This window comes from Chenopodium quinoa, unplaced genomic scaffold (genome assembly GCF_001683475.1).
Source record: "Chenopodium quinoa cultivar QQ74 unplaced genomic scaffold, ASM168347v1, whole genome shotgun sequence".
Taxonomy (NCBI): Eukaryota; Viridiplantae; Streptophyta; class Magnoliopsida; order Caryophyllales; family Amaranthaceae; genus Chenopodium; species Chenopodium quinoa.
Window position 1 is genome coordinate 2,689,413 of NW_018744466.1, and position 60,948 is coordinate 2,750,360.

Consider the following 60,948-nt stretch of genomic DNA (forward strand, 5'->3'; position numbering starts at 1 on the left):
TCCCTTCCCATTTTACCGTTGATATGTCTAATTTTCCTCCTGCTCCTTCTAAGGGAGAGGAGGCGGGCCCCTCTGGGAGAGGGGGAGTCGTCCTCTTCGGACTCGTCAGAGGACGAGTCCGAGTCCAGCTCTTCTGGCCACGCTTCTCCAGGCTCAGAAGAAAGAAACAGCCGCCTGCAAGAGGCGAGGCTTTCTCATGCAGTTGAGAAGGGGGACAATTGGGCGGAGCCGTCCGCCTCTTACAGAGAGGAAAACACCCCCTACTACTGCACGGTACCCCGGGGCCGGATCGCAACCATGCAAGACAAAGTGGAGAGCTTTATAGCTAACCACAGAATGGGCCCGGAATTTTTACTGTTCGTGCCGGATCCAGAAGACACTGTCGTCTGGCCGGCTGGTACCAGCTATGATGACGGCTGCTTTGGCTGCTATGTGGCGGCCATCAAAGCTGGACTGCGCTTCCCATTACATCCGGCTGTTCAGCGGATTTTAGATGGGTATGATTTGGGGTTATGGCAGTTAGCCCCCAACTCTTGGGTAAACGTACTCGGCTATGTGGCCGGGTGCGAAATGTACGGGGTGGAGCCAAGCTTTGAGGCTTTCGCCCACATGAACTATCTCAGCCGGACCCCTAAGTCGGGAGGTACCGGCTGGTATCAATTAACAAGCCATAGGGGTTACCTCACGACGAGAGGTAAGGCGAACAAATGGAAGGATTGGCGGAACACCTTCCTTATCATCGAGGGTTCAGACACGGAGCTGAACCAACGCTTTAACAAGTGGAATAGGGATCCACCTCTTCTCGCAGGCGGCCGCAGCATGCCGCCTGTTCCCCCAAAGGCTAAAAAAGAGATCCTAGACAAAGGACTCTTCAAAGTAGAGACTAGGGTGAACTCTACTTCAGGGGTACGAGAGCAAGTACCCCTAAACTGCGTCCCGAGCTTCAAGTGGCTCTATGACGAGTACTTTTTGGCCGCCTGTGGCCTCAGCAGTCGGTGCTCTAGAGGTAGCCGGCCTGTCAAATACTCTGTTTTTTCAAGCTTTGTTTACTTGGGATCTTTACTAACTTTGCTGTTTATTTTTTGCAGCTGACGCCATGAGTAAAATAACAGCATCCAAGACTGCGGCGGCCATGTTGCGGGCCTCTCTCATGCAACAGTCTTGTACCAACTCCCCCAACAAGGGGGCACCCTTGGTAGGCTTCGAAACTCTTCCTCTTTTAGGAGTTGTCTTATGCATATACTAACTCTTTTTATTTTCAGTCGGGCACTCCAAGAGCTTCTTCCTCGCAACAGCCGGACCCCAAGGCCCGGAGGACGACTGTTGCAAGCTCTCCTGGGTCTTCCAGGAAAACAGTGGCGGCTGAGAAGCAGCCGGCCACTTCTTCTAAAACCCCGGCGGGGCCGCCTAGAAGTATGGACAATTACTTGTAAAAACTTTTACACTTGCTTCCTTCTTGACTAGGTCTAACTTGCCTTTTTTTACGCTTGATGCAGCCGTCCCTCAGGGGCTTGACTTGGTAGAGGTAGCCAAGTCCATGATCAAAGTAGTTCCTCAATCTGAAAGGGAGGCGGTCAGGGGTGCCGGCACCCTTGACCTTGATGGGATTGCAGGGGTCCTTGCTGAGGTATACTTTTTGAGTATTTGAATTCCAGGACGCCTGTTATCTTTTTTGTTTGGAAACTGACGCCTGTTTTTTTTATACTTAGGCCCTGCTCCGAGTTAACAGCCTTCGCAAGCCGCTTGATCGGAAAAACAAAGAGGTAAAGGCTGCAAAAGCTATGGCCGCCTCTAACTGTGATAAGGCAATGTTTCAAATTGCCCAAAATGAAGTACTGACCATTGACATTCTTTATTATCAGGCGCAGGCTACCGCCGCTGTTCGGGCTCAGTTAGAGGCGGCCCAGAAGAAGAACGACGAGCTGGAGGCGACCATCACAAATCTTAAGGCCGAGCTGAAACCTCTTCGCCAAAAAATGTACTCTTACGAAGCCATGGAGAAGTCCTTGGCCAACGTAAAAGAACGCCTGGTGAGCCAAGAGAAGAGTCTTACCCAAGAGCTCTCGGAAAAGGCCGAGCAAGAGAAGAAAGAGCTCGTCCGGGAGATGATGGAAGACTCCGCTCAAATCCAGCGCATGACCTGGGGCCGCCTGTTTCCCAATGCCGACTTTGCCTCTTGGGAAAGAACGTACCGCCAGTGTTCGGAAACATATAATCAAGAGATCCTGGCGGCTGCTGAAGAAGAGGCGTTGGGAGATGCGTTGGAGGAGGAGGAAGAGCCGGTTGTGGCGCTTGTGCCACTTGGGGGTAAGGCATCAAAAGAGGATGCAGCTGAAGCCGAGTCCAGCAAGAAGAGTGCTGACCAGGCGGCAGCTGCTAATACTGAACTGCCCCCTTCTTAAGCTTAATTTATTTTTTCCACGGCCTGCGTGCCGTTTGCTTTGTATTTACCTGGCCAGGGGGCCGGGGCTTTGAATATTTTGCTGGTCTTTAATGACCGGCTTATTTTTAATGAATTTTTGTTTTGCTTCAAATTTGTCTAAGTATTCCATATCTAATATCCCATTGTTCACTAGACCGACTGTTGTACATGGCCGAACGTTGCAGACAGGTACAAATAGTAAGTACGCCGCCTATGCCCCTGGACGACTGGTTGTCTGTTTCCAGGATAGACGATCAGTCGGCCATTTATTCAATCGGTATTCGAACTATTTTGTCTGGATCCTTTTTAGGCAGGCGTGCCTGTCTTTTTGTAATTTTAACCAAGTAGGAAAGTGGTCTGACCAAGTAAATAGTATTACCTAGTCGCCAAGGAATAATGTAAGTAGGATAACAAGCGGCGGGTACCGGTTGTTTCCCTTTATTTCCAATGTTGGCTTTTAACTCGTAATTTGTTAACCTAGCAAGAGTAGTGGTTGAGAGTCCCTGTTTGTTAAAAACAGGCGGACGACTCATACCTTTTAGGCTCCATACTAAGTTTGAGTGACTATTAAGTTAACATAAGAGTTACTTAGTCTTCGTCACAATCTAGATTGAGTAGTAGAGGTACCAGGCGGCGGAGGCCGGCTAATCCTCTTGATTTGCCAATGTTTGTTGGCTATTAACTCAATAGGTTACTTAGTAGGAATAGGGGTTTGAGTGCCCTTGTTTGTTAAAAACAGGCGGACGACTCAAACCTTTTAGGTTCCATACCAAATTTGAGGGAGTGACTATGAGTTAACGTTGGAGTTACTCAGTCGCCGTCACTTTTGTTTGAGAAGTAGAGGTACCAGGCGGCGTAGGCCGGCTAGACCCCTTGATTCGCCAATGTTTGTTGGCTATTAACTCAATAGGTACCCCCTGCATTTATCCCAAGTAATACAGGCGGTCATCTGACTCAGATGTCAACTGCTACCACTGGTTTGGTTAGTGATAGAGTTATCCTTGTCTCAAAAACGGCTACGTGGTTGCCCTTGGGGACAGTCGTATAGGTGCCGTGTAATTAGTTTATAGAACAATGTTCCACCCAAAAGGGAGCTGCTCTCTGCGACGAATTTCATCCGGAGGGATGCCGCCAAACGCCTGCTATGATGTTGGGACAGGTCGTATTAGTTTTGTAGATTTGATCAGTTGGCTTGGCGCCTGGTCTGATCATTCGGCCTGTGGCCTTGGTAAGTTCTTGGTGAACGTAGGTGCTAAGTAAAAAAAGGGTAGCCGCCTGTTAGGCACAGGGTCGGCCAGGCCCTAATCTTTTTAGCTAAGTATTGTGAGTAAAATACTCAATGGAGAGTAGCCGACTGTAAAGGTACAGACGGCATGACCCTCTGAAGATAGAGTGAAAAACTCAATGGAGAGTAGTCGACTGTAAAGGTACAAACGGCATGCCCCTCTGAAGATAGAGTGAAAAACTCAATGGAGAGTAGCCGACTGTAAAGGTACAGACGGCATGCCCCTCTGAAGATAGAGTGAAAAACTCAATGGAGAGTAGCCGACTGTTAAGGTACAGACAGCATGCCCCTCGTAATACAAAATTGAATAGTAAGTGCAAACTTTTATTAAGTAGCTCTTTACTTTACATCATTCAGAAGAAATATTTTTTAAGATTATCTACATTCCAAGTTCGAGGCAACGGTTGTCCGTCTGGTGTTTCCAGACGGTAGGTACCGTCCCTGACTTCCTCATAGATTCGGTAGGGTCCTTCCCAGTTGGGAGTTAGTTTGCCAGACTCATTAGCCCTACCAACTGCTTCCATTTTTCTAAGTACAAAGTCCCCTACTTTGAGTGGACGCCTGTATACTTTTTTGTTGTATGATCTAGTCATTCTCAGGCGATAGATCTCATGGCGCAAAACAGCATTGCCCCTCTTTTCAGGAAGTGAGTCTAATGCCAGGCGCATGGCTTCCCAGTTTGCCTCTTCGTCATATAGCATTACTCGAAGAGTCGGCTCGTAGTGTTCTATTGGAAGAACAGCGTCCGCACCGTAAGTTAGGAGGAATGGAGTTTCTCCAGTCGCCCCTTTTTCAGTCGTCCTAATGGCCCAGAGAACATGTGGTAGTTCATCCGCCCATAGGCCGCCTGCTCGTTCAATCTTTTTCTTGAGACCGTCTGAGATGATTTTATTAAAAGCTTCTACCTGGCCGTTTGCTTGTGGACGGCCGACAGATGCAAAGTAGTGTGCAATTCCTTGGTCTCCCAACCAGCTTTTGAGAACAGGCGTCTCAAATTGGGGACCATTATCAAAAACCATAGACATGGGAACCCCGAACCGAGTGATGACATTTTTCCAAATGAATGAAATTACATCCTTCGTCTTGATTCCCTTTACCGCCTCCGCCTCTACCCATTTAGTGAAGTAGTCAACGGCAACAAGTATGTACCTTCTGCCGCCTGTAGCAGGCGTATATGGACCCAGAATGTCCATGCCCCACTTAGCAAACGGTAGTGGGCTGTGAATGGTAGTGAGGTCAGTAGCCGGACGGTGAATTAGTTTGCCAAACTTTTGGCACTTGTCACATTTTTTCACCATCTCCATTGCATCTGCTTCCAAAGTAGGCCAAAAGTAGCCCTGCCGCCTTGCCCTTTGAGCAAGCATCCTACCACCTATATGAGAAGCACAGTAACCAGAGTGAAGATCATCTAGTATCTCTCGTCCCTTTTCTGGAGTAACACACTTTAAGAAGGGTTGAAGGTACCCCTTCTTGTGAAGTTCTCCCTTTATCATTTCAAAACAGGTGGCTCGTTTTTTCAGTGCTGCCGCCTGTTGAGTATCATCCGGCAGTGTACCGTTTGTCAGATATGCCCTGATTGAATCCATCCAGGTTGAGCTTCTGTCTAGGATTCCAATAGGGTTTTCCTCGATGCTTCTCTTCTCCATTACTTCCCAAAAAACAGTTCGAGGAGTATCAAGGAGGCGGATGATGCTAATTTTGACAGTGCATCCGCCTGGTTGTTTTCTGATCTCGGGACTTGGATCAGATGGAAATCCTCAAGGGAGCCGACTGCTTGTCGGACCGCTTGTAAATACTTGATCATGGCCGGATGGGTTGCTTCGTATTCGCCATTGTACTGACTCACTATCAATTGTGAATCGGAACAGGCGTCTATTTTTCTTGCCCCTGCCGCCTTGCACATGCGGATCCCGGCTAGTAAAGCTTCATATTCTGCCTCATTGTTTGAAGCCTGAAAACTGAAGCGTAGAGCATACTCGAACCTGTCGCCCTCTGGAGACTGACATACGACGCCTGCTCCACAACCATTTGAAGTAGAGCTTCCGTCCACATATACCTTCCATACTTGGTCTGGAACTTGAGAGTCAGGAGGACGAGTCATCTCTACAATAAAGTCAGCAAAGGCTTGCCCCTTTACTGCTTTTCAAGGCTCGAAAGTAACTTCGAGGCTCTGTATTTCTATGGCCCATTTGATCATTCGGCCTGACGACTCCATGATGGTCAGCGGCCGCTTGATAGGTTGGTCTGTATACACGACGACTGTATGTGCCAAAAAGTAGGGCTTCAATTTTTTAACAGCCATGAAGAGTGCAAGACCAAATTTCTCCACTAGGGGATACCTCAACTCGGAATTTTTCAGTACGTGACTGACAAAGTAGACCGGGAGCTGACAGCCGTCCCTTTCAGCAAGGAGAACAACGCTTAACACATGATCAGAGACGGCCAGGTACATGTAGAGATTTTCTTTGGGCAAAGGGCTGACCAGCCTCGGCAAGGAATGCAAGTGAACCTTTAATTTCTGGAAGGCGGCCTCAGCATCCGGCCCCCATTCAAACCTTGCCTTTTTCTTAATTGCCTGGAAAAAGTATAGGCATTTGTCGCCTGATCGGCTTAGAAATCTTCCCAAGGCCGCCAGACAACCTGTTAACTTCTGAACCTCCCGGACGGTACGAGGCGACTGCATGTCGATGACCGCCTGCACCTTCTCAGGGTTCGCCTCTATTCCTCTCTGATTGATAAGGAATCCGAGAAATTTCCCAGACTCAACTCCAAATACACATTTCTTGGGATTGAGCATGACATGGTGCCGCCTGAGTGTGGCGAAAGTTTCTCGGAGGTCCGACAGATGATCTTTCTGAAGTTTAGTCTTGACAATCATATCATCAATATATGCCTCAACGTTTCTCCCAATCTGATCAAAGAACACAGTGTTTATCATTCGTTGGAAGGTAGCCGGGGCATTCTTAAGACCAAACGGCATGACCGTGTAACAGTATAACCCCTGATCAGTGACGAAGGCCGTCTTCTCCTGATCTTTCTTCTATAAGGGAATTTGATGGAAACCAGAATAGGCGTCCATGAAACTCATCAAGGCATGGCCGGCTGTTGAGTCGACCAGGTTATCAATTTTAGGCAGAGGGTAACTGTCTTTGGGGCATGCCTTGTTCAAGTCTGTGTAGTCTACACACATTCGCCAGGTGCCATTCGGCTTTTTAACAAGCACCACATTTGCTACCCAGTCTGGGAAGTAACATTGCCGAATGAACCCTGCATCAAGTAATTTTTTAACTTCGGCGGCTGCCGCCTGACTTCTTTCTTCGCCATGGTTCCGCTTCTTTTGTCGTACCGGCTTCTTTTTTGGATCCACAGCGAGTTTATGTACCGCCAGATCAGGACTAATGCCTGGCATTTCATGGACTTCAAATGCAAAGATGTCCTTGTATTCTTTCAATAGGTTGTGAAAGTCGTCACCAAGGTTTCTCAGAGCAGTCGTCCCAACTTTGACTGTTCGGTCAGGACGTGAGTCGTCTAAGATCAGGTCCGCATGCTCACCAGCCGGCTGAGGACGGAACTCATCCGGCCGCTCCTCTGCCAATGATTGCTATTTTCTTGCTTTTCTTGCGGACTCTGTCTGGGACGCCTTTCTCTTTTTGCCGTCTGCTTCCTGAACTGGCGCATTCTCCTTGACATTGTCAAGGTCTGTTTTTTCTCCACTTGACCCAGTGGCCATAACAGTGGGCTTGACATCCGAGAGATAGCACTCTCGGGCCATCCTCTGATCTCCCCTTAGGGAGCCGACTGTTCCATTATCCCTCTCAAACTTGAGCAACATAAGAGACGGGATTATAACAGCCTTGGAATTATTCAGGGTTGGTCGACCCAGAATCATGTTGTAGGCCGAGAGTTCCTCTACTACTAGGAACCGGACTACCATGTGTCGTCCTTCCCCTTTTTCGCCCAGGCGAATGGGTAAATCTACTCGTCCCAGTGGGTGGACGACTCCTCCTCCAAACCCTATTAAAGGGTGGGAGGCCGGATGTATGCAGTCAGTCTGATATTTCAGTTTCGACAGACATTTGCTGCTGATGAGATCTGAGGAGCTCCCAGTATTTATGAGGATTCGGCCAACTCTCTGGTTGGCCACTTTACATTCAATAACGAGAGGGTCGTCATGCGGCCCCCTTATTCCTCCTAGATCCTCTTCAGTGATGACAATCTCAGGAAATGTATATTTGGACGGCCGTTCTTGGTGAACGGAATTTACATCTAACCGCCTTATATTATCTTTGTTGCCCCTAATAGTGGGGCCGCCTCCTGAGAAGCCGCCTGCAATGGTGTAGACGACTGCATCATCTGTATCGGAGCTGTCGGCCTGTTGATTCTTTTTGGCCGACTGCTTTTTTGAGGAAGTGTTCCCCGTAGATTTCTTGGCATATGTGTCAAGATCACCTTGCTCATCCAGGCGGTCTAGGTACCGCATGAGACTGATGCAATCATTGGTGTGATGACCAACGTCATCATGATAAGCACAGATTTTATCTTGGTTCCGATTGTTTGCAGAACCCTTCATGGGGACCGGCTTCTCAATTGAGATCCGTCCCTTTATTTCTTTTAGGATAAACTGGTTATCCTTGTTAAACACATACTTTGGGGAGTATGGTTTGAATTCTTTTTTCTTTTTCTGGGCCGGCTGTTTAGAGGAATCAGCCGCCCAGACCTCTTTTCTTTTCTCATCTTTGTTTGACGACTGTTTCTGTTGTCCTTCTCTTTTGTCGAACCTTTTCCCGTCCGATTGTTTTATCGTACACAGATCAGTCGCCTGTATATAGGCTTCTGCTTCAATCAAGGCCTCTTGAAGAGTCGCCACCCTTTTTCGAACCAAATCAAATTTGAAGGTAGACCCGTCTTTGAGACCTCTAAAAAAGTCGGTATAAGCTACCTCATCCGGTAACCCTTGAATCTGTATTCTCATCAGGTTGAACCGCCTGATGTAAGAACGAAGCCCCTCCTTCTCGCCCTGCTGAATTGTTCCCAAATCAAGGGTCGTTTTCTTCGCAGGAATGTTCATGGCGAAGTTCGAGGCAAATAAGTAAGCAAGCGTCCTGAAGCTATTTACACAACCAGTCGGCAGGTTGCCGAACCATTGCTGTGCGATTCCTTTGAGAGTCGCTGGGAAACACTTGCACCAAGTGGGATCATCCAACCCTTGAAGGTACATCAGGTTGGTGAATGCCATCAGATGGTCTTCTGGGTTAGTAGTGCCGTCATAGGCGCCTACTAGTACATTTTTTACTTTGGCCGGCTGAGCGGCGTCAGTAATTTCCTTGGAGAAGGCCGACGGCTGTTCACCAAGTCTAAGCAACCGTAGCTGCCAGTCCATAGGTTGGACGTTTTTTGCTGAAGGTCCACCAAATGGAGGTGGCTGCATAAAATACTGTTGTTGCGGCACAAATGGTAAGTTTGGTATCGCCTGGGCACTATGAAAGCCGGACTGACGGGAGGTGCCGCCTGACTGACTCTCATGGTACGACTGAGTATGCCTCATCGAGGCATTTCGCAAACTGTCTTGAAAGTCTGAAGTAGAAGCCGACTCTGACAATCGGTCACTCTTCTTCTGCTCTAGCAGTAGCCGAGCATCTGTGAACGTTTGCTTTGACCCGTCCGCCTGAATGTGACGAACCGGTTTCCTATTTCCTGTAGGATAACGGAATTTTGTGAAATCAAGGGCAGGTGGCTCCCGCTTCCTAGATTTAGGATGAGGAGTCGCCTCTCGCCCTTGAACTGGCTTCCTCTTCAGTGAAGTGGAAGGTTTCTTGGCCGACTGCTCCTTGACTGAAGCAGGCGGCTTCTTGTTGATCAACTCTTGAATCTCTCCCTTGAAGTCCCTCATGAAGGTCATGAGTTCGTTCCTTGTGATGGGAGCAGACCCATCAGTCGGCTGTTGCCGAGCAGGCGGTGCGCCTGCTGGCTCGCTTCCTGTTTGAAGATGCTCCCGTTCCCTCCTTTCGGTATGACGAGTACGTCGGGCCCTTAGGGTCCTGTCTGGAGCTGTATGAGTTTCAACTTCAAATTCACTTTCGGTGTCATGGTCCGACTGAACTTGAGGGTCGTTTAGGGGACGCCTCTCTTCAGGAGTCGGTACAGACTTGGATGCCATCTCTGAAGTACTCTCCCCACAGACGGCGCCAAATGTTTCGGGGTTTTCTGATGTCCTGCGGGAGAGTTACAATTCCGAGACTGGAACCGGACGCCTGTACCTGCAAAATAACGGAGACTCCTGAGAGCTCCGCCTCCAACGGTCAAGTTAGTACCTGATTAAGGAGTAATTAATACGGAAATTAAAGTAATAAGATCTCTCTAGGTGAGAGTGTTTAATGTTGGTAATCTGCTTTGTTAGCGAGATTAGCCGGTTATTAGTGTCTTCCGTAACGTTTCTGTTCTGTTCCGTTGTTCAGGTGAGATTAATTGCTTCCTCCTTTTAATGAGAAGTAATTAAGTATTTATAGTCTTGAGAAGCGTTCCACTCTCTAGGTTTAGGGTAAACCTAGGGCTGACCGGGCCTCTAAACAGGATTGGGCCTTGTTGGCCGGTTTTCCCATTTGGCATGGGTGGACACGTGGCGTGTCTCAATTGGTCCGTAGAGGACGTATCTGTGATTGACACGTGGCAGGCTCCTATTGGCCTACGTGAAGGACACGTGGCGGAACCTGGTTGGTCCACTTGTCAAACGGTGATTGGTGGATAAAAATCCCCTAATCACCTTCCACCTTAAAATCTCATCAACATTCATCATAAAATCATCAAATTTCCTCACTTTCTCTCGAGTTTTCTCATCAAAGTCCGAAATTTCACCATTCAAGACCCCATTTTTGGTGTTCTTCTCAAGGTTGGAACGACTCTAGTATTTCACCATTTAAGGGACCTTGAAGGTGTCTTGGATTTCTTTTTCAAAAGACTAGTTGGAGTAGTTTTTGGCACTCATTGTTGGTATATCTCCTTCCCACTCTAGTTTTTCTTTGAATTTGAAGCATTTCCTTTAGTGAGAAAATTGTTGTTTTGTGAATTTCATGTGGGGATTTTTGATGTTTGCATGCCAATTTTGTGTTGGTTCATCTTATTGAGCATGGTTGATTGTTGATTTCTTGTTGACCTTGTTAATCGTTGTTGAGTTGTATTGCTTGGTTGGTGTTGCTTGGTGATTCCGAAAGTGTGCTCATTGTGTTGGATTATTGAAGTAGGGGAATTGTTGTGATTTGTGTGGTGTTTGATTGAAATTGGGTGTTGATAAAATGGTGTTTGGTTCAAAGAATAGAAAAAGTGGGAAGGAACCACAAGGTTTAACATCCAAAAACCCCCAACCAAATGAACAACCTCCTCCACCACCTTTGCCACCCCTTAAATTCCACAATAAAAATCACAAATCCATCTACGACAATCTACAAAACCGGAAATTTAGACCCACAAAAAACTACCACCAACCCTCTACAACAAAGCTTGGCGTAGACGACGATTGTTGGTTCCTATTCAACAATCTTAGGTTAGGCTCATTTGTGGCAAGTGCCTACCGGACCTATAAGGAGCCCACTCTTGAGTTCCTAGCCTCCTTTGAATGTCATGCCACGGGGAATAAGGACCTTACCATATCTTTTCAACTTTTCAAGTAACTGCTAACCTTCTCCAATTTAATCAACTATAAGACCTTAACCCGGACGCCGACATGTCTTCCCCGAACACGAGGTCTTTCGTGATTATAATCCCCTTGCGTGGTGGAAATTCATCTCAAGGATGGACGCCTTCAATGCCAAGTATTCCTTGGCCAGTCAAATCATGCACCCGGCCATCAGAATTCTAAATCGAATGCTCGGGTACATGGTTTTTAATAAACAGGACTTGGGAAAGATCACAGTGGAGGAAATCCGAATTTTGTGGCTAGCTACACAGCCAGAGTTGGGGCATAGAGTGAATTTCAGTTTCCTATTCACCAAGTGCATTGAAGGGGTTCTCTCGGGTACAAGGAAAGGGGAGATACATTTCGGTGGGATGATCACTCGGTTGGCCGAGAAATTGGGTCACATGGACAAGTTGCGTTCTTGCACTCCCATTGGGATAAGTGATGTAAGTGATATCTGGTTCGATCTTGATCAATTGAAAATGATGAAATTCATTGCGTACGGAGGATAGAGGGAGGACTTGGAGTTTGCTAGTCTCCCACGAGCATCACTGTCTCCTCCCTAAGCCGGAGTTCACTTCTTTCAAAAGGGAGGGGGTTAATCACCCTTGGTGGGTAAGGAAGGATTCGGGTGTCCTCCCGGTTGCAAGGATGGAAATAGGTGAAGGTCATGATGAAAGGCATGACAATGAAGAGTATGAGAATGAGGTGGAGGTGATCCCGCTAAGTCAACAACAGCAACAACGTCAACAAGGACAAGGAAGACATCAATAACAACAAATCCAACAACAACAAATTGACTACCATCAAGAGATGGCGGCGATGCAGGCCCAAATGGAGAGCATGCAACTCGGCATGCAAGGTATGATCGCATCCCAACAACACCATTTTTTTCAAACCAACGCTCTTTATGACGCTAGCGTGCGTAGAGGGGATGTCACTCCCCCAGTTAACTACCCATATGTGTCGGCCCAAAAAGGGCCCGTGCCATCATGGGGGGGGGTGACAACCAACCTACGTACCCCTATTGGCAGGGTCCCTCGGACCTCAAAGTGCCACGGCGTGAGTTCCCTAACGAGTCCAGTTATTATAACTACCAGGTTTCGGGTGGGAGTGATTATAAGGGTGACCCTAACTACCCCTATGTTGATCCCTCTCACCCCTTGCCACTTGCTCAACCCGAGCCATATGACCAATTATCCGCATCCCAACTAGACCTCTTCAAGGGTCATTATGGGTGGCCTCCCGGTTACACCGGAGGTTGGGAACCCCATGGCGCCCTAGGCGACAACCCTTAATAGGTTGTTTCGATCCCAAAGGGCGGCAGAAAGAGTCTCCGTCCTGAACACAGAAGGAAGGTGGGTTTGTAAATGCTTGAACTGATTGATCTAAGTGAGCTACGAGGTTAGTCTTCCTTCTGCCTACCCCGCCCGGTCAAGGCTCGTCAAGAGTGTTTTTTCTTCAACGGGAGGCCAGACCTTAGAAAGTCAGCGAACAACATAATGAAGAAGACTGCGAAAGTCAAGTATGGAAAAAATCTGGGAAGAGAACAACGAGATCTCTGAAAAGGAAGAGGCAAGGGACCACCATTCGTGGCATTCTTGCCTTGGCTGCAATCAAACAAAAAGTTGCCCTTATTTCAACTTGACGTGAAGAATGCCCCCCTTTCGGGCTTTTCTTACGATAGTTGGAATGCGGATAATGATGGTGCCAGCCCTAGTGGCCAATAGTCCCCCCTTGATTTGTTGGTTTCCTCCCCCCCCCCCCCTTCTTGGCCCTCCATTTCCTTGTCTTTGCATATGGAGCATCGGGGACGATGCTCTTATCTAGTGTGGGGGGGGGGTGTTTGAAGTCAAAAGGGGTGTAGTTTGGGTAAGTGTGGGGGAAGGCACCAAGGACTCATGGGAACAATAAGGGGATTGGTTTGATTTGGTCTTATTGCATGGTGTTGTTGGTAAGCTCTTGGTAGCATTGTTTTTGTTTGTTGTTGATGATGTCTATTTTTATGATGATGATGAGGATTTAAGATTGAGTTGAGTGTGGGTAGTCGGTTATTCCCAAAGTTTGAGTTGGTAGATTTTTCTTTCTTTTCTTTTACTAACCTCTTCTCTTAGTACAGTATTTGCTTTTATCTCTCTCTTTTGTAGCCTTGAAGAAAAGTGGAAGCAACATATGGAGACATGGTAAATCGTAAGGTTATTTTATTTACCTTCAAGAGACATATGGGTGAGATCTTTCCTTTACTTTTCTCTTTTCTTTTTTTATGGCGTGCTTAGTTCAGGGTTAGTATAGGAAGAAGTTGAATGGTTCGAGGTTGTTTGCATTTGGTTCCAAGGAACCTGGGATCGTTGGTGTTGATACCGAACGATCATTGTATGTCGATTGGGTTTTATTTGGATTTATACGCCTCATGTGTGAACCTCTTTGATTTCTCTCTTCTTTTGTTCTGTTTTCATTTTTTTTTTGTGACAAACACGATTATGGCAAGATGATATGAATGTGTTTTGGAATTTGCTTGTGCATTTGGACTCTATTTCTTTGATGATGCGCCTTATAATGCTTGCTTGTTCTTAACTTGATGATAAGATGCACGGTTTGAGAATGCCTTTGGTTGATCTAGGTGAGTTTTAGCTAAGGTTGCAAGGTTATGAACTTTTGAGGACATTTGAACCCCTAGTTCATGGGAAAGTGGTAAGATGGAGTTTCTCCCTATAGTGGATTTGAAACCCTTTAGTTGGCATTTGCTTACTTTCCACCCCGTGCGAGGTTTACCTTGTTCTAGCCTTCGTCATTTTGTTGTGCAGCATATTAGGACCCTCGACTATTCATTGTCTTAATCCTTGTGTTGATCTCTAGCTCCCGAGAACGTGATCTAGCACCTCTAAAGGAGGAAAAGGGCACCTTTCCTCATTTTCATTTTTGCTTCCTTTTGTTTAGTTACAAATTTGATTTTCTATTTTGCATTAACCTTCTTGCTAACCAATTTGGGCCTAATGTTTCCCTTTTCTTGTCTTAACCGCATTAAAAGCCTGACGACCCATGTTTTACCGACCCTTTTAGTTAGTGAAGCATTCGGTATGTGAGGGTAATGTTTTGAGCATAGTGGATATGAGCAAGAAATTTGTTAAGAATTGGTTTAAGCAAAGGATTGAGAGGTGAGCTTGAATGTGAATAGCAAGGAATGTTCGAAAAGGAAGATGCCATTCAAGAAGATCAATTTCAAAAAAAAAAAAAAAAAAAAGAGTAGAAAATGAGGGTTCTAAGGTTCTTTTCCCTTGAATAAGGGTGGTAATGCGATGAGTTTGAAATGATGGTTGATTGTTTGAAAGTTGGTAATTTCCTTGAGTTTTGTCTTTGAGAACTAGTCACTCTCTTGCTTCACTTAGGATTTGCCACCACTATTTCAAATGATCTCCCTACCTTTACCTTCAGCCAAGTCATTACAACCCTAGTAAAGACCCTTAGACTTTAGGGGGGCGTGGTAAAAAACCGGTGGAGGGAGATGGTTTTCAACCCTATGGAGAGAGCATGCATAGTTGAGATGTCGGGATGACCCTATATTTTCCTCAAAATGAATCTTTTTTCGGTTCTTTCGTGGAATCATGAGGAGCCAATTAGGGGGACGATTTGAAGCTAGTAGGGAGAACGCGGACCGTCTTGGAGGGGACTAGGGCGGAGAATGAATCACTAGTTCTCTATGCTTAGCTTAGACTTGACTCTTGAAACCATTGGCATCTTGAACCGTGTTTACATCATGTAATTGAGAAAGGCTAGTATTCTTTAACGTTTGATCTTTCCTGCCGAGTCCAAATATAGCATTTTACCACCATGAAACTTGTTTTGCTTTTCAAAGACTAGCCATGTCATGTTAGTCTTTGTAGTGTGTGCTTTTTATTTTCTTTCTTGGTTTTGCTTGAGGACAAGCAAAAGGCAAGTGTGGGGGATTTTGATGAGTGACATTTATGCCACTATTTCACCCTCTCTCACTAATGAATTTCCCTCATTTGCCACTTGTTTGCACCTCTTCTTACCGTTTTTACTCTTGTTTTAATTACTTTTGTTCTTTCTCGTGTTTTTCCTTCTCTTTTATCTTTTCTTTTACTTTTTATCTTCTATTCGTGTGTTTTGATAGCTCCTAGCACTCGTGGGCGGATTTTGGATTGCTAAATGGAGTTGGAATTGCTAAGGTAGCTTACTCAAGGAAGAGGAGATGCTGCAAAGGAGAGGGCGCGCTGCTACACGTAGCCGCGGGCGCGGGTCCCATAGCCGCAGGCGCGGAGATGGCTAGGAGAAGGCCTGGAGAGGGCGCGGCTCAGAAGGCAGGCGCGGCGAGCTGGGTTTTCCTAACTTCGTACCCACGACGGAGAGGGCGCGGTAGCTTGACTAGAGAGGCCTCTCCCATGCCCGTTTTCCTTGTTTTAACAAGACACTATAAATAGTCTTTGGCTTGAATCTTTATGCATCCACTATTCCATTGACATCAAATACACTTTGTAGAGAGAGAATATGAACATCTTTTAGAGAGAGAAAATAGCTAGTCTTCAAGTTTCAATCTTTGTATCAAGATATTCAAGTTTTCTTCAAGATTATTGCAACTATTTCATGTTTGGCTAATCCCTCAACATTTGTAATAGTAATCTCTTTTCCTTATTCTCTAGATTTTACTTTTATTGTTCTTATTAGTGTTTTCTTCCATAAGTTTCCTTGCTTTACTTGTTTCATTACTTTCTCTTTGATTTAGAATCATGTTAAGTTGTGTTAAGATTGAATACATGTTTAGTTTAGTTGTCATGGTTATTTTTCTTTCTCTAGATAGATTTCTAGCTAGGGAAGGGGGGTGAAAATCATGTTTGCTTGAGTTTCTATTGATTATTGATTGGGTTTTGCCTTGAGTTGATGATTTGTGCTTAAAAATGCTTGGAGTGATTGTTGTGCACTTTTAACCCCAATATTTTAGTTCTAGATTAGATGCATGAGAATGATGTAGTTTAGGTTTGATTGATTTCATCAACTTGCTTTGAGTAATTGCATGAGAATGAATTATTTTGAGTGGAGTTTGTACTCCTTGGCATGAATCCATATTGATTATCATAGTTGTCTTGTTGGTTATGATTGGAACCCCCTCTCCCTAGTGCTTTTTGATCATTTTACCTTTATAGCCTTGTTTTTCATCTTCATTTTAGAGTGTCTAGTTTAATCTCTTTATTTTTGGCTTGATTTAGTCTCTTGTGGTAGATAGTTTATTCATAGAACTTCTCAATAACAAACTAAAATACCCCATTTGTTACTTGCAATAGATTCTAGATTTCACATTGATTGTGCAATACCCCGTTTCCTTGTGGTTCGACCCTAGCTTTCCACTATCTAGTATGAACTTGATAGAGCTAGGTTAGGAGTAAAAATTGTAGATTTGATCTAGGGTAGTAGTAACGACTTATTGTCCCCCGATCATCTGGTCGACTCTACAGCCGGTCATGCCTTGATGAGCTTGATGGACGCCTATTCAAGCTTCCATCAGATACCCTTGTGGAAGAAAGATCAAGAGAAGATGACATTTGTCACTGATCAAGGGTTATTCTGTTATACGGTGATCCTGTTTGGGCTGAAGAATGCGCCTGCTACCTTCTAACGAATGATTAATACAATCTTCATTAATCAAATTGGGAAGAATGCGGAGGCGTACATTGATGACATGATAGTCAAATCTAAGCTATAGACGGATCAACTTGCTGGCCTCCGAGAAACATTCACCACCCTCAGGTGGCACAAGGTCATGCTCTATCCCAAGAAGTGTGTCTTTGGTGTTGAGTCTAGGAAGTTTCTCGTATTTTTTATTGATCAAAGGGAGATAGAGGCCAACCCGGAAAAGGTATAGGCGGTAATTGACATGATGTCTCACCGCACTGTCAAAGAAGTCCAAAAACTTACCGGTTGTCTGACGGCATTGGGGAGATTCCTCAGCCGATCAGGTGACAAGTGCCTCTACTTCTTCCAAACAATAAAAAAGAAGACTAAATTTGAATGGGGGGAAAATGCTGAGGCGGCATTCCAGAAATTGAAAGAGCACCTCCACTCATTGCCACGGCTGGTTAGCCCTCTAGCAGGAGAGGTTCTCTATATGCATTTGGCCATCTCAGATCATGCCCTCAGTGCCGTTCTCCTAGCTGAGAGAGACGACATACAGCTCCCGGTCTATTTCATAAGCCATGTTCTTCGGAATGTTGACCTACGGTATCCCTTGGTTGAAAAATTTGGCCTTACCCTTTTCATGGCAATCAAGAAGTTAAAACCTTACTTCTTGGCACATCCGGTGGTGGTTTACACAGACCAACCCCTCAAGAGGCCAATGACAACCTTGGAGTCATCCAGAAGAATGCTCAAATGGGCTATTGAAATGCAAAGTCTAGAACTAACCTTCGAACCTAGAAAGGCAGTGAAGGGTCAGGCGTTCGCCGACTTCATTGTAGAAATGATAAGGCCGGCTCAGCCGGACAATGTTGATCAGGTCTGGAAGGTATATGTAGACGAGAGCTCTACTATGAACGGCTGTGGTGCAGGGGTAATTTGCAAGGCTCTGGAAGGGGACAAGTATGAATATGCACTATGGTTCAAGTTCCAAGCCTCAAATAATGAGGTAGAGTACGAGGCTCTGTTAGCCGGTATCCGCATGTGTAAGGCGGCAGGGGCAAGAAAAGTTGACGCCTGCTCTGATTCGCAGTTGATCGTTAGCCAATACCATGGTGACTACGAGGCCATCCATACGGCTATGATCAAATATCTACAAGCGGTCAAACACGAGGCCGGGACACTTGACGAATTTCATCTAAGCCAGGTGCCCAGGTCAAAAAATAATCAGGCGGATGCACTGTCTAAGTTAGCATCATCCGCCTCTTATGATACGCCTAGGTCAGTCTTTTGGGAAGTCATGGAAAAAAGAAGCATTGAACATGATCCCATTGGAGTTCTTGACCGAAGCTCGACTTGGATGGAGGCCATCCGGGCTTATCTGGCAGACAGTACTTTGCCGGATGCCCCTTCAAAAGCGGTTGCATTGAAGAAACGAGCCGCAAGTTTTGAGATCCGTGATGGAGAACTCTTCATGAAGGGTTACCTCCAGCCATTGCTGAAACGTGTTACCCCAGAAAGGGGAAAAGAAGTTCTAGAGGATCTACACTCGGGCTTTTGTGCATCACATATAGGCGGTAGGGCTACTTCTGGCCCACTCTTGAGGCAGACGCCGTGGAAATGGTGAAGAAGTGTGATAAGTGTCAAAGATTTGGCAAACTCATACACCGTCCAGCCACTGATTTGACGGCTATCTACAGCCCGGTTCCATTTGCAAAATAGGGCATGGACATCCTGGGTCCATATACGCCTGCCACGGGCGGACGGAGGTACATCCTGGTTGCTGTAGATTACTTCACCAAATAGGTTGAGGTAGAGGTGGTTAAGGGCATTAAGACAAAGAATGTCATCTCCTTCATCTGGAGAAACATCATCACTCGGTTTGGGGTACCTATGTCTATGGTATTTGAAAACGGCCCTCAGTTTGAGACGCCAACCCTTAAGAGTTGGTTGGAAGATCAAGGGATCTCACATTGCTTTGCATCAGTCGACCGTCCCTAGGCAAACGGCCAAGTTAAAGCTTTCAACAAGCTCATCTCAGGCGATATTAAAAAGAAAATTGAAAGGGTTGGCGGTCTATGGGCAGATGAGTTACCTCATGTCCTATGGGCCATCAGAACAACTAAAAAAGGGGCAACCGGTAAAACCCCATTTCTCATGACATACGGTACTGAAGCCATCCTGCCTATTGAACATTATGAGCCAACACTCGTATCATGCTCTATGATGAAGGGGCTAATTGGGAGGCCATGCATCTAGCATTGGATTCACTCCCGGAGCGCAGGGGCAATGCCGCCTTACGTCATGAGATATACCGTCTGAGAATGACGAGAGCCTACAACAGAAGAGTGCACAAACGACCCTTAAAGGTGGGGGACTTTGTGTTACGAAAAATGGAGGCAACCGGTAGGGCCAATGAACAAGGAAAGTTAACCCCTAATTGGGAAGCCCCTACTGGATTTTTGAAGAAGTTAGAGGCGGCACCTATCGCCAAGAAACTCTAGACGGCAGGCAGCTAGCCAAAACTTGGAATGTAGATAACTTGAAAAAGTACTACTTCTAAAGACTTGTAAATCTTTGTAAATAGAGTATATTAATGAAAGAATGCTTTATTTTCATTGTTTCTTATACAAAGTCCCGTTTGTGCATTTGCACAAACGGGAAAACGTTTGCTCTAAACTGAGTAGATATAAGCTAAGTATCAAACTTAGCAGCTATTTATAAGGCCAATGGCCGGATAGTTTTCAAACCGCCTGCTCCAACATGAACAAGTAACCGGCGACGCCCGTTTGGGTGAATTCGTCGAAGAGAGCATCTCCTATTTGGGTGGTACATTGTTCTATAAATCATAACTCAAGCCGCTTTAACCAACTGTCTAGGTTAAATATAACTCACGGTCGTTTGAATAGTCAATTGAAACCTAGATACAACCGGTCGTTACTTCAAAACAACACAAATGGTAACTGATGATATCTCGGTCAAATATAACCGGTCCTTACCCAAAGGCACTACAGCCGGTTACAAACCCAAATTAAGCAAGGTCAAAACCTTAGCAATTAATTCATAACCAGGTTATGATGCCTACGCCCGGCCAATGGCCGTCGGCATCCTAACAAACGGCGATGGCAGATACCCAAGGGGTAACTCGCAGTCAATTAAACGAATAATCTAGGTTGGCCCTAGCCGGCACCGTCTGCTGATCCAACTTGGAATAATTCTTCTTTAAGTACGGTCAATGACCGCCTGTCTATTCGTCCAAATGCTTGTTTGGACGGCTGCCTGTTTAGGGCTAGGCAATATTAAACAAACAACCGTCCAGGGGCAGGTAGAGCCAATGCATCCGGCATACCACATGTGCTAAGTCAAATTGCAAAAAGAAAAAGATTTGTACTAGCATACTAGAAAAATTGCAAAGGTTGAAGCAAATTATATCAAAGGAAAAACCGACTTAGTCGGCAAATTATATTAATCAAATCATGTTCAGCCGGAATTATGGCCGGAGATAGAAAGAAAAACAATCAAGTCACTGCAGCTGGCGAGGCTGAGACGTCTGGCCCTGGCCGGATGGAGGAGCGTCTTGAGTTTGCTGGGGTTGAGCTTCATTAGCCTCACCCGACGCTCGTTCTTCCGCCTGCTCCTCCTTTTCTTCCTCGACAATCCCAGCCCATTCCTCGAAGGGAGCCGGCTTCTCAAGCCTAAGGGTTTGAGCGTTATACACCTCGGTGGCGTACTTGTACCTCAGGTCGAAAAACTCCCATTCGGTGTCCGGATGGATGAGGGTCCAGGCCATTTTCATGTGGGCCTCGCAGTCCTACTCGTTCTCATCAGCAACCAGCCAGTCCTGCTCGGCTTCAAGCTTAGCTTTGTGATCAGCCTGCGTCTAGGCCAGCTCATTCTTCAGCCGGGAGACGTCTGCCCTCAGTTGGGTGTTCTCCTTTTCGGCATCCCCCAGCGCTTTGACGTCCGCTTGGAGGTTTTTAACCTGCAGCTCAAAATCAGTTGCCTTCTTATTGGTCGTCTCAGCAACAGTCGTGAGCTCCTTGATTTTCTCCTCCTGTTTCATCTCCCGGCTTTTAGTTTGAATTTCATACATTAGGGTGTTGTATTGAGTAACATCAATAAGGTCAGTCGCCCGCCTATTGGCGTCTCTTACCTCCTCTTGCTTCTTCCTCAAGGGAACCTTGAGTCCGTCTACTCTTAACATCACCTGCAAGACTAGCTGGAAAAGGGTTAGTCTCTCAATTATGCTACAACCGGCAAAAGAGTAAAATTGTACAAAAACACCCTAACCGGCCAATTACCTCAGCGAGCAGTGAGTTGATACGGTCAATGTTGATCTGGTGCACACCCGACACCGCCTCCTTTTCGGACTGGGTGAGGGTCCTCAGCATCCTCTTAGCATATTGTTGGAGGTCAGGCCAACAAGAAGAGGCATCAGCATCAACAGATTTATTTGTAAGTATTGAGCATAGGCGGCACCTACATTCTGCCGGTTGCCTGAAGAATCCTCTGATTGGGTAGCTTGGGACTTGACTCGCATAGGCCGAAGCGGCCAGGGGGGATCAAAGGTGAGATCCATACCTTCATTTTCAGGCTGAGGGGTCATCCCACCCCCAGCCGCATTGGAACCGGATGCTACAGCAAGCAGCTGGCTTGAGGGAGTTTCAGGCTCCCTCGTCTCAACCTCAGCCCGCCCTGTGCATAGGCCAAGGTCTTTCAGGCTTTTGCCTGCTGAGGTGGGCCTCTCAGGCACAAGCAGCCTACCGGAAGAGGTAGGGGCAGCCTGAGTCCTCCTAGACTTGGAAGGAGGCTGGGAGGGCTCCTCGCCCGGTCTTTTCAACATCTTGGTTAGGGAGCGAGGAACATTCTTGCTCCCTATCTGAAAAAGCAACAAAGCAACCGGTTAATATCAGAATTAACATCAAACTGTACAGACGTTAATATCAGCCGAAGCTTACCCCATCATCCTTGCCCGCCAGTTGAGCCCTTTTCTTCTCTAACTGATCCTTCCGGATCTGAGCAGCATACGTCTTCTCTGGAGGCACCATCTCTAATCCTTTCTCTGCTAAGAAAAAATCAAAAAGTCAAAATCCATTCAAGTATGATACAGACGGCAAAAAGTGTCGGTTATCAGTCAACATACGTCTGCTAAACATTGTGCTAAGGCCACAGGCAGAAAAGGAAAGCCTCGTCCTTTAGCCAGTCCGAATGAGGGACCTAGTTCTTGGGGACAATGACTTCAGTCCCATCATCCAAAGGCAAGGAGGTCTTCTTGAAGAGCCCCGTCTCCATTATTTGTGCCCAAGCCTCCTCCGGTACTCTAGGAAGGGCACATTTCTTTCCAAAGAGAGCCGGGTGCTTATAGTAGTAACACAGCCGGTGGTTTAGGCGTAACGATGGGGAAGAAACCAAGTAAAACTTGCACTTTCAGCTGCTCCATTTTGACGGCTTGTCAAGCGTCATCATGTATTCCGGATGCGTGGTCAATGTGTACCACGCATTCCAGCCGCCTGGGGCACGGCTGAGATAATGCATTTGTGCAAACGCCTCCCAGCTAGCGCGTTATGTCCTACATCTCACAGGAGGCAATGTATCCTAATATATTCACCCAAGAATTGGGTGTTAACTGCCAAACGCCAAGTTCGTAGCCTCTTATAATGGCTTTTATTGTATTATGGGGGGGGGAACCGGAGGCCGGCTTTGAATGCCGCCTCATAACAGCCGAAATAGTCGTCGCCATGATCAAGGTCGTCATCCCAGACGACGGTTGCCTCTACAGGCAGCACCACAATTTCCCATCCTTGCCCAACCGGGCGCTTCTGTAAAAATTCGGGTAAGGTGGCGTTTAGAGTGAACACATTCCTAGCGGTCATATGCGCCTCTATTGGATTATTGATGGAGGGCCATTTATACACCTCCTCATCCTCTACGGGGGCATCCGGTTCCATGGTAGACTCTGAAGAGTCTGATTGTTGGACGGTCTATTCACCGCCTATATCCTCGGGCTCTTCCAATATATCATCACTGGGCATGCTAGGTACACCCGGATGGTCATAATGTACAATGTCAGCCAGAGCTTCGGCTGAGCCGTCTGACTGGTATTCGGGTCTACAACCGTCCGTCTCGTTCGAGCCATTCTGTCTTGCACATGAACTCAAAAAAGTTGCAAAGGGTAGAGACGGTACCTTGAAGATGCTTTGAGTATGGAGAAAGTAGGCTATCCGGATTAGCAACCAAAAATCTTTTTGTTGCTTGCTAGATACCCAGACGGTTGTCCGGATGTACCCTCTTGAAGAGCAATTGAAGATTGTTTAACAACCCAGCCATTCCTCAGAAGCTTTGTTTGAAGATACCCCAGATGGTCGACCGGCTGTGGGCGTATTGAAAGCAATTGGAATTAATCAAAGGACCCTCAAGCAGTTTTAATGTGTTTTAGGTGATGAGCACTCAGACAGAAGCTGGTTGAGTGAAGAAAAGAAAGACGGTTGTGCAAGAAATAGTAGCCGGTATCAGAGCTTTCTCTCTTTCTCAGGAAAATTTCTCAAAAAATGGCAAAGTGTTGAAAATGAGGGGGGGCATCTCTACTTATAGAGAACCCCAGAAGGAGACGAACCGTCACCTTCCAAATTCAAATTAAAAAAAAAGAGAGAGAGATGAGACGAAACGTCACCTTCTCAGAGCATGACACCTGTCACAGGTGCCACGTGGCAAGCCACGTCACACCTATGAGGGGCAAATGTTTAGGGTAAAAATACCCTGTCCACGTGGACCAATCGCGTGCTGACACGTGTCAGCATCAGAGAGCAATCCTCTGGTGACACGTGGCACTCTAACTTATGAAAGGAGAACTGATCTCCTCTCACTATAAATAAAGGAAAATCCTCATTTATTACATATTCATAAATATACACACAAAACCCGAGTAATATTAATTGCAGAATTCTCTCGGAATCCGAGAGAAAAACCTTTAAATTCCGCATTTTTATACATTCGACACCTTCTAACTTGATCGTCGGAGGCGGAACTCCACCCAATCGGAGTTTCTGTGGTTTTGCAGGTACAGACGGTCGACGCGTATTCTTGGAATTGTAACTCTCCCGAGGGACTCCAAAAACCCGAAACAACAGGGCCTTAGGATGTTTATAATTTTGATAGGTTTCGATACAAATACGCTATACCCCCACATAGCATAAGGGTACCAATTATATATAGAAGTGTACCACTTCAGTTTAAAAGGGTACCGACCATCATCAAATCATTAGGTTAGAAAGGTACCACTAGTACATCATTACGTACAACTGCAAGGTATAACTGTACCACATACTGATCATTTAAATGATATGTTTAAGTTTTTTAGGGCTACGACAAAAATGTAGAAGGTACCTCTACATATAAACGTCTCCAAATCCCTATAAAATTTAAAAGAGTACCTCTAAAATTATATTTAAAAGGGTGTACCATAGAAAAATAATAAGGGTATCATAAAAATAAGGATTTCTTTTTAATTTAATCGCATTATCAAGTTTAAGTACGAAAATAACTCATACGTCGAGAGAAAACGAGATAGCAAAACTTCTTTAAAAGAGAGAAGTAAACTTCCTTAAATGAAATGGAGGATGAGAGAAGTAAAGGACACAGAAAAATGAGAGGAAAAAGAAACCGAAACTTTTGGAATAAGGAAGGGGAGTGTAAAAGCCAAATAAACAAAGCTTTTTCAGAAGGAACGAACTACTATTGCCTCGATACGGGAGTATTGCGTGGAAAAATTCAAAATCTGTGTGAAAAGACCAACATGCCCCTGTGAGGAACTTTCTAAGCAGCTCATCGTTAACCATTTGGAACACCTCGGGGTAAAATTTATCAAGATACGTGGACCAATCAGAGGGCGACATATGTCACGTGATTCATCTAAAGAATAAATAAAGATGATGATGAGAGAAATAGGGATACAAGGCCTAATTCTCGAGAAAGCCGCAAAACGACATATACACTAACATGCGGCAAATTCTCCTAGACTAGCCAATTACATCACCCCCTTTTTAGGGTACAAAATCAGGGAGTACACCTTCCTAGGAATCTATAAATACTCCCAATCATTGATGATGAGACAACAATAATTAATACAATATAGCCAAAGTATTGCTCTCCCTTCTCACTCTCCCAATCACTGACTAGTCGAGGGTGTTTAGTCTCAGTGTTGTAGCTCTCTCGAGAGACTTCCAAAAAACCGAAACACAAGCAGGGAGGTGATGAATTTTCTAAGGCTGCGAAGGTGGTGTTTGGTGACGGCATGAGCGGGCGGCGGGGTGGTGTTGGTGGTAATGAGATGTTATTTTTTAAAAAAATTATTCTCGGATAATCAGTAGTAAATCTTTTGCATACCCCCGATGTACAATATATTAATGTAAATCGGGTAGCTCGCACGTGCCAAGTTATTTCCTCTAAAGTGATCTATGCTGCTAGAAGAAAGAGAAAGTGAAACCATGCAACAACACACACACACACACACAAAAAACCACCATTAGAGAAAAGGAAACTCTTACATCCATTTCTTCGATTCGTCAAATTAATTAAATTTCTCATATTGCAAAAACCTCATGCTTTACTACAATAGTACAATGGTGAAGGCATATTCAGACTCCATTGGTAAAAAAAAAAAATCTGGAGTTCGAAGATTTCCATTGAAATTGACCTTAATTGTGCGATTATTATAGAAGACGGAATAGTGTATTTTGGAGATGAAATCAATCCAATTGATTATGAAAATAACATTCCAAACTCTCAATCTAGGTAATTTATCACTGTTAATCAATTTTTTTTGGATATTTGTTTGTTTAAATTAGATTCATGTAGAAATTGAAAATTCAGAATAAAAATTAGAGGTTAGAATCAATCTTCTAATTGAAATTCACATAAACTCTAGAAAAGTCACCCTTTTATCCATAAAATTTACCCATAAACTCAAAATATTATCCTTGATCTCACAAAAAGTTACCCTTAAACATACAAAAGTTATCCATAAATCAAAAATTAAAATATCACGATATCAAAATCATAACACCAAAAAGTTACAAAATTAAGAAGATCGACAATCTCTAGCAACGAAATTCCAAAAACAAAAAAATTGAGATAACGTAGTAGTCTTCTTCTTCGTGAAAAGCAGTAAATCATCACTAAAGAAACAAATGAAAAAAAAAAAGAGAAAGAGAGAGAGAGAAGCATTGTCAATAGAGAGAGGGAAAAAAATGAGGAAGAGGGAGAAAGTTTTCTAAAAGAAAGAAAGAATTGAATGAGGAGAGAGAAAAGTTATTGAAATAAATTTGGGTGGGTAATATCCCACGTGTAGTAAGAAACTTTTTTTCATCTTTTTTTTGCCATTCAACAAGTTTACTGTAAATTCGCCTTAACTAAACATTATTTTTGGTAATTTTTCCAAATGAAATTCCAGTAATTGTTCCAAATGAAATTCCACCCAAGAATTTACAGAAAATACTTATTGATCATTCTGATTGACAAGCAATGTAAATCAATGATACATGGGTTATTTTATTTATTTAATAAGGGATAATTTGTAAGTTTCATCCCTTTCTTCCTCCCTTCTCCATTCTTCCATTACAACAACCCACCTTTTTCCTCCATGAAATCCCTATTGCAGACCACCGCCACCACCACCTTATGTGGTTAAAATTGCTTCCGCGAAGAAAATGCTACCCTAAGGTGGTTAAAATTGCTTCCGCGAAGAAAATGCTATCCTAAGGGGTACATGGTCTTTTTGCTCGCGGCGTAGGAGTGGTTGTCGAGGAAGAAGGAAGAAGGGAAGAAGAAAAGGGACGCGAAGAAGATCTTTCGGAGAGGAATAAGGGGTTGTGATGGTGATGGCGGCTAAGACGAACACGAGAAGACGGAGATGATTTTGGTGGTTCGTGGTTGACCAGCGAGATGACAGGGGGATAATGATGGTAGTGCGGTGGCTTCGTGATGACCGATCACCGGCGAGATGACAGGGAGTAGTCGGAGATGGTGGTGCTTCGTCCTTCGTGAATGGTGATGCTAGATCTAAGCTTATTTTTTTCTTTTAAAATATTAAAAAAGTGTATTATATTGAAAAGCTGGCCCGCAAAAAGGGCTGATTTACAATATTTTGTGTCAATCAACCTGATTGAGGTGGCCTCATTTTACTACACTACTCTCATTAATGTAATCATCCCAGTTCCACCGAAAATAACCCCGAATCCCTTTCTCTCTCCCTTTCAGAAATTCTTAAAGAGACAACAATGGCGCTGATTTTCACGCTCTCACCATAACCAATGGCGGACCAGCATCACCAACACCACCAGCTGCAATCCCACTCATCAACAAGAAATCGTTGTTATTCGTTCACCCAACACCAACACCAGCAGCAGCAGCACCATCATCATCATTCTATGTCGCTTCCGTTATCGCAACCTCAGCAGCAGCAGCAATCAGATAGTGATCGGAGCAGCGTCGAATTGCGGGCTGTCGATTGTAATCTCGCCTCTTTGTGTGATCACATTCAATTGGAGGGTTTTAACAATGGCGTTTTCTCCGATATTGTTGTCAATGCTATGGGCTCTACTTATCATCTTCATCGCTTGATTCTTTCTCGCAGTTCTTATTTCAGGTTTCATATTTCCCTTTTTATGCATACTTTTGCAATTTTCGTACTTTTGCATTTAAATTTCGGAGAATTTTTTGAATGGGGATTGTCGAATGTCTTTCTTTTCGTATTTTGTATTTTGAGGTGTTCAGGGGCGCTTGATAAAAATTTCAATTATACATTCGGGTGTATCGTTCGAGGTTACATCAGCCTCAATTGATCAATAATAAATACTCTTGGTTGTAGCCCTTGTAGGGTACATTGATGTACAGTGGAAGGTCTATAATACTTTGTGATTTGGTGAAGAAAATGAACGTTTTTCCAATTTGAGCTCTAAACGTAAACTAATGACAAAAATGGTTGCGTGGCAAAACTATTTACCAAACTAAGCTTCCAGGGTAAATCGCTGTCCCTGCTTTTTTTTTAAAAAAAAATTCAACTACAACTATTTTATATGTTCAACATAAAGCGCTGTCTCAGACAGCGCTCTTGAACATAAAGCGCTGTCTCAGACAGCGCTTTATGCTTGAACATAAAGCGCTGTCTCAGACAGCGCTTTTCTGCTGGAAACAGCAACCAGCATCCAGGCAGAAAACAAGCTTCAGCAAACAGCTTGCATGCTGCAGTCCTCCAACAGCCACCACAACAGCCAGCTCCACAGCCCTACCCCACCACCGTCGACCACCAACTCCGCCACTCCCCACCACGTACCACCACCATATTCTGGGAGTTCCGTCAACTTTAAGCACTGCAGAAAACTCGAAACAGCCCAACAACAGTCCAACCACCAAATTAACTTCAAAGCACACACGGAGTCATTCAAAAAAGATTTATTATATTAATTTCATAAGTGTTATGTACATCATTACACAAAATAACAGGGAATACAACAGATAATACTAGCCCGACTCATTTATTCGGGGTAAAGGTCCTGCCTCCTGAGTGTCGGCCCTCCGTCTGACACGTCGCCGCCTGTAATGAGTGACGGTGGTGAATGGGTCTCGGGGCGGTGGGGGAGTCAGCTGACTGGACGAGGGGTCCTCCTGGGTACCAGAGGGCGCAGTACTGTGGATGTTGTAATCCTCTGCGTGTCTGGGTGACGTAGGATCACATCCACCGCTGCTCTGGCCGAGATCGAACTGTGAGTTGCCATCATGACCGTCCCGCCGGTGGGCGAGATGAGCGTGACCATATCTCCGTAAGGTAGCGACGCCCATATCTCGCACCTGCTCGACCTGGGCTCTAGTGGGTCCGCACTCAAGGGAGACTGATAGCGCATCAACCATCGCCACCATATCCGCCGCCTGCAGTAATCATCGATCAGTCAGATCTATGGCATACAAATATGGAAATTGTTGAAAAGGAGTAGAAAAATAATAACTCACATATCCGCTAATGATGTCATATGCTGGATGGTAATGTGTGGATGGTGGTGCGTAGCTGGGGTTGATGAAGCGTCGTGTGATACGCCTGTACCACACCATGTACGGATCGTCGGGATCCATAGCCCCCTGCATTAGATCACCTCCAACGATGAACTCCAACCGTTGCTCCCATAGCTGAAGGAAACGCCAATGCTCCAGCGCCCAGCTGGTCTCCCCCTTTCCCCGACGATCAATGCCGTGAAGCTGTACACTAGTGTCACACCCCTGTGGGATAGTCTGGCGTAGTCCAAACTGCCTCATGACTCGGTCGGGCAGGTGACTCTCCACAACCTCGAAACAGATCAGGGGGACCCTAGCACGCCACTCCGCCTGATGGTCTAGCAGATGTGGAGGCATGGCATCAAACATTTTGTGACGCCACTCCCCCACTATACTCGACCCGGGGTCCATCAAACAGAATTTCTCCTCCCCACCGGCATAACAAAACTACATTTTGTGACGCCATATTCTACATAACCAAAACACATTTTAGGATTATCGAAATCTAGAGCGAGGTAAATTATCAACACTGAAATAAGACTCTTCTCACCTATAACAACTTCACTTTCAACAACTTCACCAATTTCAACAATTTCATGAACAATTTGAATTATTTCAACAATTTCAACCTAAACTATTTCAATAATTTCAACAATTTCATCTCTTCTCACCAATTTCAACCATTAACAACTTCAACATTTTCACCATCATCAACTTCACCAATGTCATGAACAATTTCAATAACAATGTACCACATCACCATCAATAATTATCAACAATGTACCACATTTTCATTAATAATTAGCAACAATTACATGCAATTGACATGAATTAACAACAAGTAAGAGCAATTACATACAATTCACAATAATTAACCACAATAACTATGCAATTACACTAAATTCAGTTTAGGGCTAACCACGAAATTGAGTGAGTGAGTGTGAGAGGGAGGAGGGCAGCAGCAAGGTGGCGGCAGCAGCGGTGGCGCAAGGGTGGGCGGCGGCGGCAATGCGGGTGTTTGAGTACGGTCGTGGTTTAGTGTGAGAGGGAGGAGGGAAAGCGTTGAGGTTGAGTTCTTGCGCATTCTGCTGAAGTGAACATGCTGATATATGGCCATGAAACGCTGTCCCGGACAGCGTTTCATTTAAAAAAAAAAACAGGGCATAAAACGCTGTCTCGGACAGCGTTTTACCCATTGAATTTTTTTTAAAAAAAACCCAAGGATAAAACGCTGTCCGAGACAGCGTTTTATGCCCTACTGAATTTAAAAAAATACAGAAGGTAAAACGCTGTCTGGGACAGCGTTTACCAGTTGAATTTTTTTTAAAAAAAAAAACCAGGAGACAGCGATTTACCCTGGAAGCTTAGTTTGGTAAATAGTTTTGCCACGCAACCATTTTTGTCAATAGTTTACGTTTAGAGCTCAAATTGGAAAAACGTTCGAAGAAAATTGGTGAAAAAATTGTGTTTTGAAATTGAAATATTCCCAACATCATACGGGTATTTTGTGATTTTGAATAAAATGAAAAGTGAAAATAAGCTAAATTTACAATCATTGTAACTTAATATTAACAGATGAGGGGTATAAATTTGAATTATTTAAGCAAACTAGAAAAGACAAATAAACTATGACATACAACGAGACGACAAGAAGTAGGTGATTGATGTGCTATGTTGTAAAATTGGAAACACACAATCATATAGATGTTGACTTACATGAATTTGGATGTAAGTTTGATTTAATTTTTCATGGTATTTTTTTTACCTTGAGAAATCATACCATTATTTCAAGTGATTTGGAGATTTTAGCTATAACTCAATGATGGTGATGTTGACGGTTTTTTAATACTGAGCAATCAACTAGCTTATATGCCAATTAAAGCCCCGTTATGGCTAATGTTGCAATATATAGTTTAATTGTCAAAGTTATTGCCTGACATAGTGTATCCATATCTGACTGTCCTATGTTCTATGTGAGCTCTGGGCTTGAGTTAGACAAACTGTACTTTATTTGTTTTGCTTTGCCATGACATGAGAGTTCTTCATATATACTACCTCCGTTCGTTATTATTTGCAACAATTGTACCTTTCACGGAGGCCAAGACAAAAGTTTTTAAGCATGATTATTAAAATATAAGGGCATGTACTTAAACACTAATCCAATTAAAAAAAAAAAACAAAAATTTGTCAGAACCACTAAAACCCAGAATCACAACCACCACCAAACCCACCGCAAACCACCACCACCACCACCACCGAGCCCACCGTAAACCACCACCACCGAAACCACCGTAAACCACCACGAATCAAATCTGAACCCCTACAACCACCCCACGAACTAGACAAACATACAAACCCAAACTCACGAACAAGACAAACCCAAGACAAACCCAAACCAGACCCACCCAGCCATCACCATCAACCATCAACCAGACCCACGCCACCCCCACGAAACTAGACCCACGAACCAGACGAACCCAGCCACGCCACCCCCACGAAACTCACGCCACCCCTAAAACCAGAACTGAAGCCCCTAACACCCCCACGAACCAGAAGATTTGTTGATCTTATGAGATCGTCGAGGGACATGTTCAATCATTTTCCATTGCCATTGAAAGATGTGGTGAAGAAGAAGAAGAAAATGTAGAGGAGAGAGAAAATTGAAGGAGGAAGAAAATTGGGGAAAACCAGAGAGAGAAAGTGGGAAGATGAATGATTTTTGGTGAAAATGATTACAATAATCAGATTTATTACGTAAAAAGTTAAATTAGGTTAGCGATCTAATTAGATGTCGAAGTTGTTTAAGTAAGGGTAATATGGGCATTTTGTTGGCAAAAAGTTACTAAAAAAGGAAATAAAAAAGTTTGTTGCAAATGATAGGAAGCGCCTAATTTTAGTAAATGTTGCAAATAATAATAAACGGAGGTAGTAGTTGTTTTAGAAAAGTGATTTTCAAACCCTTGCTATGGCGCTAATACTGTGCTATAAGTTTCCGTTTGTGAGAGGGAAATGATCCTGTCCCCAAGTGTTCAAATCTGGTATAGAATAGCGCCAGTTTTCTTCTATGTTGGTCAGACTCAAGTACTCTATTTATTTGTGAAAAATATCCATGATTTTTGGCCCAAAGTGAAGTATCAAAGAATCCGATCCATGTTTACACAGATACTTGAGGTATGATGAAGAATCTGATCAACATAGAGCCTGTCAGTTACTTTTGTGTGGAATGATTCATGCACGTCAGCAAGTGACCATGGGTAGAAATGTAAGGAATTGATTAAAAGAAGCGGTTGCTATAGTTGAGATTTCAACTTCTCTTTTACATTTACAGAAATAGAGATTATACTGCTGCTTATCTTAGGTTGTTGATAAAATTTTCTGATGTCGTAAGTTTGACCTGTTTTTGGTGCTAAAGATATGCTAAAAATCACATAATGAGAATAAGAGAAACAGAACAAAGGAAGAATTGATTGTTGCCTGAAGTTGTTTTCATTGTTCTTGAACTGTTTATGGGTTTTCTATGCTTACAATTTATTGTTGGATAGTTAATGAAAACTTCTATCTTATTGCACAACTGCTTGTTAGGAATATGCTTCATGGTCCTTGGAAAGAAGCATCTGCCCCCGTCTTAAGTTTGCAGATAGATGATACAAATGTTAATGCGGAGGCCATTGCTATCTCATTGGCATACCTTTATGGGCATCACCCTAAGCTTAATGACAATAATGCATTCCGTGTTCTTGCTGCGGCATCCTTTCTTGATCTCCAGGTATCTTACTTTTCATGGTAGCTAATAACTTAAACCTTCTTAAGTTCTTCAATCTACTTTTTCCATTTTTAATGACATTGTGATAATCTTTGTGTTGCACACTTTTTATGCAATTCTATCTGAACATATATCCTATTTAAATAAATTTATCAGTACCTGTCTCTTAAAGCTTGAATTTGCAGGAATTGTGTGCTATTTGTACTGACTTTATCATCGCTGAGCTGTGGACTTCAAATTTCTTAGCCTATCAGGTTTGAGATACTTTTTGGGTTATTTTTTCAATATCTGTTGTGCTTCTCTATTCTTAATTATACTATCATGACAGGTGTTTGCAGAACATCAAGACTATGGCATACATGGGGAAAGAGTTAGGAATGCTTGCTGGGGCTACCTTTGCCAGAGTGGTTTCATGGAATTGAAAGAGGTGTGTAGCTCATTTTTGGCTTATAGTACTTTTTATACTCCATCCTAGAATAGTATGAATACTCTTGTGACAATTGGCCCCAAAAATAGTTTGGACACTTCCTTTCTTGAACTGGTCCTACCATTTATATAATATTTCTTCCGTTCTTTTTCAGTTATCAATAGATATTAATAAGACATTCTTTTTCAGTTATCAATAGTTATTAGTAAGACAATAAGTTAAAATAATAAGAAGTTAATTTGATGAAAATATACATTGTGACAATTCTAATAAGACCCCATATAACTCTTTTTTTTTTTTTTTTTTTAATTTTATATTTTAATTTTAATTTTTTATTTATTTATTTTCTTTTAACTATAAATTAAAAGGCAAAGTAGAGTTTGTGAAGAGTGTCAAAAGTCAAAACGTCAACTAAAAAAGAACAAAGTAAATATTTCTTACCTTACTTTTGGACCCACTATTTGCTTTTCACACCAACTTTTCCGTTAGAATTTCGATACAAATGGCACATAAATTCCCATCAAATCTACTCACAGCTTATCTCCTAAAACTCTATGTAGTGATAACTGTTTTAATGTGGCATGGAGAGAGTAATATTTTAAATGGGTATTTAGATTTTGGGGATGTTTCCCATGCTGAACTTTCCTGATTAATAAATGCTTAGTATACTCTGTTCTTTTATGTTCCCCTCATAAACTATAAAAAGGCCACCCGTGATAATGCTTTCCAGAGTATATCAGTCTCATATCTGGATATGTAAGAGCTATTAAATTTTTATACATAATATTATTTTTGAAAGGTTTAAAATTTCAGATAGATCAAATAAAGTGAGTATACTTTTATAATAGAGTTAATATGATTCTCTAGGCTAAAAGTATTGCTCCATTAGTTGACAAAATTCCATGAAACAATGGAAGATAACGAGTTCGTGTTTGTTTAATTAGGAATGTGTAACTTGTAAAATAAGAATGAAAAGGCATGATAATTATTTAAAATACAAGTGTAAGTACAAGAGGTAGTGGAACACACAGCATCATAGTATGTGAAATGTTCTGTTTTAAATTATTAGCATGGAGTGCAATTAGTTTTGATTTTATACCTTAAGCATGACACTAGCTATTTATTTAGCACTGGAGTTTTAAGTAGAAAAGTTCATGAAGTATGCATTAACAAATATTCAAACAAATTTAATGATTCTTTAAGACAAAGATTTTAGGAGTTAGCTACAACACTACTTACCTTAAATTTTGAGTATAAAATTTGTTTGAGGATGACAAACTATATTATCTATATTTTTTAATGATTATAAAAGTATGCTTCCTCCATCTCCTAATACTATACTTGTCTTGACCATTTACGCTATCTATATAGTTGCCCTTTTTTCTATCTAAATCTAACTCGCTCTTTTTTTTCTTTTTAAAATTTTGTAATGTTGTTCAATTCACTTATTGTTGATACGTAGTTTAAGAAGGCTTTGGAAAAGATGAGTGTATGTTAATATAATTAAGAGAGAATGTAAAAAGGGTGGTAGGTGTAAGGTAGATTAAGAAAGAGAGGGTGTTAAAAGGTGGGTGGGTGTAATACTCCCCCGTCCCTTTTTATTTGATCTTTCCATGACTTCTTGTGAATGCCACGGTGATCCTTTAGAATAGTTTTGCAGAGAAACAACTATCTTTATATAATGATTGAATCTTCAAAGCTTTCTTTAGTTTTGAAGTTTGCATGTAGGAACTTAGAATCTGATTAACATCAGTTGATTATAAGATTGAATAGGGACAGCAATCTGTAACAAACTCTAACTCTGAATTCACTCCTGAATCTGGTATCTCAATGATTAAGCTTGAAGAAAAACACACAAATTATTTCAATAATATCCAATCTGCTTGTTGGGACATGTAGCTTTATTTATTGACTGAATCAGTGTATTTCCCTAAACCAATGAAAATGAAAAAAAACACTACCCACAGAGGGTATTACACACCTTTTCTGTCAATAACTGATTAGGGCTCTAAACAGATCGGCTAGATCAATTAAGAACCAAACACCCATTATGCTAACACATCCTAAAACCTCTCATGACCAATTAAGCAAAGTAATAATCAACTACTGAAACTAAACAAGTTATGAAGCCCATGTATAAATCCACCCTGATAGTGTTGGTGAAAACAAATTGGTAGCTACTACAAAAATAAATTGTACTCCATATGTAGTAATAAGCCCAACAAAAAATCTTCAATCCAAGTGATGCAATATACAAACATAGACATGCCTAGTGAGCCCAAGGACTCCAAACAAAAATCCAAGGCATCTGAATGATGTTCATGGGTTCATATCTTTTGCACTACTGATTAGGGCTCTAAACCTAGATTAATTAAGAACCAAACAGCCCATTATGCTAACACAATCTGTTCCATGACACATTAAGCAACGTAATAATCAACTACTGAAACTAAACAAGTTATGAAGCCCATGTATAAATCCACCCTGATAGTGTTGGTGAAAACAAATTGGTAGATACTACAAAAATAAATTGTACTCCATATGTAGTAATAAGTCCAACAAAGAATCTTCAATCCAAGTGATGCAATATACAAACACAGACATGCCTAGCGAACCCAAGGACTCCAAACAAAAATCCAAGGCATCTGAAATGATGTTCATGGGTTCATATCTTTTGCACTACTGATTAGGGCTCTAAACCTAGATTAATTTAGAACCAAACAGTCCATTATGCTAACACAATCTGGAACCTCTCATGACCCATTAAGCAAAGTAGTAATCAACTACCAAAACTAAACAAGTTATGAAGCCCATGTATAAATTCATCCCGATAGTGTTGGTGAAAACAAATTGGTAGCTACTACAAAAATAAATTGTACTCCATATGTAGTAATAAGCCCAACAAAGAATCTTCAATCCAAGTGATACAATATACAAACACAGACATGCCTAGCGAGCCCAAGGACTCCAAACAAAAATCCAAGGCATCTGAAATTATGTTCATGGGTTCATATCTTTTGCACTACTGATTAGGGCTCTAAACCTAGATTAATTAAGAACCAAACAGCCCACTATGCTAACACAATCTGGAACCTTGCATGAACCATTAAGCAAAGTAATAATCAACTACTGAAACTAAACAAGTTATGAAGCCCTTGTATAAATTCACCCTGATAGTGTTGGTGAAAACAAATTGGTAGCTACTACAAAAATAAATTGTACTCCATATGTAGTAATAAGCCCAACAAAGAATCTTCAATCCAAGTGATGCAATATACAAACACAGACATGCCTAGCGAGCCCATGGACTCCAAACAAAAATCCAAGGCATCTGAAATGATGTTCATGGGTTCATATCTTTTGCACTACTTATTAGGGCTCTAAACCTAGATTAATTAAGAACCAAACAGCCCATTATGCTAACACAATCTGGAACCTTGCATGACCCATTAAGCAACGTAATAATCTACTGAAATTAAAAGTTATTTAGCTCATGTATAAACCCACCATAATTGATATGAAATAATTAAAGAAAAGAGGAAAATATCAACTAACAACAATTCCAATACAACAGCACAAGATAAACCAATCTCAAAAATCACCGAGATGTATGAAACAGGGGTTCTTGATCAAAGCCAATAGCAATTAAAGCTAGGATTAAGGTGTAAGTTACAAAGAAGCCATCACAAAGATAGTAAATAATCACCAAGACTAAGGAGAGATAATCTCATTGATTTCAAAATTAAGCAAAAGTTGTTTTAAAAAAAAAAAACAAAAAGCAAAGTTTACCCTATTTGCAGGCTTTACAAAATATCCCTACAGATATTAAATTACATCCCTTGGATTATAAAATGAATAGCCAAGATTAATGCTAGTAAAATAAGAAGAAAGGAATCAATAACGTCCGCCCGAAACTGGGTCAGGAGCGGCCGCTCTACAGGGTTGGAGCAGGCGCTCCTCGCTTCTCCAAAAATTTGTATTGACGGCGAAAGGAGCGGGTGCTCCATGCGACTGGGTGGACAGCTCAAATTCAAACATTCATAACTTCTTTGATTCTTTCTCAAATTTGGCATATGACTGTCGTTCGAAAGCTCTCGGACTCTACTTTCATCTCCAATTTCAATCGCCTAAAAATTCCTTGTATTGAAGAAGATATGGCTGATTTAATTTACGTATTGCATTTTTTATCAAGTGCAAGCCTTTCTTTCACCTTGTTTCCATGCTTACATCTCCAACCATCAATTGTAGCATCAAGACACAAGGATTGCTCCTATTTACCTAAGCCACGTCATAAGATAGCATATTCATCCAAAAAGTAGATAAGAGCTTTAAATGCCACTAAACGGATCATATAGCAATACAATATGTAGGCTTCAAGGATGCTCCTACATCCTATGTTAATCGGACACACCTAAAATCATGAAGTGTCCGTGTCGATACGACACGACACGGACACGGGACATGTGTTCGACCCTTCACTGTTCACTTGGACACTTCCGTTAAGAGTGGAGAGGAAAAAAGAGGAGAAACATGAAAGAAAAACACATCTTGTTCGAAGACCACAATTGATATAGAGAAGATGGAGAGAAGAAGATTGCCATTTATTAGGAGAATTTACCAAGGAAAGAATTATAATAAAAAAAAAATAGGGGTGGTAGTAATGAAAAATTTAAAGCTTTTGTAATATATAAGTGAGTTATATAAATTTAAGTGACGTATTGACGTGTCCCCGTACGCGCGTCCAAATATCGGCCAGAGTCCCTGTGTCCTAAAATTTTGGAACTTGCCACATCGGACACTTGGACATGTGTCCATGTCCGACACCCGTTCCCGAGTCCATGTAACATAGCCTGCATCACTAATAGTGTTGGTGAAACCAAATTGGTAGCTACTACAAAAATAAATTTATACTCCATAAGTGACAAGCCTAACAAGGAATCTTCAATCCAAGTGATGCAATTGACAAACATAGACATGCCAGGAGAGTCCAAGGACTCCAAACAAAAACCTAAGGCATCTAGCATGCTGTTCATGGGTTCATATCTTTTGCACGACTTCTACACTATACTAAGGTACACCCTACCAGACCTCATATTCCTATCAGGTTTAAAATCTTCATCTTGATTTTGATCGCAACCTTATGTTAAAACACTGTTTTCAAGTATGTTCTTCCTAAGAATATTACTCATTTTTTCATTTTTGTAAACTATATGTTTCTCCTGTAAGGCTATATGCATTTTTTTGGCTTCATTGCATCGCATGCCATATACAATGCTTTGGTTGTTAATTTGTTATCCCCTATAGACTAGTAGGTAGAAACTGAATTGTACATGCCAGCTACCTGGAATATTAATTCTTGTAACTGTCTTTAGGTTCTACCAAATCTTTCATCCCAAACATTGCACACGCTACTGACCTCAAATGAACTTTGGGTACCTAGTGAAGAGAAACGGTAAAGTACTGTTCTCATATCTTTGGCCTCTATGAGAATTTGAATCTTTTTCATGCAGGATGACATTGTTTAATTTCCTTTTTGAAGGTTTGAACTTGCATTATATACATTGGTAAAAAAAAGTGCTCTCAACAAGGGTGAATCCCAAGAAAAGCAGAGTACAAGCCTGGAAACAGGGATCTCAAATCAACATGACTTGTCTCAATCAAAAGGAAAGAACATTATTGATGCCTGCTGTAATAGAAACTTGGAAGCTGATTCGGTATGTGTAAATTCTTACTTGCTCCTTACAGCTAAATTCTGCTTGTATTATCTGATTGAGCTTGCAGATTTTGTTATTGACCTCCACAATAATAATGTTGATGACAAACAACAGGTACTTCAAGTTGCTTGCAGTGAGCCAAATTCAGGAGCTGAATATCCTAACAACTTCGAACAACCTTCCCTTGTTACCTACTACTCTGATTATAGGCCCTCTTCTTCTTACGTCAGAATGCCAGTTAATTTTGCTGCCAGTGGACAGGGAAGTGAAGCTGCACTAGTAGAAGGACCATCCGAAGAAAGCATATGCTGCCATTTTAGTAGTTCTAATTGGTTGTCAGGAAATGATTCAAGGGATTGCTCTTCATCATCAATAAACTCTTCCTGCAACGATATCGTGCCTGATGAATGGAGCAGAAATGATTTGGCTTATCCATGGGGTGGAAGGACTGTTGGAAGGAGGCAGGTGAAGAGTTACGGTAAAGGGAACAGTGGGTTGAGAGGAGAAGAATATGATACATTCATTAACATTTTTGAAGAAGGTTCAGTTTTGTACTGCAATATGTCTTTTGAGGCTCTTTTAGATGTGAGAAAACAGCTTGAAGAATTAGGTTTCCCTTGCAAGGCAGTGAATGACGGTCTTTGGCTGCAGGTTTGAAGCTTGTATCTTATTCTCACTTCCCTGAAGTTGTGAGATAATTCATGCAGATTTATTTTCAAATAGTACTTGTGTTTGTATGCTTTTCTTCTATCTAGATAAGATATGGGACCCTAATTGAATGCTTATTTTTCAACTTCGATTGGGATAGTGTGTAAGGAGAGTTGAGATTGGGACAATGGGCCAAAGCTTAAGCCAATTCCAACTATTAGGCTAGGTATAGAACCCTCAACTTCAAATATTGAATGGGAGTACTGTGCACTAGAGTTTTATAGATTCTTATGCAAGCTATGTCACTGAATGTAATGCGAGCACAGATTCTGAATGTAAGGGGAGTGGGGACATGGAAATGGACTAGATCTAAAGTTCTAAACTGCTACGGTGTCGTAGTGAACCTTTAAGATTGTTTAAGGATCTACAACCACTAGAGTAATTCCAAATTCTTATTATTCCTTAGAATGCAACTTTAACTGTTGGGGAACATCATAATTGTTCATCCAATTACTTTGTGTTTCGTTGGAGGCCGAATGTTTAGGAGATGGACTTTATTAATCCTTCTTAATTATTTGTATTTTGGACTCGTAGTTATTGTTCAAATCCCATACAAATTCTTTTAACTCATCCAGTCCAATGCTGTTTGAATAATTAGACATAAGTTCAAACCTGGTCCAGTCCAATCCCTTTTTAATTTGTATTTTTATCTTGCCTCTAAGCCCTGTAAGTCTCATTTTGTCCCTATTATAGAAAAAAAAATTTATAGACATTAGCCTAGATAAAGAGCCAAAGAGAGACTAGGAGAGGAAATAAGACTGCAAAGATAAATAGCTAAGAGTCTATTTTATTTTAAGCATTTTCCTGAACTTTTATTTTCCTTGGACAACATTTTCTGTAATTTATTGATTTCTAACTCTGTTCTATTGTTTAATACTTCTCTCTTTTCTAATTCTTGAGGTAAGGGGATGGGGGGAAGGTTGTTTTCGTGTGATTTTATTACATTAGTGTGCTTCTCTGTTTCTTTTCTAGATGCTTCTCAGTCAGAGGGTTCAAGAAATTGCTGCTGAAACATGCAAAAATTGCTGCCTTTTAGGCATGGCATGTGCATGCAAACAGCCATTTACCTTTTCCCATGGTGCTGGAACCACAGGCTACTACGTCCAAGCTTCTGATCAGAATAATTCACCTGGCAATATTGGTGATTTGTACGTTGCGGGTCCTGCTAATGTTGAAGGAAATGGTATATTTAGACCAGTGAGAGTAAATGTTAGGGGTTCAAATGATGGACTTGCCGGTATCGGGCGTGGAGCTACACTGGTTCCTGCTTCCACTTGGTGTCCAACTCGATTTGTATTTTCCCGTGTTCCGTTTGGTGTGGGCAACAGGAATGGTCAGCAATCTCTTGCTAATGATGATCTGGAATTGAGACCTGACCAACATGGTGACATGTCTGGAGATGGACTAACTGCCTTGGTTGGACTGAGTGACGGAGGAAGAAATATTAATGTTCAAGGGTGGCAGACAGAGAGTGCTTTTGATATAGCTCTAAGAAATAGTTTCATTGAAACCTCTGCTGCTGGGCCAAGTGGTAGTGGTACTCAGATGGGAGAGTCTTCAGACCAAAATATTGACGGCCAGTGTGAGAACACAAGCAATGCATCTATATCCTTAGATATGAAGACACCTCTAAGTCACTTCCCTCCATTTCGATTTGGGTTGGTTTTCTTCTCCCCCCCCCCCCCTTTTCTCTGTATCCTATTATATCGTGTCTTATATTGTAGTAGCATAGGCTGTGTTACTCGGACACGGAAAAAGTGCTGCTGTACCCTAAGCTATTTGCCCCTCATGGTCTTTGCTTAACGGAATGAGAAATTGCACTCAAACCATGTTCTTTGTTGTTCTCTTGACTGCTGAGCTGCTGCTTTGATACCTTTATTTATTATGTATAGAGCTTCCTATACTTTGAAAGCTACCTGTCATGGATGTCTCACTGCTTTTTAGAAACAACTAAGGTTTTGAGGTCACTTAATAAACTATTACCCTCGTGTCATTGTTAAATCATGTAACAATACATGGTTCATCTTTTGGGATGTATCAAGTCATGGTCATATATTAGTATGGCATGTCCAATGACTTCATATGAAGAGTATACATTACCGACTTGTTATTTTTTGAACTTTTATTCAATCAACTGTTCATACTTCTTTATTCTCTTGTTAATTGGATTGTTAATTTCAACAGGGTAGAATTTGCTGATGTGCATCGACTTAATGATGGTCAGGTTAAACACTCACCAGAAGCATTTTATGCTGGTTCATTTTGGAAAGTACGATTTCAATTTTCTTTTCCTTTATGTTCTTGAATGTGTATTATTAGAGCATATACCGAAGAAAAAGCCTACTCATTTTCCAGAATTGATATTTTTAAACTCATTCAGTCTGTTGCATCTAACAGATAAGTGTTCAAGCTTTTAATGATGAAGACCCTCAAGGGCGTAGGACACTTGGTAATTCTTCATAGAGCATTTACTATTTTATGCAAATAATTGGTTATTAAATCATGAATGACTGAAAAAAACAAAGGGAAATTATTTTGAATAAAATATTCCTTTTGAAATATATGCTCTGTTTATTTGGATTTAGTAGTGAGTACATTGTAAGTTTAAATTACACAATAATAGCTACTCTTATTTCATTCGCTCTTCATTTATGGTTTATATTGTCAGGCTTATTTATTCATCGCCGGAAGGCTGAAATAATGGATCCTCAAAGGAAGGTCAGCTTAATGACTTTACCATTTATTGTTTATATAAATTTGCATTTGTGTTTATGTTCTTTAAAAAGTTCTGCATTTTTGTTGTGCTTTCAAATTTTCGTCTTTGTGGATTAAGCCTCTGTGAATGCTATATCCACCCTACATGCAACAGAATTCTTGGATCTTGCTTTTGGTTTCCTTCAAAGATGTGGTCTATATTTCGAGGGTTAAATTCTGTGAGCAAAATGTTAAATTATAGCTGCTAATTCTTAATATCTAAATTTTTGAAAACTCAGTTTTCTTGAATGGTCATTTGTGTTCTTTCTCAATTTGATAATATTGCACAACAAAATTGGTTTAAATTGTCCCGGAAAAGGGGCGGGGGAAGACAGCTAGGATGGGGCTTCCTAGGAATGAGGCTGTGGGAATTTGGTTTTGAGAGCAGTATATATCAATGAATCTATCCATGTGGATCAGATTTTGTGAATTGCTGGTTTTTTACTTAGAAAAAGTAGCCTTGTTTTTTCCCTTGTTTATCACTTGGGATTTTCTGTATGACTGTGAACTGTGAAGTTGTTATTAGGTGTATATCAGTAGTTCATAAAATGCAAGATAGAGCATTGATTATGTGTTTTCTATCTCTGTTTACAGCCATTGTATTGAATGTGTAGTACGTAGGCGTTCTTCCCTCTTTTTAATTTTTCTTAACTGAATTTATCATGGTTTGTTTGAACCTGGTTGCCCATGTTTATATTTATTACGCAACTAATCTGAACTTATTTGTCTGAAACTTATTTGTGCAAGGTAGTTAAGAACAAAGCTTTATATTATGTGATTACACTTTCCTTTTATGTTAATTCAGGTGCATATGTATGTGGACTCTCGTGAAAAAGTTACAGCTCGCTATCAGGTAGATTGGATATCAGACCACAATGACAATCATCATGTTGCTCTTATTTCATATGTATTTTTATGACTCGTTCCTTGTTTTGATTTTAGTTGATCTGTCCATCTAAGCGAGAAGTTATGGTGTTTGGAAGCTTCAAGCAAGCAGGTACTCTTTTACCAAAAGCTCCAAAAGGCTGGGGCTGGCGCAGTGCTATACTATTTGATGAGCTTCTTGATCTTCTTCAAAATGGGTGCTTCAGGGTTTCTGCCGTTGTACAGCTTGTATAGATTTGAAAATGTCGCAGTCCCATTCTGTGTCTCAATTTTCCTTTTTTCATTATATAATAATTATGTATCATCTAACATCTGCAAGGATGCCTTAGCTTGGTCTTATAAGAAGGATTAGCCTAATTTTCTTCTTTATAAGAGAGAGAAAACGGAGAAAGAAATTGTAATATGCTTACTTCTTACTCCCTTGTCCCTTTTTTGACTCGTAAATTTCTATAAAATGGGCCTATGGTGCAAAAATAAGGGGATAGAAGGAGTACATGTTAAAAATGATATTGTTATTAGTTTCATGAATGCATAATACCCAAACACATGACATATCCTTCCTTTGTTTTACAGATGTTGCAATAATTACCATTTTACGAAGTTTTACAAATATTGTGACATTTCTCTATTTACACATGTTTTCACTCATTCCCTCTCTTCATCACATGGGTCTCTATCTTTATTTTTCTCTTTCTCTTCCTATTCTTAAAATCTGTGTTGTAATATTTAGAAATGGAGGAAGTATAACGCAATCACACATATATAACACACAAACAGATAAAAGTAAAACATACCCATGCTTTTAATTTTTTTTTATTTTTTATTGTGAAATAACCTATGCATGGATATTTAGTCTTACCATAGTGTAGGGTACTAGGGTCAATGATCTTAATATTGACCCAATAAATAAAATTATAGAGAGACAGAAAGGAAGAGAGAGCGGAGAAGTTGTTTATGATAAATTTAAGCTTAAATGAATTAGTTTATGATTTCTTGCCGTGCAATTAATTATACAAGTTCATACAAAAATTTCATAGGAAACAATTCACCAAATTGATTTCTATTTTAGTAAAATCTTTATAATTCTATTTAAAACAATAATATATATATATATATATATATAGGATCATATGAGATCACACCCCTTATGTGAGGACACTATTATATGTGAGGACTCATTATAACCATTGGATCAATTGCATCCAACGGTCACAATACAATCCCGGTTTAAACAAAATCATTTTATTTCGAAACAATTTCTGCGTTTTTTCTCTCTCCTCCTTCCTCTTTCACGCGTAATTTCTCTCTCCTCATTCAATTTCATCCGGTTTTCTACTCTCTTTCTCTCTGAAATTTCATCACAACTTCTCCAATCTTCATCAATTGTTCGTCAATGTAAGTTTATTGTTTATTTTTTTTGCTGTTGTTCAATTAATTTTAGGTTACATTCATTGTTTATCTTCGTTTTGATTTTCGTTTTATTTGTGCTGATTTCATCTCACTAATTTTTGGTTACTTTGTGTCGATTATGTTTTAGTTTGTTTTTTTTTGTTGATTTTAGTTTTATTTTCGTTTTTTTGAGTAATTATCAAGTTCATTTTAGTTTTAACATGTATTCTTGTTTTGGTTGTGTATTTTCGAAATTATTTTGTGGTTTTGTTGCGATTTTTGCTCGATTTTGTTGCGATTATGTTGCGGTTTTGGTTTGGTTGTTAGTACTGCTAAAGCTAGTATAAAGCTTCCTTCGAACATTCAAGGTAATCCAAACACTTAAACCCCTGTTTTACTTGTGAATTCTGATTCGAAAAATTTGCAACAGGAATTGAGGATGCACGTAAACTGTTCGATTAAATGTCTAAGCGAAAAGCTAAATGTTTGGAGCTTTGGACCCCCAAGATTGGTTTTTTCAATTGATTAAAAAAAAAAGAAATTCTGAATTTTGCTATAATTTGTTTATAGGTAAACATTGCGATTATGTTCAAGTTAGTATATAAAATCCAGTTGATTGTGGGCTTATTTCTGTTCAATTTTTTTGTATGATTATTCAGTTCGTTTTTTTTGTTTGATTATCCACTTCCAATTTTTTGATATTTCGGCATTATCGTTCTTTGATGGAAGAACTATGGTAGCCAGTGTTAAAGTATTTGACCCTCGTCGGGGGACCTGGATGAGTGAGGCATCAATGAACCACTCAAGGGGATATTCAGCAGCTGTTGTATTGAATGATAGGATATATGCAATTGGGGGAATGGGAGGAAATGAGAATGTTCTGGATAAGGTGCATTCCTTTCTCTTTCTTCGTCGTTCTGCAATATCAATTACTAATAGATCCCCTATAATGAGTTTTGTTTCTTGCTGGAATTGTGGTCAAGCTTTCACTTCCTTTACCTCAACTTGCATTAGGCTTTCTGTATTAGGTTGTTCTGTAGGTTGGTCATGTTTGTGCTCACCATATTCCTTTCCTTCTCTAAAATATTTACACTTGTATATGATTTCTCATGAAATGTGATAACAGGTCGAGCGATACCAGGAAGGTCTTGGTTGGCAAGTGACAAACCTCAAGGCTGTGGGGATCGGAAAAGGTGCTTTGCTCCAGCTGTAGTCGTACAGCTTGCGCATTGAAAGGGCTAGGAGATGTGAAAGCTAGAATTTCAGAGGGGCTGCTTCATTAAAGCTTACTGTAATTTTGTTTATAGGAGGTACAGCATAACTGTTAATCCACTTTTGTACAGATTTTCTTGCAGAATAGAGAAACGAAATCCAGCAATTCTCTCTGGTCTCAGCTATGTTTTTGTAAATTGGAGCTACATATGATTAATATGAATCTTCATACACGTATAGGGACAAATACATATGAATCAATACAGCCAAATATGGTAGGCTGATGTTCATTAGTGTTTTTTTTTTATATATACAACTCGGAACCTTAAAGGCAAGTATGGATCCAAAGTGCCTTTGGTTTTGATGAACTCATTCAACACACATGATGATACACTAAAGGTAAAGTACCCATATAGATATTCTATACTGATTAGTTGTTCAACCAGATGGATAGTTCTCTTTCCGAAGAAGAGAAACAGCTGGTTAGTTAAGAAGAAGACGGTGATTTAGTATTACAATTTGAGCACTTTGTATATACTTCTTAAAAGTCATTTGCTAATATTTTATATAGATGAAAGCAACTAAAATTACTCGTATTTCACTTGTGGTAGGAATGCTCGCTGAACCAAGTAAATGAAATGATGCTTCATTGTGATCAAGGCCTGCAACATGTACATTGGAACACTATATTTGAGATGCAGCATATGGGAATTGTAGATAACAATTTAAGGTACAGCTTTAGTCCTTGTCACTATTGCTTTAATGAGAGTATATGTTCATTTCATTCAGCTATATACTGCTTACTTTTAGATTAAACTGATTTAGCATGTATGTGGAACTGGAATAGGAAACAGGGTGGCATTTATTACACTATTTCACTACTTAGGACACTAAACTTCATTACCTTAGGACTGTCAAATTTTTTTTTTTTTTTTTTCTGTTAATAGCATGCGATGCCTTTTAAAGCTTATTACACTTTTCCTTCCGTCCTTCAATCCCTACACATGATAATACCTCCACTTCTACTTTAAGATTTCTACTTTGATTGACTGTACTATTCAAAACACTTTGTATTATATGTGGCTTTTTGATGATAACAATTAGACCTAGGGTAATCACAAAACACATGACTCATAACATAGAATTGTATGGAGCATTATATCACATGTTAACTTTAGAGCTGAAATTGTAGATAAAGTGAATTGCAGCTTGAAGATTCTTTTATGTGTTGAAAGTTAAACCTGTATGTTTGGTTTGAATTGCGCAACCAAGTTGGCTACACCTTTGGAGGGCTGCAACTTCTATATACTCGACGTGCAATTTTCTATCTTCAAGGGAAAACGTCAGCTGTTGCTGATCATGCCTCACATTTTCTCTAAATCCCTTGTTTTCAATTATAGTACTCTTTTATTTTTTTCCCCTCCCTTTTTCTCTCATAGTTCGAGGAGATCCTCTGATCTCCATGTGCATTTACCAATTTGTGCTAATGGAGGCAAGTGGACAAACAACCTCACACCTACATAAACTTATGTATTTGTGAGTCGGCTTTCGATAACTCCATTGTGTTATTATTGAGATTTTTGAATGAATGTGGATGATACTCTTCTTATTACAAGAATATCATATGCTTGTTGATTGCTCATGTGGATGAAATGAGCAAAGAAATACTAGTTGATTTAATGAATGATTAAAGAAATGTTTGCTCATTTGACAAATGAGCAACTAACTATTTGCTCATTTGACAAATGAGCAACTAAGTTTTTGCTCATTTGTTAAATTAGCAACTAAGTATTTGCTCATTTGACAAATGAGCAACTAATTATTTGCTCATTTGACAAATGAGCAACTAATTATTGCTCATTTGACAAATGAGCAACTAACTATTTGCTCATTTGCTAAATGAGTAAAAAATTGGTTGCTCATTTGCCAAATGATCAAAAATTTGATTGCTCATTTCCCAAATGATAATGAGCAATGTTTTTGTCCTTTTCTGAGTTTGTAATGTTCAATTTATGCCTAGGCCCTTAGCTTTGCATTGCTTTAAGTTGTAGGTTTATATATGTATAACCAACACCCATCTTTCTGAAGAAGTACTGTTCTTGCTTTCTATGTTTATTGGTTGCCAACATCAGCCAAGCTAGAGAAGCCTAATATTCTTTTGTTAATCTAGGGGGGCATGCTACATTTGATTGTTTGATATCTTGGAGTAATTCCATCTGTCTTGACATGAATTTCTGCAATTATTTTGTAGATTGGCAAGCTGAAATGTGACCCTCAAACTCACGCAGGGTACTTGATCAAGGTATGGTCAAGGTTCAGCATCAAATTTTCTATTTTGATATGTGCCGAAGATTTCACGTAAAGCCAGTAAAGCACAGACAAAACCTGTATTCTGATTTTTAAGTGTAAATTTTGACATAATATCTAAGATGTAGATACCAAATACATCTACTATTTTATAAAATGTTTAAACCTTTTTGGGATGTTGGCGTGTTTTAAAGATGTAGGTGTAGGTTATATATTAATAAGATTTATTAAACTGCTGGGGTGCTCAGTGATATGCTTGCTTCCATTATTTTGGTAAAAAAAAGGTATCAAACATTGTGGAAGGAATTTTATTGAGGAGTGCATTTAAAATTGATTTTCTATTTGAGACTTTTATAGAATCATTTATCATGCAGGTTGGGCCTTTGGCTGCAAAGAATCTTATCGCTGGAAATGTGAATGGCACATCAGATCCTTATGCTCTTGTTACTCGCGGTACAGAGAAAAGATTCAGGTAATAAAGATGTTTGACTTTAATACCTTGATGTTTTATCACGCCTTATTCAATATCGGACTATTAATGTAGCTTTCTGGAATTAAAAAACATCGAGGTAAAGTTGTTTTTTTTATTTGTTGCTTCTATTTTCAATTTTGATTATATTAGTAATTATTTGAATTCAATTTTGAAATCCTGCAAGTATTGGCTTTACAGAATTGCCTTTCTGCATCCACGAGAGCAAGGCTGTATCAATATGACCCCCCTCTTCCTCCCCCAACCTAAAAAGAAAAAAAAAATCAGTCATAGCAAGGAAGCTCTTGTGAAGGATGAGTCGCTGTCAGTAGCTACTGGTTATTGCTTTGGCAATTCACATCTGCTGTGTATTTGTATATTTATCTGTTCATAGTAAAAATCAGGTGGTAGCTTTACCGTCTTACTGATATGACCGGAGTTGTCTAGCTATGTTGTTTAGATATTTTTAACTTAAAAAATTATGAAAACTGTTTTGCTTTGTTGTCTCCTATAAAATTGTAAAGGAGATATTATATATATGTAGTCACCATCATAACTACATAAAATTATATATATTGTAGGCAAATGGTTTCTACTGTTGATTCTTGAGATAGAACAAGCTATTTTGGAACTTTATCTTGGTATGTTCAGAGTATGTTATCTTGTAACTGTGCGGGATTTTAGTTTATTTTTCTGCTTCTCTCGCTGCTTTTGTCTGTCCTCTTTGAATTACATGATAAATTTCTCATGCATTTGATATTAGGAAACACATTTTATATTGATAAAATGTGCAAATAATTTTTTGCTCATTTATCAAATGAGCAAATAATTTTTTGCTCATTTAAATGAGCATTAAATAATTTTTTGTTCATTTGTCAAATGAGCAAATAATTTTTTGCTCATTTATCAAATGAGCAAAAAAATTCAATGCTCTTATGTCAAATGAGCAAACTATTTAATGCTCATTTGTCAAATGAGCAAATGATTCTTGCTCATTTTGTCAAATTAATGCTCATTTGTGAGTGTGTTTGAATGTTTTAAATACGTTAGCCTACTAGCTCGAGGGTAGAGCACTGTGCAAATGCACAAAAGATGTGGGTTCGAATCCCACGTAGGTTCATTTATGTAATGTGGAGACAAAAGTTTGTAGTGTGAGCAAAGAAATGAGCAAACTACACTCAATTAGCATGTAGAGTAGTGTGAAAATGCAGAGTTTGAAAATTTTGAGTAGTTAATGAAATTTATTTCTTTTGGCTATTGGGAAAACAATACAAAAGACACCCACTGCTGTTTTATAAACATCTAACATCTTGAACAACAATCTTCATTGTTATTTCCTGTTCCTTTCCCACATGAGTGCTGCGATCATTTATTACACCAATGCTAACTGCGACATTCTTGTGTACTAAGCAGTTGTATCTTCCTTGATTGACACTGCTTGTGTAGCTTGGCATCAGAAGCAGAAGTATTGCAAGTATGTATACAACAGGAAGCATTATTAACTTATAACTTACAAAAGTTTGAAGTTAAGCTGGAAAAGGAACACCTATTATTTGATTAAGAGGAAGTTGCCTAGGCTAATTCGTGCTAAAAATTTCGGACATTGCATAAATCATATTACAATTATAAGACATGTATAAGAATTGAACAACGATATAGTTGAGCAGAAAAGGAGAGATGATCAAGTTTTTTTTTAAGGTTTTTTTTATATAGTTATTTATAAATACAACCTATGTAGGATTCGAACCTACATCATCTATGCATTTGCATAGTGCTCTACCACTTGAGCTAATAGGTTTTTGATATAGATCAACGCCTTCCCATAGAAGCAGAGGAAAACAATAAAATGTAGAAACTAAAATGCGTCCATTATTACTACAACAGCCACCATAGCTCACAAATTACCCAACACATGCTCACCCAACACAACTACTACTAGGAAGTATTATCAAGTAAATTAGTAACAAGTGAATATGCACCCCCTTAAACACACTTACACACACACTCTCAATAATTAGAACTGAAATCGGATTCTTAAATAAGAATGTACACGGCCAGGAGCAAACGCACACACTTACACATACACTCTTACACTCACACACACAGACACACACACACACACACACACAATAATTTCATAATCTAACATTAGAACTGAAATCAGTTTTTGAAATCAGAACTGCAAGCAGAAAGATGAGGGGGCAGGGGGGATAGGTTTGTGGAGGAAAGTGGAAGAAAGGAGTGTGGTTGGTGTGAAGGAAACAGACCAAGAAGAAGGGGGTAGGGCTTGTGCATAGGCAAGCAGACCAAGGAACTCAATGCTCATTTGTGAAATAAGCAAACAATTCTTTGATCTTTTGTCGAATGAGCAAATAATTGAATGTTCATTTGCCAAATGAGCAAATAACTCAATGCTTGTTTGTCAAATGAGCAAATAACTCATTGCTCATTTGTGAAATTAGCAACTAATTATTTTCTCATTTGACAAATGAGCAACTAATTATTTACTCATTTGACAAATGAGAAACTAACTTATTATTGTTGCTCATCACATATTATCAAAACAAGCAGCTAAAGAAACTTATACATCACATATTATCAAACCAACTTCTGTTTTTAGCACTAATAATACATGGCAAACATCTAATTCTACCAACTACATTCTCCTTAAGCCGAGTAATCATTTGATTAGCATTAATAGTCCCTTGTTCAATTCCATGTGATAGCATTCCTCAAACAACAAATAATTACCAAGCATTTTCTAACAAACATTTTATCAAACACCTTGTATGCACTATCAGGATATTCAAAACAAACTCATTGATAATTACCAATTGTTCAGTTAGTTGATCAATCCCTACCCTGGCAATGAATGTAGGGTTTCGTAGTGACCCGACACTACGCGGAAGGAAACCCACCAAGACCTGCCCCTTAATTAAAGCAATTAATAATGAACTTAATTAAACAAGATTAAGAACAAGAATTATACCTTTGACGCGTGCTTCGCTCCCAAAGAGCTCTTACTTCAAAATCCCGAAAAGACGAGATCTCCGACGGATCGTACCCTCGACCCGACCCGAGCGTCCTAAGTCTTGAAGGTTAGTCAAGACCCGGACAAAATAACTATGTGTTTTACGAATCAAAGGTTTACTCTTTTCTAGAGTTGCCTTTTTAATTCCACTCAAGGTTGTTCATTTCCCAATACCCAAGCTTGGTATTTATAGGGAAATGAACCCTTGTATTTCATTCCCCAACCAATGTGGGAGAATGTTTATTTTGCTAATTAATTTATTTCTAAAATAAATTAATAAACAAAACTAATCACAATGCAACAAGTGTCAAATAGAGAGAGAAGGTTAGGTGAGGACCATGAATGGGTGGGGGGGACCATTGCCTTGCTCCTCAAGGCCTTGCCCAAGCTTGGTCCCCACCCCTCACCAAAACCGGCACCTCATGGACAGCTGGGCTGGCAGCCTGCCTTGGCTGCCAAGGCTGCCAGCTGGCGCCTAGCACCAAGGCTGGACAGCCAGCCAGCTTGGTGTGCTAGCAAGCACTGCTAGCATGCACTGGCCTAGCACGCATCAGCCCTAGCACGCTGCGAGCTGCTGGGCGTTGGTGCTGCTATCCTAGTAATGTTGCTGCCTAGCACTCTCTCGCACAGGGCCTCTTGCACTTCCAGCCAGCTAGGCCAGCATGCGCACACCCAGCCAGCGCACTACGCACGCAAGGCCTAGCATGTGTGCTGCTAGCGAGCCACGCATGCTGGGCTTGGTGCTCCTTGCTAGCACGTTGTGTTTGGTGCTGCCATGCAAAAGGCACGCACGCAAGCACACAGCTAGGTGCCTCATTGCGAGGCTGCTGGGCGACGGTGCACACGCACACGCATGTGCCTAGCACTGCGATGGTGATGTACGTGATGCTAGGGTGTTGCGAGAGCGCCTATGCACACACACGCACACGAGGGTGCTGTGCTTGGTGCGATAGGGCTGCGATTGTGCGAGGCATGCATGCACAAGCCTATACGCCAGTGCGTAGCACTACGATGGCTGTGCTTGGTGCGATGGGCTAGCGATAGCACCCATGAGCACCCAGGCACCCTCGCTAGCACGCTGCTAGCTGCGATGGGCTGCCTGGTGCTTGTGTGGCTTGCGATAGCTGCCATGCGCACCCAGGCACCCATGCTAGCATGCTGCTAGCTTGCGATGGGCTGCCAGGGCGCGCCTAGGCTGCGATGGTGCCTAGCACACCATGGTGCGCCTAGCACACACATGGTGCGCCTAGGCTTGCTATGAGCTAGCCTAGCCTAGCTACGGCTACGCTCATACTTGTTGCTTGTGATTTTGCGACGCTCGGTCTCGACGCCCTAGGCTCGATTTCCGACGTCTGTATTCGTAAAACTTTGTCGACTCATTAAATCCTTTCGGATTAACTCGTCGTCTCGGATCGGAGGTTCGATTGGGTTCGACCCGAAGGGTTCAGTTAAGATTAAGCTGTAATACCAATTGTACCTCGATACTACTGATCGGAAGCGGCCTCCACCTAGGCATTTCGATCACTTGACCTTACTGAAGAATTAGCTCTGTAATAATTCTGAACCCTCTATCGGAATAATACACTTGTTGGAAGGACAGCATTCCTTTCAATCTCCCACTTGTCCTTCCGGACAAGTGTGCATATTGTGTATAGCTCATTTCCTTTGTCACTTAATGTTTCTTCGTGAACTATAAGGTAAGATTCTTTGTCATCCTTATTACGTTCAGAAGTGTTTCTCGATCTCCGAGTTCGTCTGTCAATAAGCAGATGATTTCTAAAATCCATCTGAGCACGGCCATGCATTTTCACAGTCTCACTCTTCGAGCGGCCTTTTAAACAACAAAACATTTTCCCTATTGTTAGTAGGGGGACAATCCCAGTCTTATATTGTAAGTTCTTCTTACTAAGAGGACATAGACTCCCGAGTGTTCCCGTTATGATCCCCAGTTACGGCAGACGTTTGGAAACATCAAAGAGCCTAGTACTCAAACAAGAAAACTTCACAGTACTCATGGTCGGAGGAAATAAGTTCCGATAGTCATAATGAGAAATGTACTTATGACAAAATTTTAAATTTTCTTAAAGTACTCTCATAGGTCTTATCCAGTACAGTTCTAAACTGTACCTGTGCAAATGATTTATGACCGTCACGTCCTCGCAGCACAAGAAACGGTGCTGTAAATCATACTACACACTAATCTATGGCGGTCATCAATCGTCCATCTGTTAAATGACCTCGATTAGGGATACTTTTCGATTTAATATTCAATGTTCACTTAACAGGTGTTTCTTTATCCAAGACATGGTCTTGATACCCTGTTTTGAATATTTCAGTAAATCGAATGGACTCATTATTTAATTCTAAACCACAATTAAATAGCAATGGAGTGAATGATAATTTTGCACAAAAAATTAATTTACTCCATTAATGAAAGGTTTCAATACAGTGTCTTACATTAAATATCCTATTTAATTAAAACACATGTACAGGGAATTTCAAAGCCAGTCTCCAACATGCTTGATTCCCATTGCCTCAATGTGCTTGTTGTGTTTCACTTGAGGCAAAGGTTTAGTCAAAGGATCGGCTACATTATCATCCGTGCCGATCTTACAAATTCTGATTTCACCTTCGGATTTCCATTCCCTTATCATGTGAAATCGCCTTTGCACGTGTTTGACCTTCTGGTGTTCTCTCGGCTCCCTGGCCTGAGCGATAGCTCCATTATTATCACAATAGAGATCTATCGGCCCCTTGATTGAGGGTACAACACCAAGTTCACTGATGAACTTGCGAATCCAAACAGCTTCCTTGGCAGCTTCCGAAGCGGCCAAGTACTCGGCTTCAGTTGTAGAGTCTGCAGTGGTGCTCTGCTTGGCACTCTTCCAGCTGAACGCTCCTCCATTCAGACAGAATATATACCCCGACTGCGACTTGAAGTCGTCTCTGTCAGTCTGGAAGCCAGCGTCGGTGTAACCTTCAACAACCAGTTCTTTGTGGTCTCCATACACCAAGAATTTATCCTTGTTCCTTTTCAGGTACTTAACGATGTTTTTGGCCGCAGTCCAATGCGCCTCTCCTAGGTTCGATTGGTATCGACTCGTTGCACTCAGGGCATACGATACATCTAGCCTTGTACATATCATGGCATACATGATCGATCCGATTAGCGAAGCATATGGGATCTGATTCATTCTTTCTCACTCAACAGGTGTCCGTGGACACTGTTTCTTGCTGAGAGTTATGCCATGGGACATGGGTAAATGCCCTCTTTTGGCATTTTCCATGTTGAATCGAGCCAGTACCTTATCAATGTAAGTACTCTAGCTTAATCCAATCATCCTCTTAGATCTATCCCTGTAGATCTTGATGCCCAATATGTATTGTGCCTCTCCTAAGTCCTTTATTGAAAAGCACTTTCCTAACCAGCCCTTTACGGACTCCAACAATTTTGTGTTGTTTCCAATGAGCAGTATGTCATCGACATACAGGACTAGGAATGCAATATCACTCCCACTGACCTTCTTGTATACACAAGACTCATCTGGATTCTTGATAAAACCAAACTTGCTGATGGCTTCATCAAATCGCAGATTCCAACTTCTGCTGGCTTGCTTTAGTCCATAAATGGACTTCTTCAGCTTGCAAACCTTTCCAGCGTTGCCTGGATCAACAAAACCTTCTGGCTGTGTCATATACACAGTTTCTTCGAAAATCCCATTAAGGAAGGCAGTTTTGACATCCATTTGCCATATTTCGTAATCGTAATATGCAGCAATCGCTAGGATGATTCGGACGGACTTTAGCATTACAACTGGTGAAAAAGTTTCATCATAGTCAATCCCACGGACTTGTCTATAACCTTTTTCCACCAGTCTAGCTTTGTATATCGATACATTTCCATCTTTGTCTGTCTTCACTTTGAAGATCCATTTGCAACCAATGGGTGTATAACCCTCGGGTAAATTCACCAAGTCCTAGACTTGATTTTCAGACATGGAGTCCATCTCAGATTTCATGGCCTCTTGCCATTTTGCAGAGTTGGGGCTCCTCATAGCTTGCTTGTATGTCGCCGGCTCATCACCATCCATAATTAGGATGTCCTGATCATCATTTAAGACGATACCGAGGTATCTGTCTGGTTGAGATCTTTGCCGTTGCGACCTACGTAGGGTAATCGGTTGAGCATTTACATTGTCTGTTTGACTCTGACCAATCTTCTTAGATGCTTCCAAAGTATCTAGACTGTCAGTTTTGTCAGGTTGACATTGTTGCTCATCCTCTCGAACTTCGTCGAGTTCGATTTTCCTCCCACTTGTCATTTTGGAAAGGTGATCCTTCTCCAAAAAGACACCATCACGAGCAACAAACACTTTGTTCTCGGATTTATTGTAGAAGTAATACCCTTTGGTTTCTTTTGGATATCCCACAAAGAAACACTTATCCGATTTGGGGTGAAGTTTGTCTGAAATTAATCGCTTGACATATGCTTCGCATCCCCAAATCTTGAGAAAAGACAACCTAGGAGGTTTCTTAATCCATAATTCATATGGAGTCTTTTCAACAGCTTTTGACGGAGCTCTATTCAGTGTTAGTGCAGTTGTTTGTAGCGCATGTCCCCAGAACGAGATAGGGAGTTCACTAAGACCCATCATTGACCGAACCATGTCTAACAAGGTCTGATTCCTCCGTTCGGACACTCCGTTCCATTGAGGAGTTCCGGGAGGTGTCAACTCTGAAAGAATACCACATTCTTTCAAGTGATCGTCGAATTCATGGCTCAAATATTCGTCACCTCGATCCGATCGAAGTGCTTTAATTTTCTTGCCAAGTTGATTTTCAACTTCTTTATGAAATTCTTTGAACTTTTCAAAGGATTCAGATTTATTCAACATTAAGTAGATATAGCCATATCTACTATAATCGTCGGTGAAAGTGATGAAATATCGGTAACCTTGCCTTGCGGTTGTGCTCATAGGTCCACATACATCCATGTGTATTAGACCTAATAAATCACTTGCCCTTTCTCCCAACTTGGAAATTGGTTGTTTGATCATCTTGCCTAATAAGCATCCTTCGCAATTTTCAAAGACTCTAAGTCGAATGAGTCAAGAACACCTTCTTGAAGAAGTTTCTTGATGCGTTTGATGTTAATGTGGCCAAGACGACAATGCCACAAGTAGGTTTGACTCGACTCGATGGTCTTAGCCCTTTTGGCAGTATTCTCAATGTTATAGACCTGTTTGTCTAGTGACAGCACATAAAGACCATTTTCTGAATGTGCCTTTCCATACAAAACATTATCAAAATATATAAAACAACTATTGTTTTTTATTCGAAATTCGAATCCTTTGGCGTCCAACGCCGATATTGAAATAATGTTTTTGGTCACTCTAGGAACATGATAACAATTTTCAAGTTCTAGAACAAGCCCAGTGGGCAAAGACAAACTGAGAGTTCCAACGGAGACGACAGACATCCTTGCTCCGTTGCCGACCCGAAGCTCGACCTCTCCCTTCTCTAGCCTCCTACTTATCCTTAGTCCCTGAGCATTGGAACAAAGGTGTGAGCCACATCCGGTATCTAATACCCATGATGTTTTGCTAGCGAAGTTTAAGTCTATAACGAAAATACCTGATGAAGAAGCAACGTTGCCGTTCTTCTTATCTTCCTTGAATTTGAGGCAGTCCTTTTTCCAATGTCCCTTCTTCTTGCAGTAGAAACATTCGGAATCAGACTTAGAAGAAGCTGCCTTCTTATCCTTGTTGCCCTTGGCAAACTTTGACTTAGGCGGGAATTTCTTCTTTTTCCCTTTAAAGCTCTTCTTTTTGCCCGCAAGTTTGAACGGCTTGCCCTTCCTCACCATGAGCATGTCATGCTTGCCCTCATCCTTGAGGGTTTGCTCGGCTTGCTTCAACATACCATGAAGCTCGGTGAGGGTTTTCTCCATACTATGCATGTTATAGTTCATCTTGAACTAATCATAGCCTTTGTGAAGGGAGTGGAGAATGATGTCAATTGCCACTTCAGTTGAATACCCAGCATCGAGCCTTTCCATGTTTTCAAATAATCCAATCATTTTGAGAACATGCGGGCTGACTGGCTCTCCTTTCTTGAGCTTGCTCTCAAGGATCTGTGGGTTTCGAACATTTCAGTTCGGACCTGCTCTTGGAACATATTCTGAAGCTCAGAAATGATCTCAAAAGCTGTCTCCTTTTCAAAGAAAGTCTTTTGAAGGTCCGGAGACATTGTGGCCAACATGATGCATTTGGCATCTCGATTGGCACTATGCCATTGGTTAAGGGCTGCCTGAGTGACCTCCTCATTGGGAGCGTCGGGCATTTCCTCATCAAGGACGTATTCCTTTTGCTCCTGCATTAGTACAATGCGGAGATTTCTTTGCCAATCAAGAAAGTTTGGCCCACTCAACTTCTCCTTGTCGAGAATTGAGCGCAAAGAGAATTGGTTGTTGTTTGAGTTACTTGCAGACATTGTTCTACAATTGAAAGAATTTGAAGTGAAAAACCATTCATACATCAATAAGTTGAAATTTAAAGCGTTCATGCACATATTCAAACTTATTGAACATTTTATCCACGCATTTTAAGATTGTTCCTTATGGGCGAGAATAAAATGATTCCGAGATCCCAAAGATCAAGAAATGATTAAGCATTCTTTGGCTTGTCTTAACCATTAAATATCTTAAGGTAAGCAATCCAATTGCTAATAGCTCCAAGCTACTCTCGGTTTGATAAAATGTCGCATCTAATGCATTCTTGACATTTTATCTCTTTTGCCACGACATCTAAGGACTTCTTACTGATATCGTTGAGCTTAACCAAGACAATTTGTATACTTAGTATACCTTACGTTCCTAGGGAAGTAGTGATGCCTCGCTTTGGCGTAATCCATCACGTACGCGCATTAGTTCGGTAAGTGTTATTCTTGGAACGGCAAATTTTAGCTCAATATTATTAAGGGACCTAGGGTTTCTATGTTGGTTGATTTAAGTGAACTTAACTAATCATCGCAACATAATAGAAATCCTAGACATGCATCTAGCAAACATATATAATAACAATATATAAGGCATAAAAATAGATGCATTTGGCAACTAGCATGACCCCTTGAAATCTTCAATTTCCATGGGTCTTCATCTTGGCTCGTCTTCGTCAAAACGCGGTCTTGAGACTTCTTGGCCAAAATGAAATAAAAGAAGCTAGCTAGAACGACAAAGATTAATCTAATTAGTACAAACGGTTCGCAGACCGTATTTAGATTTACAAAAATACATAACGGAGCGCAATCCGTATTTTCTATCCTAGTCGGGCCCCACTAGTTGCCATTTTCAAAGAACTTGTTTTGAAAGCAATCTTTCATTCACCCGTTCACTATTTGTGAACGGCCCATGCAATTTTACGAAATACATAATTAAACACGCAAAACCAGTAACTAACTTAGGTCGTTAATCCAATTAACGCGCCTAATTAAAACTAGTCAAAGTGGTTTAATCCTTTATTTCTAAACGCAAAATGCTAGCGCATTTAATTAAGCTCCCACTAAATTCCGCATCCATACTTAATTAATCCGATTAATTAAGTCGGCATAACCCGTAATTTGTCAAAATTTTGCAAAATCGAAAATCGAGGTTTTTAGCCTCGTTAAAATAATTAATTATAATTATTAACACGGAAAAATCGCAAAATCATAGCTCAAGTACTAAGAAAAAAAATGGCATCATCCTATGATGCATGGCGCACCATGGCTGCTAGACAACCCATGGCCCCTGCGCCATGGTGCGTGGTGCTGGCAGCTAGCAAGTGTGCCTAGCACAGCCTGCCTAGCTAACTAGCACCAGCAGCATGCTACGCATGCTAGCAGCTTGCTGGTACAAGCATCAGAGGGCTGGCTGGCTAGGGCTTGCTGCCTCGCTGCCCAGCAGCCGCACAAGCATACCAGCAGCCTAAGGCCCCATGCGCCAGCACACACACCACACAGCAGCCCCTCCTCGCCACACAGCCACGCACCAAGCGATGCACAGCCATATGCGCACCACAGGCAGCCTACATGTGGGCTGCTAGGCAGCCCGGCTAGCCTTGGTGACGCTTGCGGTTTTGCATCGTTTTGCATGCATTTTACTCAGAATTAAATTCCGATTTGTGTGTGACAATAATCAATTCTAAATCAAATTTTAGAATTAATTTTGAGGGAAAATAAAATAAAACAAATATTAAGTCTAACTTAAACAAATTTATTTTATTGGTGCACAAGCCTAAATTTATCCAAAAATTCAATTTTTGAACAAAATTAGGTCAAACTTTATGCTTAAAATAAAATGAGCTATGTCCAAAATTAATCTTGCCAATATGCAAATTAATCATGGATTTGACAAAAGGGAGTTGGAAAAATAAATTTACCATCCAATGATAAAAATTTTCCAACTTGCATACTTGTGTAAAATACCAAGATTACATCTTCCAATATGAAGGTTAATCAAATTTTACTCACAAGTAATTGAACTTAATGGATTTTAATCAACCAAAACATGAAAAAATCCAAACTTTGTTCAACATGGAATTTAGGGTTAGGGTTCCAATCATTTAAACTTTTAAAGATTAGAACTTTAACATTGCTTGGGAACTTAAAATACAAAATCATAACAAGTTTCACACCTTATTGCAATTTATTTGCAAAATTTGTGAAAAACAAGTTTATGTGATAAATTGGTATATCAACTTGAGCACTAATAAACACTCCATTATTATGCTCAAGGATATTTTAAAACCAGTAGATTAGTGATGCAAATGTGCATTTAATCTAACCTTGTAATGCTTGCATTAATCAAGGCTTAAAAAGAATTAAAATTTTCGTTGAAAAACGAAAAACCCCAGAAAAATTGTGTTTTTGGTTCGAGTTTGGCTTCTGGACAACCCTCAAAGGACTGAAACAGTTCCAGAATGTCGATTCCACCCAAAAATCACTATTTTTGAGCCAAAATTTGGGTTCGACAGCCAAATCGAAAATAAAATCGAGTTTTAAAAATTAATTAAAACAAGCATCTAATCTAATTAGATGAACATGAACCAGAAAAATTAAATTCTTTAAAACACCTTAACTAAACAATAATTGCAAAAATTAAAAGGAGCGTGGCTCCGATACCGCTGTAGGGTTTCGTAGTGACCCGACACTACGCGGAAGGAAACCCACCAAGACCCGCCCCTTAATTAAAGCAATTAAACAAGCATA

At 41.0% G+C, this 60,948-nt stretch overlaps 2 protein-coding genes and 1 long non-coding RNA gene across 10 annotated transcripts; 2 read left to right on the forward strand and 1 right to left on the reverse strand.

Annotated features, from left to right (window-relative positions):
* Window positions 1-26,050: 26,050 nt before the first annotated feature.
* On the forward strand, window positions 26,051-43,848 carry LOC110697514. Of its 3 annotated transcripts, XM_021874881.1 has the most exons (14): window positions 26,213-27,045; window positions 27,256-27,643; window positions 32,626-32,809; window positions 32,992-33,060; window positions 33,135-33,233; window positions 38,606-38,685; window positions 38,773-38,947; window positions 39,062-39,598; window positions 40,628-41,313; window positions 41,840-41,924; window positions 42,053-42,104; window positions 42,324-42,373; window positions 43,215-43,262; window positions 43,352-43,848. In XM_021874881.1, the coding sequence occupies exons 2-14, from the start codon at window positions 27,309-27,311 to the stop codon at window positions 43,526-43,528; spliced, it is 2,577 nt and encodes an 858-aa protein (XP_021730573.1). In that variant the 5' UTR covers window positions 26,213-27,045; window positions 27,256-27,308; the 3' UTR covers window positions 43,529-43,848. The 3 variants fall into 3 exon arrangements, with proteins under 3 accessions (XP_021730571.1, XP_021730573.1, XP_021730572.1); XM_021874879.1 differs by having other exon boundaries at window positions 26,051-27,045; window positions 38,773-39,598; XM_021874880.1 differs by lacking the exon at window positions 26,213-27,045 and having other exon boundaries at window positions 27,059-27,643; window positions 38,773-39,598.
* On the reverse strand, window positions 28,132-29,819 carry LOC110697515 (serine/threonine-protein phosphatase 7 long form homolog). The gene is made up of 2 exons (XM_021874882.1): window positions 29,005-29,819; window positions 28,132-28,923 (listed from the first exon to the last, which is right to left on the reverse strand). The coding sequence occupies exons 1-2, from the start codon at window positions 29,452-29,454 to the stop codon at window positions 28,519-28,521; spliced, it is 855 nt and encodes a 284-aa protein (XP_021730574.1). The 5' UTR covers window positions 29,455-29,819; the 3' UTR covers window positions 28,132-28,518.
* Window positions 43,849-44,555: 707 nt separating the features above from the next.
* On the forward strand, window positions 44,556-49,273 carry LOC110697517. 6 transcript variants are annotated; one of them, XR_002506500.1, is made up of 6 exons: window positions 44,556-44,689; window positions 45,114-45,572; window positions 45,810-46,625; window positions 48,147-48,197; window positions 48,577-48,674; window positions 48,873-49,273. It is a non-coding gene; the product is annotated as an uncharacterized LOC110697517 (long non-coding RNA). The 6 variants fall into 6 exon arrangements; XR_002506503.1 differs by having other exon boundaries at window positions 44,558-44,689; window positions 45,413-45,572; XR_002506499.1 differs by having other exon boundaries at window positions 44,566-45,572; window positions 45,810-46,294; window positions 46,507-46,625.
* Window positions 49,274-60,948: the final 11,675 nt, after the last annotated feature.

What these genes read in the sequence shown, in the direction of transcription:
- LOC110697514 (XM_021874879.1), top strand. Translation starts at nt 27,309, where the DNA reads ATGGCGGACCAGCATCACCAACACCACCAGCTGCAATCCCACTCATCA. An exon ending in TTCCCTCCATTTCGATTTGG is followed by an intron (nt 41,314 to 41,839) that starts GTTGGTTTTCTT and finishes TAATTTCAACAG; the next exon opens with GGTAGAATTTGCTGATGTGC. An exon ending in TCAAGGGCGTAGGACACTTG is followed by an intron (nt 42,105 to 42,323) that starts GTAATTCTTCAT and finishes TTATATTGTCAG; the next exon opens with GCTTATTTATTCATCGCCGG.
- LOC110697515 (XM_021874882.1), bottom strand. Translation starts at nt 29,454, where the DNA reads ATGGACCCCGGGTCGAGTATAGTGGGGGAGTGGCGTCACAAAATGTTT. An exon ending in ATGACATCATTAGCGGATAT is followed by an intron (nt 28,924 to 29,004) that starts GTGAGTTATTAT and finishes TGATTACTGCAG; the next exon opens with GCGGCGGATATGGTGGCGAT.